General features: G+C 42.5%; 1 protein-coding gene across 1 annotated transcript; it reads right to left on the bottom strand.

The window, feature by feature from the left end:
- Positions 1-14,108: 14,108 nt before the first annotated feature.
- On the bottom strand, positions 14,109-55,543 carry LOC147903580 (scramblase-like protein). Its single transcript, XM_087372556.1, has 14 exons — positions 55,390-55,543; positions 55,138-55,218; positions 54,632-55,042; positions 50,391-50,477; positions 48,293-48,334; positions 47,998-48,042; positions 47,725-47,790; positions 47,519-47,575; positions 47,338-47,399; positions 46,898-47,018; positions 46,232-46,375; positions 46,034-46,143; positions 14,774-14,899; positions 14,109-14,527 (listed from the first exon to the last, which is right to left on the bottom strand). The coding sequence occupies exons 1-13, from the start codon at positions 55,429-55,431 to the stop codon at positions 14,860-14,862; spliced, it is 1,308 nt and encodes a 435-aa protein (XP_087228682.1). The 5' UTR covers positions 55,432-55,543; the 3' UTR covers positions 14,109-14,527; positions 14,774-14,859.
- Between the last annotated feature and the right edge of the window lie 15,557 nt (positions 55,544-71,100).

Raw genomic sequence — 71,100 nt, 5'->3', positions numbered from 1 at the left:
GTTTGTTCCTAGTGGTTCGTAAATGTTAGTGACATTGATCATGTTTAAATGTTTTGTTTGAAAGACACAAAGCAAGCATTGTGTTCCTTGGCATGTATGTAATGTGTTTCTTTGAGGCGGATGTTCTTTGTAGTATGTTGAAATGCCGAGCCCTTCATATTTATGGACACATTCGAATCTTGTAAGTTGTATGTTTTTGTCTATTCTTGCGTGTGTTTCTTGCAAGCACATAATTGTTGCTACAGTGAGGCTATTAGTGGTGAGTATGTCTTCTTTGTGTGGCCGAAGGTATGCCATGTTCAACAATTGCATGTTAATCGTAATTTCTTCTAGCTTCGTTAAATCTCTTTGGTCAAAGGTTCGTGGTGATTTGTTTTGAAGGCGTTCAATTTCTTGTATGACAACATCATCGACCTTGATGTAATTGTTCTCAATGTTTTTCAATAAAAAATTTTAATTCTTGAAAGTGCAGTATATACTAGCCCATGTGATTTGATTTTGAAGGATCAAATGCTAAGTAGTCCATCGTTAGTCCTTGTGATCAATGGTGTCCTTGCTGCTGCAGGCTGAATTGGGAATTGTATCCTTGTTATTGTGTTGAGATGGTTTTTCCCTATTTGGAATTCACCTTGAATTTGAAATATTGGTGTCCAATCGGTAGTTGTGCCACGCTTGTAGAAGTGTGCACAGTTGTATCTTGCTTTCTTTCCCACCTTTTTGCTCGGGGGGGTCAATTAGTATAATATGTCTATATCACGTGCGTTCAAGGCTTCTTTTCTAAATCCCTATGTAACCTATTTCTAGCATTTCCTTGTATCCCCTCTGAAAATTTTGGGAAATTTTATAAATCCCATTATGTAATTATATTTATTTTCCTAGAGGAATTTTAAAAGTCCTTATGTGAGTTATACACTACTACTTTTGGAGTCACTTTAGGTAGGATGAGATATTTCGAACGCAAGATGTCTAGATCACCTGCATTATTTGAATCTACACACAAAAAAGTGAGGTACCGACTGCAACAATGGGCAATGCATAAGTTCAAGATGGGTTTGTGTCTTGATGATGCCATAAGGCAAGAGAAACAAAGAATAAAGACATATGTGTAAAAATTAAGAGGAACAAAGATCAAACAAGACAAATCATGTGTGCGATACACCAAGAGCAAAGAATTGTGCAAAGTGACTTAAAGCACGTAAAGAGCTCAAGAAACAACCTTTATAAAAATACTACATGAAAGATTGGGAGCTTTTATAAATTCTATAAATCTTTCAAATTTTTACAAAACCATATGTATGGGTGTTTCAGCTAGGAGAAGGGATGATAGATTAGCCAATTTTACAAAGCATTCGATGACAATATATAATATTTATTTCTTGCCAAATACAAACATCTAGAGCTTTCTTATGTCAAAGATTGGAAACTTGTTTAAACTATGTATATCTGAGACTTATTAATTTCTTCCATGTCTTCATTGTTAGAGAAGAGAAAACTAAAACACCATGCTTTCGGCCACACTCACGATAGGCCTTGCCACTTTTTCCATGTTTCAATTGTTAGAGGAGCAAAAGATGGAAATATCATTTTGCTTTGCCACATTTAAAGAAGACCTTTCCACTTTTTTTCTTCCATGAAAACCCTTACTAAGTGATATCAAACCATGGTATTAAAACCATAGAGGCTACATTCATACAAGATCTTGTTGTACCTGATGCCAAAATAGCATTTTCAAACTTGCTTTATGGCATTCATATAAACAAAAGTACTTGCAAATCATCCACTTGTGTGATTCAAGGTCTTGCAGAATAATAACTTAAAAAATCCATCAAGACAAATCAAACTAAACTCAACACATAGTAATAATAGTAAATGTAGCTTTTCTCATATTAGAAAGACTACAAAGAAGAAGCCCCTACCAGGTGCGTTTAATGCCCCTTTACAAAGTCATTGAATACATTCCAATCATTCTCATCTAAAGTATACTTATTGCTATTACACTCATAGGTGAGGATTACCAATGCAATTACGCTCTCAATATTTATCATGTCAAGGTCTATAAGGTCATATGTTAAGCATCTTGAACCTTTTGCCTTTGGATACCACCCAGGCTGGAATTCTACTCCAAAAGGTCTATATGAGAGGTTGAACCCTCTCTTTGAAAGATACTACAGGTGGTGCCTATGGTGTGTGGACAAAGTTGCATGATCTTTATGAGAAGTAGAGTGCCGCTTGTCAAGTTTATTGGCTAAAGAAACTCATAGATCTTCGCATGGAAGAAGGGACTTCAATGTCTAGCCATTTAAATGAGTTTAACACATTTTCAGTCAACTTTCAGCTTAAAAAATTACCTTTGATGACTCAGTTAAGGCAATGTTCTTATTGGTCACCCTTCCTGAAAGTTGGGACACTTTTAGGACTGCTATAAGCAATTCAACCCATGCAGGAGGCCTGACAAACAGTGATGTTGAGAGTAGCCTTCTGACTGAGGAGGTAAATAGAAAGAACAATGTTGGAACTAAAAGTTCAAGAGCTCTCAATGTGAGAGGGAGGTCATATTCCAGGGGGAAATACCACGATATAAATACAAGCAAGTCTAGAAGCAAATCTAGAGAAAAATCCCATGCCAAAAAGGATTTGGAATGCTTCTATTGTGGGAAGAAAGGTTCAGGAATCTTTCGCTCCGACTGCCAGAATGACCACTATTCGCACAGTACTATCAGTGGCTGCTCATAAAAAGTGGCCAGTTTATCAAATGGATGTTAAATCAACATTCTTGAATGGTGACCTCAAGGAGGAGGTGTACGTGGCTCAGCCACCTAGGTTTGAGGCTAAATTAAACTTCATAAGATGTGCCTCAAATGCTAACTTGTATGTGTACATGAAAGGTGGAAAATCTGCTATTATTGTTCTATATGTGGATGATCTCCTTAGTACAGGTGACTATGAAGACATGATCTAGCAGACAAGAAAGGTGTTGAGCACTAAGTTTGAGATGGCAGGTCTACTTAGGCTTGATGCACTACTGTTTGGGGATTGAAGTCTCAGGCAAGATCTTCATCTCTCAACAAAAATATGCAAGGGAGATCTTGAAGGCATTTGGTATGTCCGAGTGCAAGGAGATAGCTACACCTATGGAGGTAAATGCGAGATTGTCTATTGAGGATGCCTCACCACCAGCAGACACGGGAGGTACAGGAAGTTGGTCGGCAGTCTCATCTATCTGTGCAACACCAGACCGGACATCAGTTTTGCTGTTGGCATTTTGAGCAGGTTCTCCAATAAGGGCTGGGAGAATTATTGGAATGCAGGGATGCGGGTGCTCAGGTATGTGAAGGGCACTCTTGATTTTGGCATCACCTATGGTACGGGCACTTCCTTGGCTGGTCATTGTGACTTAGATTGGGCGGGAGATGTTGATTCCAGGAAATCCATTTCTGGATATTGTTTCTCTTTAGGTTCAGGTATCTTCTCTTGGATCAGTAAGAAACAACCAACAGTGGCATTTTCCTCTACCGAGGCTGAGTACAAGAAGGCAGCATGTTTTGCCGCATGTGAAGCAGTGTGGCTGAGGAGGATCTTATGGCACATGGTACTGCAAGAGGATGAGGCAACTATGCTGAGATGCGACAATCAAAGTTGCATGGCCATTGCTAAAAATCCAGTGTTTCATGCGTGCACAAAACATATGCAACCTAGGGGGAAGTTTCTCTTTTTTGAGCCCTCATTAAGCCATGTGTCTTAATTATAAGCATTGATCTTAATGAAATCCAATGGTTTGAGTTGAAAATTTTCACTCTCTAAAACAAATCTTGATAAAAAAAATTGGCCTTCTTTTCGCTTTTACAACACCTCGTAATACCAATGAAATTCTTGGTTTATTTCTGCGGGTTGTATTCTATTTGAAAATCATGAAGTTCTTCATGTCGTAGAGAATCATGTTGATTTCTATCGGCAATGGAATATAGAGATTCAATATCACTATGTACGTGATTTGATCGAGGATGGGATAGTTGAATTGGTATACTGTCCAACAGAGCAAAATGGAGGAGATATCTTCACCAAGGCACTTGGGAAGGATCAGCTTTAGGGTCATCTTTAGAGACTCGGCATTGGGCCGAGAAGGTAGACATTGAGGAGGGGTGTTAGATATGCTCAATGCCCCACCCTCCTGGTAACCACCAGTGGTCCAAGGTGCTCAAGTTGTAAGGCCCCCATATGAGGAGAAGCCATGTGTGAGCTCGGGACACTAGATGGATCCTGACTTGCATGTCAGATGAGGTCTATCAATGAGACTGTTGATGGTAGAAAGGTGATTGTGTGGGAGCCCCTTATTCTTGCTGGGGCTTGGGGCTAGCTGGCCCCCAGTTGGGAGTCCCAAGGGGACTAGCGCCCCCCACCAGGGGGGTTCAGGGGTGAGGGCCCTCGAGGCGACGGTAGAGGAAATATTCCTTGAATATTCCATGGACGACTAGTCGGTTCCACCGACTATTTTGACTGGTCAGCTCCATTGACTAGGTCGAATCCATCGACTACGTTGATCCGACTACCACCCTCATAGCTATAAAGAGGCGACCTCCCCAGTCCATTGCATTAGATCAGTTCAAATCAGATCAGATCTTCCAACGAGTAGCTCTTCACCTAGTATCTGTCTAGATTGCCATCTAAGCTCCACTGTGGGAGTGCACGGGTGGACAGAGCCATCATCTGTACTACACGAGTATTGAAGGAAAATTTTGTTCATCTCCAGTTTGTAGTGTACTCTCTATTCTTTGTTCAGTTTTTGTTTCGATGTGCCATGTAACTTAATAGAGTACTCCTAAGAATCCTTCTCAGAATGGGGTTGCTGAGAAGATGAATAGAACTATTCAAGAAAGGAATATAAGCATGCTTCCTAATGCCAGTCTACCTCATGGCTTTAGGGCTGAGTCTATCAAGATAGCAGTACATCTTATCAATAGATTGCCTAGCAAGGCACTAGATGGGAAAGTGCCAGAAGAGGTTTGCTCAGGCAAGCCACCATCTTATGGGCATCTTCGTGTATTTAGTTGTGAAGCTTATGTTCATATCCCTAAGGAAAAACGCAGCAAGCTTGATCCAAAGTCAAGGAAGTGAATTTTTCTTGGATATGGTGATTCAGGCGAGATGGGATACCGATTGTGGGATCCAGGGGCTAGGAAGATAGTACGCAGCCATGATATTATCTTTAATGAGGACAAGAAGCCTGAAAAGATTGTTGAGATACGCAGAGTGGTGTTTCAAGAGGATGGACAACCACCATATGAGAGGCATGCACAACCTGTTCCACATGACATAGGGCATGGACAGCCCATAGATCGTGAGGTGGGAGAGCCACATCTAGGTGGACAACCTCAGGTTATGCAGGAAAATCAGTTGGGACAGCAAGATGCTCATGGTGAGCAAGTGTTGAGACGTTCCACTAGAGTCTCACAACCTCCATAGAGATATGCTCCATCTCTGGATTATGTCATGTTGACAAAATTGTGGTGAGCCTTCATGCTTTGAGGATGCTGTCTAGGAATGACAAGCATAAGTGGGAGAAGGCTATGCAATCAGAGATGGATTCTTTGATGAAGAATGCTACTTGGGATTTGGTTTATTTGCCCAAAGGAAAGCATGCATTGCCATGCAAATGGGTTTACAGGCTGAAGATGTCTCCAGCAGATGCATTGTCTAAGTATAAGGCAAGGTTGGTAGCCAAGGGTTTTAAGCAGGAGAAGGGTATTGACTTTGATGAGATCTTTTCCCCAGTGGTGAAGATGACTACCCTTCATATAGTGCTTGCATTAGTTGCCAGAGAGGACATGGAGCTTGTCCAAATGGATGTAAATACAGCTTTTCTACATGGAGATCTTCATGAGAACATCTATATGCAGTAGCCAGAGGGGTTTGTCATGTAGGGCAAAGAACGGATAATATGCAAGCTTTAGAAAAGTCTTTATGGGCTGAAGTAGGCTCCTAGGGAGTGGTACCATAAGTTTGATGCATTTATGCAATCCCAAGGGTACACACGGAGTGAGATAGATCATTGCCTCTACACAAAGAAGGCATCAGATGGCAGCCTTCTTATTTTGATTTTATATGTTGATGACATGCTTATTGCTAGGAAATCTACTTTGGATGTTGATGCCTTTAAGAAAAGGTTGCATGAGACCTTTGACATGAAGGATTTGGGTGATGCCAGTCACATACTTGGCATGAGGATTATTCGAGATAGGAACAAGAAACTCCTTCATTTGTCACAGAAAGAGTACATTAGCAAGGTACTTGAGTGTTTCAATATGGAGAGGGGGAAGTCCATAAGTACTCCGTTGCCTCCATATGTGAAACTCAGCCAAGCGGATAGCCCTAAGTCAGATGAGGAGCAGGCTAAAATGGCAAAGATACCTTATGCATCCATAGTAGGAAGCTTGATGTATGCCATGGTTGCTACACGTCCAGATATTGCTTTTGCAGTGGGTTCTGTTAGCAGTTATATGGCAAATCCTAGCGAGAAGCATTGGGAGGCAGTGAAAGGTATCATGAGATACTTGAATGGTACAAAGAACATGTGCATTTTCTTTGGGAGGAAGGACACATCTGTTGTTGGATATGCAGATGCTAATTTTGCAGGGAATGTAGACACATTCACTAGAGGTGCAGTTTCATGGGTCTCTCGTTTGTAGCCATCTACGGATCTCAATAAATGCAAGTGCAAAGTAACCCATGAGTCGACTAGTTGTCTGTAGGAAGCAAAGATTGGATCAAACGAAAAGCTCGGTCTGAGCTTCGACGGTTGAGAGGAGACACCACAATCTCCTGCTTCTCCTTTGGGCTCACAATTTTCTATGAGGGAGATGTCATCAGCAACATACAGGATGTAGTGTAGTCGGGAGGTCAGAGTAGCCACTTCCTCATAACAAGGAATTAAGTCCCTTGTAAGATGTTATTACAGTGCCTCAAGAGGGAGAGAGAGCTGCGCATAGAACATAGTCATTCCAGCTTTTGTTGGCCTCTAGTTCGGGAAGCATCAATAGACCTAGCATTACGCAGTCAAGTGATAGAAATGCAACATCACGTAGAGAGGTTCTAACGTCTCCAATGTCTAGTGCATGAATCCTAAGAACTGCTCGCCACATGAACACTAAGAGAAGGACCTGGAAGGCAAGTTGAAAAAATGTCTCCAACACTGTAGCTCTAAGAGTTGTGAACTTCAAAGATAGGACTCACCTAAAGGGCCGATGATCGTGAGGCTTCAATGGCTCCATTTGGTGGAAGGCATCCAAGACAGGCCACCGAAGGTAGAATTGAAGGTAGCCAAAAGTCTCCCACTAGTGAAATGTGTATCAAAGCAAAATGTATAAAGGGCAAGGGAGACCTTTTTCACACAGCCATGCGAGCTACGAGTTGCATGACAATCTAGTAGAAACTTGCTCCATAGCCCCTGCGTTAACGTCGAGCTTCCCTGCTCAAAAACATGTAGTGAGGTAAATGGCGCCAAAGTTTCTATTCATCCATCTTCAGTACCTATGGCCATTAAACTCCCCACCAATGAGTTTCTTCATTGTCCTATCAATGCATGATGGAGGGAAAATCAAGAGAATCTTTCTATTAGTTTCAAAATACATGGACATTGGTGGTCTTCTTTTTCGTGTGGATTCAAAGAATTAGATCATATATTGGGACTCTAGAGTTTATCCAATCTAGCATGCTCCAAAAAAAACATAGCATAGGCTCTCAATTTAATAGGACTACCTGTTGTCAAAGTAAAGTAAATTGCTCTCCGAATTATTTCAGAAAGTGAAGGCACTTTTTTCTTATACTATAATGGCCAAAGCAAAGGGTCCTCCACCTCCCTTATACTCTAGCCAAAGTATTGAAAATGAATCATTGACCTAGGCAAATGTTAATATTAATCACAATTATGGTGTTCCTTTACCTAATAGGATACACAAAGATGTGGATATAAGGGACAAAGGTCTCAAGTATGTCCCCCCATACATTGATTGGCATCTTATTCTTTCTTCAAAACAAAGATGTAGATATAAGGGACAAAGGTCTCAAGTGACATACTTTCTTCAAAACCCCTTCATAATATCCACCACCATTAGATGGAACTTAGTGGTGCATGTATAGTCTTGTGACTCTCAGTAGTCCATTAGATGAACCTAGTGGTCCTTGCACACCCTAGGATCACAGGGGTCCCCAGGTGTGTGTGTAAGTGTGTGTGTGGGGGGGGGGGGGTGAGTGAGTGAGTGTGAGAGAGAGTGAGAGAGAGAGAGAGAGAGAGAGAGAGAGAGAGAAAGAGAGAGAGAGAAAGAGAGAGAGAGAGAAAGAGAGAGAGAGGCAATATTATTTTGGAAGAGACCACGGTGCTAGTTGAAGCCAGCTAGTTGAGCATTGTGAGAGCACCTTTTAATAATGTTGAGCCATTTTTCAGCATTATTTCATAACTTAGCATATTTTATCATTTTTTAGGACTTTCTACCACTTGCTAGCACTTTTTAAAGCTCTTATCTTCTAAAACAGAGAGAGAGAGAGAGAGAGAGAGAGAGAGAGAGAGAGAGAGAAGCAATATATTTTTTGCATGGGTATAATTTTACCGCCCAAATCAAAATGCTAAGTACTTTTCTTTTACATCTTTTGAAATTGGGGGTTGGAGAGAGAGAGAGAGAGAGAGAGAGAGACATGTTGTTGGTTGTACCTTGAGACATCATGTTGCTACATAGGTTTTCAATGTACTCTTTAATTTTTTGGATGAGCCAATGTAGGTTGTACCTGAGATTTAAGGCTAAGAACCATGACATAAAGGGGTAGAGGAACTTTGAGCATTGCAAACACGAGTATGTTAAGAGACTCAAAGTCATAACTATGTGTTGTTGCAAAACACACATAGGCTTTAACCTAGCCTGGCAAGCTTTGAATGACTTGAGCTATGGTCTTCTTGGAGCGTTGCATCATGGAGATAGGTGCCCATGACTCACATGTGAATGTCCCATCTGTTGGCCACTTGGATCCTTGTCGTGTGTTGTAAGGACAAGCATGTTTAACACACACATGCTATGTGGGATCCAGCGATTTGTCCAAAGGGAGACTCTGAGTGGCACTGAATTGAATGCATTGGTGGCAAATGCCCAGGTTTGAAGCAGAAGCAAATTTTCTGGCCAAATGAATTCAAAAAAGACAACCCTGTCATTATAAAATGAAGGAGATATGAAATCATTGATGTTGTAGGATCAGACAAGAAGATATGGCCATTGTCATACAAGACACTCCACTACAAGAGCTTATCGATCACATAGTAAAATCCATCCCAAAATATGTGCTTCACAATTTCATAGCATATTGGCAAGACAAGCAATTCAGGACATGCCTTGCTAATTTCCCCAAGGACACAACTATCTTTATGATTGATTTTTCTGAAAATAACTCTTTGCAAGAACAAGATTAAATACAAAGTGCACATGGGTACAACAAGCAGATAACAATTTTGGCACATATTACCTACAGCCACCTGCCAAATTCTATGACTAATACCAATCTTCTAGTAGATTCAAAGGAGTTCAAGAAAGTGCAGCATACATACCATTTTGACATTTCGGATGACAAAGAATATGACACCTTGTTTATCCAGCATGCTTTTCTATTGCATTGTGATTTGGTTAACGAAAGATGGTCCCCAAGTAAAGGAAATGATGAAACAACATTAGGTGTGGTCAAATGGTGCTTCCTCTCGATTTAAATCAGCCCATGGATTCTTCTTTATTGCAAGGCTCAAATCCTGCATGAGTTTAAACATGCTATGGAATTTCTTTGGATCCAACCATGGCAAGGGGAAACATGACAGATGTAGTGCCAATTTAAAGAGAGCTCTTTAATGACATCAGTTAACATGCCCTCAAGATAAGTTGTAGAATGCCCATGATGCATCAACATGGCTTGAGTCTCTAACTTCTCCATAGGGGCACAACCAACATACAACAAACAGAGAATCAACAATAGCTTAGTGCACATAGTGTCCCACAAGGTGAAGGTCGATGGACTAGAAAGGAGGAGCATATATGATTGTAACACCATGAATGGGACACAAAATTTGTAGAGCATATGGGGATTTTCAGACCACCACTTTTGCCTCAAAACATGACAGCCTTTCTACTTTTACAGTGCATGCATCATGAGAGATTTTGAGAAGTGTGACGACATTGCAATTGTGAAACAATGGAAGCTACACCAGATTTACCCTCTACATGATGATTGAGTAAAAAGATAAACGGTTGATTGCAATTTGGGGAGGACTTCGATGACCTCATTGATGCATTGGAGGGGGGGGGTAACTTTGCGGTTGTCACACTAACTCTGAGGAGAATGAGGAAGATGATCTTTACCTTGTGTTGCAATGCACCAAACCCAAACATAAGGTGAAGGAAGGCTTTCAAGATCATTGGAGACCAACCTATGAGAAGTGGGATGTAGTGGTTGGAGGCATTTGGTATAAGAAGACATCCAAGAATGAGTACATTCCTTGTTGCACAGACAGCTATTGTAGCCAAGCGTTGAGATCGTGATGAAAGGCTATGATAGACATTTCAATTGACAGTCAGCGGCTGTTTGTACTAGTAACAAGCAGAGTTCATCACTTCTTATTTTCCCACCTAATTGGAGGAGGAAAGAAGGGTAAAAGGCTCTTCAAAATAGATGTAGATACTCACGAGCACATCATGGGGTGTCTTGTCAGCATCAAGGATTGACCTAACCAACTATTATATGATCGTGAGAGAGAAGTACCATGGTGGGGGGACGGACCATGTGAGGGAGATGATGCATGGTGTGGGGACTATGGGTGGGAAACCTATGCTATCAAGGAAGGGGGGAGATGCATGGGGAAGATGATGCCTGGAAAGAGAACGGGTGATGACAGCTAGTGGGAAGCAGTGGGTGGCATGTAAGGAAGGAGAGGGATGGTCTAAAGATGTACATAAACACATTCTTCACCCTTAGTTATTACATTCCTTCTATAGTAAAGCTCACATCAGTCCCTTCTATAGCAAAGCTCACACATTTGTTTTGCATATACAATGAGTTAGCTTTGACGCACCATCTCCTACTACCAAGGCTTTTCTCTTCCTTTTCTCATGCCTTGCTGTAAGTAGATGGTCATTGCAAGCCAATTCTCATGCCTTGCTATAAGTAGATGGTCATTGCAAGCCAATTCTCTTTTTCATTGCTTGTTTCATCATGCATGTATTCATATTACATGTCATTAATTTGAAATGTGTTCATGTGCATGGGATGTGCATCAAGGTTTTCCATGGATAACAATAGTTTTGGAGCACCCGTGCTTGGAAATGATAGTCGATGAAGCATGGATGCTGGCAAAGTTGCAATTATAGCTATTTGTCCATCTTTCTTGCTGCTCATTGTAAGGCCTTCAAGTTGGGAAGCACATTTCACCATTATCCAAGAATTAATTAGGGGGTGCATCAAGAATTAGTTAGGGCAATGAACTTTCATGCTACAACCTCAGGTAAAAAATGCGTGTAAAGTTAAACTCCATAAAATAAAATAGGTACTTTAAGGAAGAGCTTTAAAGATATCAAAATATAGAAAACAATGTTTTAGTTTTATGCTAGATGGTCCCTTGCAAATTCTATTTTAAGCAAGGTACTTGTTAAGGATGCTTTAGCCTTACGACCATTGGAAAGCTTTTGAAAAGGCTAATCCCTTTGAGTCAAAGAATGGAGTTCATAGTGCAAACATAAATTCTTTTGTAAAACAAAAGATGTAAAACGTTTTTAAAGATACAAGATACAAATATTTCTTTGCTCAATTTTTTAAAATAAGGCCACATAATGTAATACAAATAAGTATAAGTGAAAATGGAATTGCATTGTTAAAACTAGTTATGTTAAACCAACAACACCACCATGACTTTAGAGTAAGGACTCTAAAGACTCTAGATAGGTGGGCAATGACTCTATAGTAAAAGGTAAAGTGCTCGATAATAGTAATGGTAAATATGAGTTTCTTTTTTGCCAACCAAAGTCTAAGGCCTCCAAACTATCACTTGGAGCTTTGGTCAATGTATGAGAGAGCAAATATTCATTACTGATTCTAATGTTAATGGGTGATTATGAGTTTTTTTTTGTAGGAAAGACTGAGTTTAAGTAGATGACAAGGTATGGATAAATTTAGGCATCAATAACAACTACCAGTACGGGCATCAATAACAACTACCAGTACGGACCTACGCGTTGTTGTGCAGCACAAGATGATTGTACCTAGTTCATGGGAGCAATGGACTTGAAAGAAGCAGCAAGCCTGTGTGCATTTGCACGTTCTTGTGTCACCACTACACCTCCTTCAGAATTTCTCATAAGCTTCTCCTGAGTTAAAAAATGGCTGAGAGTGGTGGGAGCATGTTGGGCAAGGCTTGTGTGGGGGAGGTGCCACATGGCAAGCCGTTCACTCCACCTCTCTTGTTGTTTCTTCAATTTCTTAAAACCTTATTTTTGGGAGCTTTGTGAAGGTCGCATGGGTAGAGAGAGAGAGCTTCAAGTTCAAGAGAGAGAACAACGTGATAGTATAGATAGATATCTTTTCTATATATTAACCATGAACAAGAGAGTACACGTGGTTGCTTGGAGTTAGAGAAAAAGTGCCACATATCATGTATAGGGATGTTGGGGTCCAAAGTCCTATTTCACCTTGTAAAGTTGTGATGTTTCGGAGCTTTCAATCTTGGGTTCTTGCCTAACAATTGATGTTTTCAATCTTGGCATTTGGACGTTCAATGATTGAAATTCGTGGCGCTTTAGTCTATATCATTTCTATGTCCCTCTATCTATAAATGTGTTTACCAACATCAACAATAGAAGAAAAAGAAGTTGAAGCAATGAAAAAGCTCCCACGAATCAATAGAAGAGCAATTGACAATAGAAGAACAAGAATTGGCAACCATAGTAGCATCACCAGAATTAAAGAAGTCAACTCAAAAAACTTATGGTATCTTATTTTGCACGGCTTTCCTCCAATCCGAGGAGCCTCTCTCGATGGTCTTGCTCATAGAGGTGCAACTCTTCTAGCTTTGTCCTCCAAGATACAAGAAACAATGATGAAAAGCCATCTTGAAAGAACACAAAGAAGTAAAATTGCCGAAGAAAAGGAGAATTACAGAGATCGAGGATTCTTTGTGGCAACCCAACTCAAGGTATCCGAAAGTTCCTACTGAGCAATGTTAATGAGCCAGATTTGTATCAACAAGCTTAATTGAGAAAATTGCAATTAGGCATCCTCTAGGATAGGCAAAAGGTTTTACAAGCTGAAGGAGCTGAAGTTGATAAGGTGTCTTAAAGAGTTGACTCTACGATGGTGCAGAAAGTTGTGCTATATCGAGTTGAGGCAGTTGTGCGTAGTTTGACCCCGATTGTTCAAATATTTATCAATGGACTCCATGTAATTGTTCCTCACATAAATTCAAATTCAAAATGCTTATTTCAAATCACCCTATCTCCAATATCCATAGGCTCCCAATTCTAATGATCATAAGGGCTATCTAAATAAAACAATTTAGAAATCCAAGGCTTCTTTGAGTATGCCAAGACCCAAATATTCCATATATTTTATCAATGCTCATAGATCATAAGCATATATATTTTATGGTATATATATTTTATCAATGCTCATAGATCATAAGCACGGGGAGCAGATCCCAAATATTCCATATCATCCGTTACTGCTCTATTCATGCCTCAAAAGTAACTAATGGCGTATCGCCATATTGGTCCAATACCCCCACAATTTAAGTGAGCCTAGTGATCCATGTATAGCTCCATGACTCTGAGTAATCAATCATGGGATAAACCCTTATAGGGGGGAATAAAGAGAATGAAGTATATCACATTAAATTTTCCTCGATCATGCCAAGGCACCCAAACAAGTGCGTGCGTGCGTGCATGCGTGTGTGTGTGTGTGTGTGTGTGTGTGTGTGCGCGTGTGTGTAATGGATGGTTGCTTCTCAAAGGGCACATGTTCTGAAACAATATAGGTATTAGGAACCAATCGTTGCAAATAGCACATGAGATGGCACATTAGCCTCAAAATCACAGCAATACTTTGAATTAACAACAGGAAAAAAGGAGCCCTCTTGAAGAATCCCTCTAAAACCTACAGCCCACTTCCTTTCATTATAAAGGCAATGAAGAATCAAAATCAGAAGGGGAAGACCCAACTCAAATGCAGGACTGAATTGTCAATTACAAAACATCATTTTTTCTAGATCAAGGTCCAAAGGTATTATAAATGCTTATCCAGCTCATGGTTGAAATTATCTTCAGCCCCAAAACCAAATGGCAAAGGACTTTCACAAACTGCTAGCCTCAGCTTGAAGCCACTTATATCAATTATTGCTGTAGTTCAGGAGTCCAGGACTGGTTATAAGCTTTATCAAGTTCACATGATATACACTGCTCTTCTCATTTATCCTACGGATTGTGATAAAACTCTTGAAATTTTATTTCCGAATTGAACGACCCTGTGCACAAAAGGATAGAAAACATTTAGGATGAGTTTTGAAACAAATCCCCTACAGCAAGCTTACAGTTCTCAATTAGATAAGCAGCTGACAAACAGGTACGCATTAACTAGAAGCAAAATTACTCCACAACTAACCCAGAAGCTTGCACCGCAGTAATACATCAAGAACACAGAACGACTAGTTATGAGACAATCATATAATAATGGAGCCTTTGAGATTCTGGCTGTCCAAAGGTAGACTTACTCCAAATGAACGAGGCAGTATCAGCACAAAATGCTTGAGGCTAACCATATGGATATATATTATATCAACACAGCAAGTTCCTTGTCCTACTCTTCGCCACCTCCCATAAAGGGAAATGGCATAAACCTGTAAGGCCATTTAAAAAGTCAGATCAACCAGCCTTTTTTAATGGGGCAAAAAGTAATTATTTCATTAAATGAAAGGTGAGCCACCCCCTTCATACTTTGACTGAGTCAATACATCTTAGTTTCAAGCATACAAAGTGGGTTCATGAGGTAATTTCACCAAAAAAATTATAGGAAACAGCATTTTAATCACCAATCAAAACCTTGCATTGCAATATTCCTGTACAATTTTTTTGAGGCATCTTTAATACACAAGCAGACACTATTTGCAGGAATATATCATCGACCCTTTTGTAGATGGATCTACACAAAATATTTCCACCCACCCCCTCTCCACCTAGGGCCTACATGCGGCAGAGAAGGGCGGGTTCTCTCTCTCTCTCTCTCTCTCTCTCATGTATGCATGTGCGTGTGGGTGCAAGTGGGCAAGTGCACATGCATAGGTGCACACACATACGCATACATACATTGCTCCCAAAAAATAGGACACCAAATGTATCGATACAAGGGGTTCCTTGCCCTAATCTTTGCCACCTCTCAGAAAGAAAAATGGCATAAACCTCTCAAGGCCTTTATAAGTCAAATCAACCATTGTTGTTAAATGCAACAAAAGAAATCATTGCTTACAAAAGATACCCATCTCAAAGGAGGGGTTATCTGCCCAACTTTCCGAAATGTGAAAATGTGGTCAGATTAAAGAGCCAATCTTTCAAAATGCCACAAGCCAACCACTAAGCAAACCGAGCCACACAAGTGGCATTCCAGCTTCAAAAAGACAGCTCATACAAGAACTCGTACAAGTGTCCAGGTGGTAAAGTTTCTACCTGGGTTACAAATGAACGTCCGACTACAACAAACATCCACCTGTATGTTCACAAATTTTCGCCCCTAAGATGACAACCCAGCATTCAATTTATATAGGGTTTTTAAGTCTTGAGCAAAGGCTTTGGGCCAAAGAAAGTATTCTGACTTTTCATCAATAATCCATGGATTCTCCATCAGATCATGACCCTGACCACAACCACCGCCACTGTCCACATTGCAAAAGGCTTGTTGCAACAGAATGATCCAGATCAGGGTAGGGATAATGGTTCAGGACCAGGATGGCAATGATATAGGCTTTGGGCAGGGATCTGGATATGAGGCCAAGGTATGGGACCAGGACAGCAATCCGAGATGACACTCTGGTTTCGAGATCATAGTGTCCCATCTCTGGACAAAGACAAGAGCGGGACTTCAAGGCCTAGGCAATGGAACAATAATCTAGAACCAGATTTGGTAGGGGCCAATTGGGACAACAGCCTGAGACAATAGTGCGGAACAGTAGTGATCCGAATTCACGGCAGAGAACCCGGTCCAGCCAAGATAGCAATCTGAGACAGAAGGCCGGGACAATCAGGAATAGTGATCCGAGCATGTGATACGGATGGCTTTCTGGGTTTAGGTTAGCATGGGCAACGGAATGATAATCTGAAACCAGGTTTTGGAAGGGACAATGACCCGAGACCAAGATAACAGTATGGAACAGCAGCAATCTGACTTGCCTGTGCTGTCTATTGACAGCTCTTTCTTCAATGACTGCATCATGAGTAGTGGGATCATTTTGTGCCGGAAGAGAAACCTGCAAATCAGCATGAGTGTAACGCTGATTATTGCTTAGTGGAGTGCCTGCAGGAGGCTCATGTTGCTGCTCAAAATCCTCTTCTGATGATGGCAGAGGTAACCAAGATTCAAAGGCATCAAACATGTCAACATCTGGTTTTGCTTTGCAGTCCACAAGAGGAGAAGCTGAATGTTCAGCAAAGATCACATCTCTACTGACAATAATCTTCCCAGTATTTGGTTGATATAACCTATACCCTCTGCTCTCCTGGCTGTAACCAATGAATATGCATTTGATTGCCTTGTCATCAAGCTTATGTCTCAGCTGAGATGGTACATGAACATATGCAAGAGAACCAAAAACTTTCATGTGTGAAAGTGAAGGCTTCCTGCCTTTCCATGCTTCATAAGGTGTAATAGTCTTCAATGCCTGTGTAGGCGATCTATTCAGCACATAGTTGGCACACATTACTGCATCAAGCCAAAATTTATTGGGCAAAGACTTGGCCTTAAGCATGCATCTGGCCATCTCCATTGTGGACCTGTTTTTCCTTTCAGTAACAGGATTCTGCTGAGTGTAAGGAGTAGTGCATGAGTGAATAACGCCCCGTGAGGATAGAAATGCATCAAACTCCTTTGACATATACTCACCCCCCCTATCTGTGTTGAGGGTGACAAGCTTGTTTCCTGATTCGTTCTCATCCATATTCAGCCATCTCTGAAAGCATAAGAAAACTTCAGATTTGGCCTTTAAAGGATATACCCAGCAATACCTTGTGAAATCATCAATGAGGTATTGAAAGCCCCAAATTTTGCCAAAGTCCTGCAAGAGACTTCACACGTGCAACACCTGTATGGCAGTCTCGAGAGAAGTACCAGCTGTACGGACAGCTCAAGTACAGTGTACGTCTGTACGGTCAACTCAAGTACGTCTGTACGGTGAGCTCAAGTACGACTGTACGGTTGTACGGCGTACTGGAATCTGAAGTACTGCAGATGTACGGAGGCTCCCACATGCAGGTACGGCGACGCAGATGTACGGCGACACGCAGGTACGACGATGCAATACGACAACGCGTAGGTACGACGATGCAGTACGGCAATGTACGTGTTCACGTACGGGCTGTACGGCGCGAGTACTGTATGCAATACGGAATAGGTGAAGCTGGACGCTTGGATCTACAGCACAAAAAATGGTGACTGATAGACCTCGAAAAAACTGCAACAGCTGAAGATGTGTCGACCAGCAGGACAGCAGACTCCCAAAGAGCAATGTGCTGGTAAACTGAAAGAAAAGAGTAGAGTGAACACAAATTCAGAATACTTGCATATAGAATGAAGAAGAGTGAGGTCCTTATGTAGGCACCTCTTACATGCTCACTGACATCACTGATGACTTCAGAGCTCCACAATCATCTCCTCAATCCACTCCTAGATTCTCTCAATCATCCTATGTGGCTTACCACCACCTAACTGTGCTTATGGGCACCTAACTGTGCCTCTAGCACTCACACATAGAAACCAAGGTGTGCCTGAGGCATACACCTTGATATATCCCAACAAACCCCCCCTCAAGGGAATGCCTCAGGCTATGTCAAGGATACAGCTAGCACAAGGTGTCTCATGCCATCTCATGGTGGTCATGGATCTATCAATGGCTAGGATCTCAAGCTAGCAAGGGTTCCCATGGCTGTAAGGTAAACAAAAGAAATACAAAAAGACCTTCCAATGGTTATCTCCCCTGCATGTACATGCTCACAATGTCTGCAGGAGGTACCATGGAGCAAAACACATACACATGGCCTACATCATAAGGTGACCAGAGGTGTTTACAAAACACACATAATAGTTTATTTCATTCATTTTGGAGGACTATCCAGGCTGAGTACCTTGACTCAACATAAAAAGAGAGATCTGGAGCATACATAGAGATGATTTAAAAAGCATAATCTTCAAAGGATGCCTCATCTTGTGGAGGCACATCAACTGAAAGTAGATTGGCATTTTCTGTCTTTGAAGTTGCTTCCTTTTTGGCAACCATTATCTTGGCAATCTTCAACAAGGAAGCCATGTTGGCATTTTCTTCCTTTGTAGTATAACAAGACATTGCTTTATGTTTTGGCTTTTCACATATTTTGCATAAGCAAGCCATGAGAGGGTCTAACCCGGGTATTGGGCAGTGTCTTCTCTCTTACAAGGCTAGAATAACAACTGAAAAGCTTCAGAATATAAGCATTTAATGTAGCAAAGTCTAGTGACCAAATTTCAATCAATGATGCTTTTTCTTACATGCTTCACAGAGGTAGCTAAATGAAATCTTTCCCATCAAAACCAGGTATAGCAACTCAAAGCAAAGCTGAAGCCACAGTTGTACTGATATTATTGAAAACTTTAAAAACTCAGAAATGCTAGAGTAGCATCTTATGTAGCATCACTTTCAAAAACTTGTCAAAACTGTCAAAATCAAAGGACTGAACTTGGAGGGCTTGTATGTTACGCTCTAGCCGAGGTAGCATGACCTCGGAAGAATCAGTCGACATTTCCCTTATAGGATCTATTTTTGTAATCTATGTGTTTGCGCTTTATGTAAATGATCGGGAGGGATTAATGTCAAGGTCCTAGGTGAGGGCTGATAGCACCAGACTAGATAGATCTGAGACCAGGGGCCTAGTGCAAAGAATGTGCCTAGGGGCAAGGAATTAAATGCATCCCAAGAGAGGGGTGAAATGTTGCATTAGAAAGGCCCTATATGGATGACATGTGGCATCTAGATCTATCTAGGGATTTGGGGTCTGTCAAGGCTAGTGAGAGAAGTGGAAAATGGATTTACGTGATTTTGAGATAGCTCTCTCTCTCTTGCTGTGAAGCTTTGGCAGTTTGGCTGGGTGGAAGATTAAGGTGCTACTCCCATGATCGGAACTAGAGACTAGGATAGTAAATAGTGGTAACAATTTGGTATCAGAGCGGAAGGTTGGAAGGAGAGGAAGAATCGACGGACGGTAGTTGGTGACGACGAGGTCTGCGACAGTGCAGCGCTCACGTGGACCCACGAACGGGCTGTTGGAGCGATTCGACGAAGTTAATTTGTGAGATGTAGCGCAGGAACGTGGGGACCTACGAATTGGCGGGGTGCTGGATTACTTCAAGGGCAAGGATCCGTCTGAGGATCGCGTGAGCTGGTATCACCGGACCTGACGGAGCTTCTTTGAAAAGGAAGCGAACGAAGAAAATGGTGGAGAGCGATGCAGGATAAGCAGATGGGCGACGAGCTTTGTTAAAGCTACGTAATTGGAGCAGATTTGCCATTTTTACGCACGCGTCCGAAAGGGTGCCTAGGCACTCGAAGGATCGCCAGGCGTGGAGCGCAGACCCATGTCACGACGCCCTTCGTGGATTTAACGGAGACGTGGTGGCTGACGATTGGCTTCGGGTAACATTGGTGTGGGCATCGCTGAAGGCACGGCGCCGATCGATGAATTACAGACTACAAAGGGTAGACTAAGCCCGTAGGTTGATAGCAGACCGTACGTGCAGGCTGCAAGCAGCAGGATTCGAATTCCAGGGGGCCTTCTATCTATTTTCCCTTTTGGTTTTGGATCAGAATTCATAGACCAGGAAGGCTCTTTGTCATTTCTGTCGATTCTATGTTTTTTTCCTGGTTTGGTTTGCTGATACTCCGTTTGCGTGAAAAGTGACAAGTATGCATAGAATATGATGCTGTAACAAGGACAGATTGTGCTTGAGACTATGCCGGTATACTTGAGTTATTTGCAGAAATTTCCCTAGTATAGGGAAAGGCGGGATTGAATATATATGCCTGTGTCAAATACGTAATTAGTGTGCATGTCAGGTTGCAGGAATTCCCTAGTATAGGGAATTGTGTTCAGAGTGTCAGTTTGTGATTACAGTGTTCGAAGGGTGTTTTATTTTTTATTTAAAAAAAAAAAAAAAAAAAAAAAAACCCCAAAACAAAACACCTACTGAACAAATGGAAGCAGAAGAAGGAGCTTCCAGGAGGGACCCTGGTGAATCAGGAGTCCGGCCGACCCAGCAGGGATCGCGCCCAGTAGCTCATACGTTATCTGGCAGGATTGCATTGCTGGAAGATGCCTTGCAACAGTTGTTAGCACAGCAGTTACAAGCCAATGCAGGGCAGTCCGAACTTAGGAGAGCACTCCAGAGTATGTCTGCCAGACCTTCTCGAGAGGAGAAGGGAAAGGCTCCGATGGAACCGGAGTCTAGTGTCCATACGGTCGAGCCTAGGAAGGCTAAAGTGCCAAATATTGCTAATTACAGACCGGAAAAGTATTCTGGTCGGATGAACGACCGTAGCTCCGATGTCATTGAGACCTGGCTACACAAATGGGACGAGACGTTCGCCATTTGTGAGATCAGAAATGACATCAAAAAGATCCGCGAGGCCACCCATATGTTTAGTGAGGCGGCGGATCGGTGGTGGATTAAACAACAAAAAGACGGTATAGCATCCACTACCTGGGAGGGGTTTAAAAGAGAGTTCAGGAAACACTTCTTACCTCCTGACGAGGCATCCCGAGCTTGGGATCAATATAGGAACCTGCGTCAGAGAAATTTATCAGTGGCAGAATACACTGATAAGTTTCGAGAGAGTGTAATGAAGGTTGACGAACCCCTGCCTCAATCAATCCAAGTGAAAGATTTCATATTTGGATTGAATGACCGAATAAAAATGGAAGTTCGGGCTAAGTACGCGAACACGCTAGATGATGCAATAGCTATAGCCTTGAACTACGAGGATGCCAAGGGCAGCAAGCCAAGTGGGTTTGCACAGGTCGGAACCCAGTATGGGTATCCGAAGAAATCTGGGTTTAAGAAGAAGTGGACTAGTAAAGGGAGTGGTTCGCAGCCGAGTGGTCAAGCCAAGCAGGCGAGACCGGCTGAAACTCCCAAACCAAGTACCACCATTGGAGTGAAGAGAAAAGTAACTCCAATGGCAGCCCGGGCTTGGTCTAAGTCTCCCTTGAACCCGGAACAAAGGGAAAAAGCGAGGAGAGAAGGCTTATGCTTTGGTTGCCTTCAACCTCATCAGTGGAGAGATTGTCCACGTAATAAAGATCGTCGGATGGCTGAGATGGTGATCTCAGAGTGCGACGTGGAGATGCAGGGAAGTCCCAGAGCGGAAGAGATGCAGGTTCAGCTAGCGGGATCTTCTCAGAGGTTAGTACCTTGTTTGTTCTGTGTGTCTGTTACTAAGTTAGTGACGAGTGCACCTGATAACATCCTATCTAAGCCCGCAGCAACGGGGTATGCAGCCTTCAATGATACGGAGTTAATTAAAATGAAAGGGCAAGTGGCCAGTCATGATGTCATTGTGTTGTTTGACTCAGCGTCAACTCACAATGTGATTAACTCCAAGCTCGTGAAGAGGCTGAAATTAAAGACAAGTCCATCTGACTATGCGTACACAGTCAGGATGGCAGATGGAAGTTCAACTGAAGTATGGGACCAAAGGGTTACCCAGTTGGAGCTTCGGATTCAGGACTATGCTGAGAAGCTTGATTTTGAAATGACTAAGCTTGCTCATGCGGATATAGCCCTGGGAATGGCGTGGCATTCTAGGAAGAATCCAGCCATTGATTGGAAAAAGCACGTATATCAATTCAAGATGAATGATGTGCTTTATGTCTTGCGAGGTGAAAGAGATATACCTCAGGGACCGTTGGTTTCCGTGATGGAAATCAGAAAGGCTCAAGTAGAGTTTTTATACCTTTGCACCGCATCGGTAGAGTCGGTGAATGATTCTTCGACTAGCACTGATGTTACGCAAAGTGATGAGATGGCCAAGCTGGCTAATCTTATAACAGAGGAGTTCTCTGAATGCTTTAGGGATGAACTACCTTATGGGTTACCTCCAGAGCGGAAAGTTCAGCATAAGATTGAACTGATCCCGGGGGCAGAGCCTGTAAATAGACCTCCCTATAGAATGAGTTTTACTGAGGAAGCGGAGGTGCGTAGGCAACTGGAAGAATACCTCAAGTTGGGGCAGATTCAACCAAGTTTCTCACCTTTTGCTTCACCAGTGATATTAAAGAGGAAAAAGGATGATACGTTTCGCCTCTGTATAGATTACAGAGCATTGAATAATATCACTGTCAAGCACAGGTATCCGATGGCTCGGATTGATGATTTGCTAGATGCATTACATGGAGCCGTGATTTTCAGCAAGATAGATCTTAAGTGCGGCTATCATCAGATCCGGATTAGAGCCGAGGATGTGCATAAAACCGCTTTTAGGAGCAGGTTTGGTCATTATGAGTTTTTGGTAATGCCCTTCGGACTTACCAATGCTCCAGCGACCTTTGTCATGCTTATGAACGACTTACTACGACCGTATATCGGAAAGTTCGTAGTACATTTTATTGACGACATTTTGATATTCAGTAAAAGTCTTACTGAACATCGTGAACACTTAAGGATAGTGTTCAGTACTTTGAGGAAAGCCAGTCTTTATGTGAATAAAAAGAAAACTATACTGTGTATGGTTAGGCTTGAGTATCTAGGGTTCATAATTACTCCACAGGGGGTAGAAATGGATCCGAAGAAAGTGGCAGCGATACTGACTTGGCCAATCCCTCAGAGTCTGACCGCGTTGCGATCATTCTTGGGATTTGTCCAGTTTTATAGAAGGCATATCAAAGGATATTCCGAAATAGTATCGCCATTGACTGATCTGACCTCAGATAAAGTACCTTTTATTTGGGGATAGAATCAACAGGAAAGTTTTAACACCATAAAACAAGCTGTGGTCTCAGGACCGGTGTTAAAAATAGTTGATCCCCAGAAACCGTTGTTCCTAGAAACCGATGCAAGTGGCATTGCGGTAGGAGCAGTCCTCCTTCAAGAGGGAAGGCCAGTAGCCTTCGAAAGCAAGAAGCTTTCTCCCTCTCAAAGGAATTGGCCAACTCATGAATTGGAGTTGTATGCAGTTATCCATGCTTTGAAAACATGGAGGCATTATCTGTATGGTTCAGAGTTTTATGTGGATGTGGATCATGATACTCTGAAACATTTCTGTAAACAGCCTGACTTGAGGGGCCGCCAAGCTAGGTGGGCAGAGCTCATGCAGGAGTTTAATTTAACGATTCGGTACCGAAGAGGAAAAGACAATAAGGTAGCTGATGCGTTGTCTCGCATTATGCACAACCTGAGTTTCACGGTATTAGAGAGTGCTCTAATGACCGAGATCAGAGAAACTCAAAAGGTGGACGAGTTTGTCCAGAACTTGTGGCCTAAAGCTCATGTGTTAAAACCCGGGGAAAATGAAAAGGATGACCTGGCATCCAGAAAAGGCCAAACTTATGCAAGATATACCATAAGGGATGGTATGCTAGTTAGAAATGGCAAGGTTGTAGTACCTGGTCAGAATGATCTCAGGCAGAGAGTCATTCGACAATGCCATGATAGCCCGTGTGCGGGACATCCAGGTGTCGAGAAGACATATGATCTCGTGAAGCGAGATTTCTTTTGGCCAAAGATGAAAAAGCATATTCATGAATATGTGACACGGTGTTTCTCGTGTCAGGTAAGTAAGGCCGAGCGGGTAAAGCCACCCGGACTTTTACAGCCCTTGGAAATACCACTAAGCAAGTGGGAGAGCATTTCCATGGACTTTATTGTAGGGTTACCTGCAACACAAGGAGGGTATAATTCTATCCTTGTGGTGGTTGATCGTCTAACCAAGATGGCTCACTTCATTCCGACTAGAGAGTCTATTAGTGCCCCGCAAGTAGCGGAGTTGTTTATTAGACATATATTTCGTCTGCATGGATTGCCTAGATCCATAGTGTCAGACAGAGATGTCAGGTTTACCGGTCACTTTTGGACAGCGGTATTTGAGACACTAAGGACTGAGTTGGGAATGAGTAGTGGGGATCATCCTGAGACGGATGGTCAGACGGAGAGAGTCAACCAGACTTTAGAGGATATGCTGAGAGCATATGTGTCATTGAGGCAACATACATGGGACAAGTGGTTGCCATTGTTGGAGTTTGCCTACAATGATAGGAAACATTCATCTACTGGGTTCAGTCCGTTTGAACTGAACTATGGTTATAGACCAGCCAATCCGACTATAGTTGGAGTACCTCAGAAAGTGCCTAGTGCCGCGAACTTTGTAGTTCAGATGCGGGAGATGCTAGCACTTGCGAGAGCTAATATCCGCCAGGCTATGGATAGAGCCAAGGTGTATGCGGATGAAAATCGGTCTATAAGAGTATTTGAAGAAGGAGAAAAAGTTTTTCTCAGAATTCCTTCGCACTCGAAGTCGTTGACTTCAGGAGAGTGTGCTAAGTTATCACCTCGATACTGTGGGCCGTGGTTAATTCTAAAGAGAATAGGCAGTGTAGCCTATAAATTAGAATTGCCACAGGGGTGTAAGGTGCACCCGGTTTTTCATGTTTCACGCTTAAAGAAATTTTTACATACTGGTGACTCACTAATCGAAGGTGTGGTTTTGTTTCAGGAGATAGAGGATATTGCAAGGCGCAAACCAACAAGAATCCTGGACCGAGGAACAATGCAAATACGAAATCGGAAGATACCCACGGTGTTGGTTGCATGGCATGGTCAGCCTCTATCCGAAGCTACCTGGGAATCCGTATATCAGTTGCGGAGAGTGTTCCCAGACTTTATCATCGAGGACGCTGATGTCTGAAGAGGGAAGGAATGTTACGCTCTAGCCGAGGTAGCATGACCTCGGAAGAATCAGTCGACATTTCCCTTATAGGATCTATTTTTGTAATCTATGTGTTTGCGCTTTATGTAAATGATCGGGAGGGATTAATGTCAAGGTCCTAGGTGAGGGCTGATAGCACCAGACTAGATAGATCTGAGACCAGGGGCCTAGTGCAAAGAATGTGCCTAGGGGCAAGGAATTAAATGCATCCCAAGAGAGGGGTGAAATGTTGCATTAGAAAGGCCCTATATGGATGACATGTGGCATCTAGATCTATCTAGGGATTTGGGGTCTGTCAAGGCTAGTGAGAGAAGTGGAAAATGGATTTACGTGATTTTGAGATAGCTCTCTCTCTCTTGCTGTGAAGCTTTGGCAGTTTGGCTGGGTGGAAGATTAAGGTGCTACTCCCGTGATCGGAACTAGAGACTAGGATAGTAAATAGTGGTAACATTGTATCTCACTCTCCAAAGCAAAGGAAAAGGGGGTTTCTGAGGCAAAAGAAAGCTTATATACCACAGAAGGTCCACTGAGGAGAAGGGGCGCAAATTCGCGTCAGAGCGCCATAGCTTGCCTCTCCATTTTCGACTGGTTTTTCTCTGTTTTCAGCTTGAATATGCAGCCATTGCTGCTCAGATTTCAACACAGGATAGCTCAAGGTATGGAGAAGCTCCCTCTGAAAGGAATTAGAGAAGCATGGAGCAGTCTCAGAGAAAACGCAGGAAGAAGAGTCGACGATCTGCGTCAAATGACGACGAGCAGAGGCAATGATTCGTTGATTCCTTGCAGCCAAGGGTTCGCCCCTTCGAGGTGTATCTCCAGCAGGAAGGGCGTGGAGAATGGCAGAGAAACGGAGGAGAACAGGCTTAAGCAAGATTTGGGAAGAAGAGGAAGAGATGGTGAAGAAGAAGATGGAGAAGAAGATGATGATGTGGCAGAAATGGGATCAAGGGGGATCAAATGGCTCTGATACCATGTTGGTAAATTGAAAGGAAAGAGTAGAGTGAACACAAATTCAGAATACTTGCATATAGAATGAAGAAGAGTGAGGTCCTTATGTAGGCACCTCTTACATGCTCACTGACATCACTGATGACTTCAGAGCTCCACAATCATCTCCTCAATCTGCTCCTAGATTCTCTCAATCATCCTATGTGGCTTACCACCACCTAGTTGTGCTTATGGGCACCTAACTGTGCCTCTAGCGCTCACACATAGAAACCAAGGTGTGCCTGAGGCACACACCTTGATATATCCCAACACAATGGAGGACTCGGGGGCTGAGGAGAGCTAGAAGACAAGAGCAAAACCTGCTCTGATACCACTGAAGGCTCAGAGAGAAGAGAGTGCAGGTACAAAAGATACGTTGTAGAACAGCCATCACGTCAAAGTCTTAGATAGATAAAAAACACACAAGTACAAAGTACTTGTACCTAGACCTAGGACTAAGTGTCCTAGGTGTCACATAGGACTAAGTGTCCTATGTGGCCTAAAAGACACTAACACTACAAGTGCCTACACTTATGCCTACAAGGCACATACCATGGCCTATAGGGCATCACTAGAACCACCAAAAGATGGCCTACAGTCATCAAGTTTGCCATGCAACTCTTGAGGCACACGTGCATACGCTACACAACCAAATGTATGGAAATAGCCCCCATCGGGCTTACGACCAAACCATGCTTGATAAGGTGTCATGACCTTAAGATAAGAGCCTTCGTGGGACACCTGTTTGAAATATGATTTGAGCACATGATGGCTTCCATCCGAAATTTTTGTGGCAACCCTTTTGCTTAGCATGCATCTCCCCATCTCCAAAAGTGACCGATTTTCTCTTTCACCCTTTCCATTCTGTTGAGGAGTATACCTGTTATGCTCTAGCCGAGATAGCATGACCTCGGATAGATCGGTGGGCATTTTCTCTTAGATGACCAACTTTTGTAATAATTAATGTGCGTAATTAAATGGTCAAGAGAAGTAACTGCCAAGGTCCTAGGTGAGGGCGTAATGGCATTGACTAGGTAGTTCTAATAGGGCTAGGGCCTAGGTGCATCTAAATGTGAAAATTGCCAAGGGGCAATTGGTTTTAAAGGAACTCCAAGAGAGGGGTGAAAAAGGATGCATCTAAGTAAGGGCCTAAAATGTAGACATGTGGCCAGGAACTATCTAGGGAGATGTGGGTCTCAAGGATAAGCATGAAGGAAATAACGTAGTGATGTTTGAAAAAAATACGTATCAAGTCCTTGAGAGTTGGCTGGGAGGAATAAAAAAAATTGCCATCGCCCGTGAGCGTGAAGAGTTAGTGCGCAGGTCCAATATTAGTCAGGAACTGCAGATTAAGGAAAGGGAGAAATTTCCTAACGCTTGGTATCAGAGCGCAGCAAGGGAGAGTCGACGGGCAGCAGTAGACGAATGATGACGGACGGCGTCGTGATAACGTTAGGTGTAACGCAGCGCTAGCGACGGGATTTTGCGTTCAAAATCTGGATAGTGCGACGAATGAGGCGTACGCACGTCGAATGAGTGACGCCTGATTCAATTGATGACTTCTCTTAGAAACGGGGCGTAGGCCTGCAAATTCTGGTTCCAAAAAAACGTGGACATCGATGTTGGAATCTTCGAAGGGCGTCTTACCGCAGGGCTGCTGACCAGGTCTACTACAGGCACCAGCCATTATTGCCGTCAGTTAACCAGCCACCCCGAGCTTTGGGGTGTGCGTTGTCAGCTACGTAGGGAAGATAACGCTGAGGGACGATCACGAGCTTTGTGGCGTCGCCTTCAATCGCTGGTGGCGGCGGACTTGGATCCAGGGAGCGTTTGTCCCTTTCGAAAGAAATTTCTAAGTGCCTGTTAGTTCGTTTTTTTTCCAGCAGGAACTGTTGTTTATTTTTTCTGTGTATAAGAAAAGGGGGAAATCCCAAAAAAAAAAAAAAAAAAACCCATCTTCCATTGCAAACTTATGGAAGCAGAAGGGCAGAATTCAAGGATGAATTCTAGTGAGTCTAGAGCTCAATCTACACAACAGATGTCACATCACGCAGCACCTACATTGATTGGTAGGATTTCAATATTAGAGGATGCTTTACAGCAGATTATGAACCAACAGCTTCAGGTGAATGCTGGTCAAAATGAGATTAGGGAGATGGTGCAAGCCTTGTCGGCTAGACCGTCTAGGATTGACAAGGGCAAAGCTCCAGCAGAGCCAGAGCCCAGTGTACATTCCTTAGAGCGCGCAAGGGTCAAAGTGCCTAATATCGCTAATTATAGACCGGAGAAGTACGCTGGTCGGATGACCGAGCGCAGCTCTGATGTGATCGAGGTTTGGTTGCACAAGTGGGAAGAAGCCTTCGCCATTTGTGAGATTAGATCCAATCTAAAGAAGATCCGCGAGGCCACACACCTGTTTATTGAGGCAGCGGACAGATGGTGGATAAAGCAACAGAAGGATCAAGTTGCTCCAACCACCTGGGAAGGGTTCAAAGCTGAATTCAAGAAACACTTTCTCCCACCTGATGAAGAATCCCGAGCTTGGGATGCTTATAGAAATCTTCGTCAGAGGAGCTTGTCAGTGGCAGAGTACACTGACAAATTTAGGGAATGTGTTATGAAAATAACAGACCCTCTCCCTATGTCGGTTCAGTTAAAAGACTATATCTATGGACTGAACGACAAAATAAAAATGGAAGTTCGGGCTAAATATGTGACTACACTAGATGAATCTATAGCAGTAGCCCTGAACTATGAGGATGCCAGAGGCAAATCTGGTGGATTTGTGCAGGCAGGGACTCAGTATGAGCACCCGAGAAAAGGGGGATTTCAGAGGAAATGGGTTTCAAAACCAAGTGTCTCGCAGCCAAGTGGCCAAACCAAGCAGGTGAAGCCGGTCGACGAGGGACCAACAAAAACAAGTACCACCGTTGGGGTGAAAAGGAAAATAACTCCAATGGCAGCCCGGGCTTGGTCGAAGTCCTCGTTGACCCCTGAACAAAAAGAGAAAGCTAGAAAAGAAGGATTGTGCTTCGGCTGCCTTCAGCGACATCAGTGGAAGGATTGTCCACTGAACAAAGATCGTCGCACGGCTAATATGATAATATCTGAATGCGACGTAGAAATGCAGGAGAGTACCAGTGCGGAACATATGCAGATGCAACTGGCGGGACCTTCTCAGAGGTTAGTACCTTGTTTGTTATGTGTATCTGTTGCTAAGTTAGTGACGAGTGCACCTGATAACATCCTATCTAAGCCCGCAGCAACGGGGTATACAGCCTTCAACGATACGGAGTTAATCAAGATGAAAGGGCAAGTGGCCAGTCATGATGTCATTGTGTTGTTTGACTCCGCGTCAACTCACAATGTGATTAACTCCAAGCTCGTGAAGAGGCTGAAATTAAAGACAAGTCCATCTGACTATGCGTATACAGTCAGAATGGCAGATGGAAGTTCAACTGAAGTATGGGACCAAAGGGTTACCCAGTTGGAGCTTCGTATTCAGGACTATACTGAGAAGCTTGATTTTGAAATAACCAAGCTTGCTCATGCGGATATAGCCCTGGGAATGGCGTGGCATTCTAGAAAGAATCCAGCCATTGATTGGAAAAAGCACGTATATCAATTCAAGATGAATGATGTGCTTTATGTATTGCGAGGTGAAAGAGATATACCTCAGGGACCGTTGGTTTCCGTGATGGAAATCAGAAAGGCTCAAGTAGAGTTTTTATACCTTTGCACCGCATCGGTAGAGTCGGTGGATGAGTCTTCGGCTAGCATTGATGTTACGCAAAGTGGTGAGATGGCCAAGCTGGCTAATCTTATAACAGAGGAGTTCTCTGAATGTTTTAGGGATGAACTACCTTATGGGTTACCTCCAGAGCGGAAAGTTCAGCATAAGATTGAACTGATCCCGGGGGCAGAACCTGTAAATAGACCTCCCTATAGAATGAGTTTTACTGAAGAAGCAGAGGTGCGTAGGCAACTGGAAGAATACCTCAAGTTGGGGCAGATTCAACCAAGTTTCTCGCCTTTTGCTTCACCAGTGATATTAAAGAGGAAAAAGGATGATACGTTTCGCCTCTGTATAGATTACAGAGCATTAAATAATATCACTGTTAAGCACAGGTATCCGATGGCTCGGATTGATGATTTGCTAGATGCATTACATGGAGCCGTGATTTTCAGCAAGATAGATCTTAAGTGCGGCTATCATCAGATCCGGATTAGAGCCGAGGATGTGCATAAAACCGCTTTTAGAAGCAGGTTTGGTCATTATGAGTTTTTGGTAATGCCCTTCGGACTTACCAATGCTCCAGCGACCTTCGTCATGCTTATGAATGATTTACTACGTCCGTATATCGGAAAGTTCGTAGTACATTTCATTGACGATATCTTGATATTCAGTAAAAGTGTTACTGAGCATTGTGAACACTTAAGGATAGTGTTCAGTACTTTGAGGAAAGCCAGTCTTTATGTGAATAAAAAGAAAACTATACTGTGTATGGTTAGGCTTGAGTACTTAGGGTTCATAATTACTCCACAGGGGGTGGAAATGGATCCGAAGAAAGTGGCTGCGATACTAACTTGGCCAATTCCTCAGAGTCTGACCGCGTTGCGATCATTCTTGGGATTTGTCCAGTTTTATAGAAGGTATATCAAAGGATATTCCGAAATAGTATCGCCATTGACTGATCTGACCTCAGATAAAGTACCTTTTATTTGGGGACAGAATCAACAAGAAAGTTTTAACACCATAAAACAAGCTGTGGTCTCAGGACCGGTGTTAAAAATAGTTGATCCCCAGAAACCGTTGTTCCTAGAAACCGATGCAAGTGGCATTGCGGTAGGAGCAGTCCTCCTTCAAGAGGGAAGGCCAGTAGCCTTTGAAAGCAAGAAGCTTTCTCCCTCTCAAAAAAATTGGCCAACTCATGAATTGGAGTTGTATGCTGTTATCCATGCTTTGAAAACATGGAGGCATTATCTGTATGTTTCAGAGTATCATGATCCACATCCACATAAAACTCTGAACCATACAGATAATCTTACGATTCGGTACCGAAGAGGAAAAGACAATAAGGTTGCTGATGCGTTGTCTCGCATTATGCACAACCTGAGTTTCACGGTATTAGAGAGTGCTCTAATGACTGAGATCAGAGAAACTCAGAAGGTGGACGAGTTTGTCCAGAGCTTATGGCCTAAGGCTCATGTGTTAAAACCCGGGGAAAATGAAAAGGATGACCTGGCATCCAGAAAAGGTCAAACTTATGCAAGATATACCATAAGGGATGGTATGCTAGTTAGAAATGGCAAGGTTGTAGTACCTGGTCAGAATGATCTCAGGCAGAGAGTCATTCGACAATGCCATGATAGCCCGTGTGCGGGACATCCAGGAGTCGAGAAGACATATGATCTCGTGAAGCGAGATTTCTTTTGGCCAAAGATGAAAAAGCATATTCATGAATATGTGACACGGTGTTTCTCGTGTCAGGTAAGTAAGGCCGAGCGGGTGAAGCCACCCGGACTTTTACAGCCCTTGGAAATACCACTAAGTAAGTGGGAGAGCATTTCCATGGACTTTATTGTAGGGTTACCTGCAACACAAGGAGGGTATAATTCTATCCTTGTGGTGGTTGATCGTCTAACCAAGATGGCTCACTTCATTCCGACTAGAGAGTCTATTAGTGCCCCGCAAGTAGCGGATTTGTTTATTAGACATATATTTCGTCTGCATGGATTGCCTAGATCCATAGTGTCAGACAGAGATGTTAGGTTTACCGGTCACTTTTGGACAGCGGTATTTGAGACACTAAGGACTGAGTTGGGAATGAGTAGTGGGGATCATCCTGAGACGGATGGTCAGACGGAGAGAGTCAACCAAACTTTAGAGGATATGCTGAGAGCATATGTGTCATTGAGGCAACATACATGGGACAAGTGGTTGCCATTGTTGGAGTTTGCCTACAATGATAGGAAACATTCATTTACTGGGTTCAGTCCGTTTGAGCTGAACTATGGTTATAGACCAGCCAATCCAACTATAGTTGGAGTACCTCAGAAAGTGCCTAGTGCCGCGAACTTTGTAGTTCAGATGCGGGAGATGCTAGCACTTGCGAGAGCTAACATCCGCCAGGCTATGGATAGAGCCAAGGTGTATGCGGATGAAAATCGGTCTATAAGAGTATTTGAAGAAGGAGAAAAAGTTTTTCTCAGAATTCCTTCGCACTCGAAGTCGTTGACTTCAGGAGAGTGTGCTAAGTTATCACCTCGATACTGTGGGCCGTGGTTGATTCTAAAGAGAATAGGCAGTGTAGCCTATAAATTAGAATTGCCACAGGGGTGTAAGGTGCACCCGGTTTTTCATGTTTCACGTTTAAAGAAATTTTTACATACTGGTGACTCACTAATCGAAGGTGTGGTTTTGTTTCAGGAGATAGAGGATATTGCAAGGCGCAAACCAACAAAGATCCTGGACCGAGGAACAATGCAAATACGAAATCGGAAGATACCCACGGTGTTGGTTGCATGGCATGGTCAGCCTCTATCGGAAGCTACCTGGGAATCCGTATACCAGTTACGGAGAGCATTCCCAGATTTCATCATCGAGGACGCTGATGCTTGAAGAGGGAAGGAATGTTATGCTCTAGCCGAGATAGCATGACCTCGGATAGATCGGTGGGCATTTTCTCTTAGATGACCAACTTTTGTAATAATTAATGTGCGTAATTAAATGGTCAAGAGAAGTAACTGCCAAGGTCCTAGGTGAGGGCGTAATGGCATTGACTAGGTAGTTCTAATAGGGCTAGGGCCTAGGTGCATCTAAATGTGAAAATTGCCAAGGGGCAATTGGTTTTAAAGGAACTCCAAGAGAGGGGTGAAAAAGGATGCATCTAAGTAAGGGCCTAAAATGTAGACATGTGGCCAGGAACTATCTAGGGAGATGTGGGTCTCAAGGATAAGCATGAAGGAAATAACGTAGTAATGTTTGAAAAAAATACGTATCAAGTCCTTGAGAGTTGGCTGGGAGGAATAAAAAAATTGCCATCGCCCGTGAGCGTGAACAGTTAGTGCGCAGGTCCAATATTAGTCAGGAACTGCAGATTAAGGAAAGGGAGAAATTTCCTAACAATACCTCACCGTAAACTGATGTGTAATGCCCTTCTCGGCAAAAAATTGTTGCAATGCCTTGGACGTATATTCCCCCCCTCGATCTGAACGAAGGATCTGCAACCGGCATTCAGATTGATTTTCAACCAAGGCAACAAAGTGTTTGACCACATTGCAAACTTCACACTTCTGCTTAAGAGCAAAGACCCAGGTAAAACATGTTAAGTCATCTATGATGTAATATAATAAAGATGACCTCCAACAAACGGAGTGCGCATGGGTCCACAAACATCAGTAAACGAGCTGTAATTTTCATGTAGCCCGGACTGCACCATCCTTGGGAAAGGAAAAACGATGCATTTTACCCAAAATACAGCCCTCACATATTTTGTTTGGAGTCTCCAAACGAGGCAACGCATCAACCATATTAAGCTTCTGCGATAACATAAGGCTGCCATAATTTACATGCCCAAACTTGGCATGCCATAACTCTACATCTTGCATGGCAGAGGTAGAAGCCACAAAAGCATATGCTCTTTTCTCGTAGGCATCAAGCTGAAATAACCCGTGACAGAATGTACCAGTGAAAACCAAGGCATAATTTCTCTCCTTGTCACGGACCGTACGTCTGTCATCCTCAAAGATTACTTGGTAATCTCTTCGAGAGAAGGTAGAGACAGAAAGTCAATTCTTCTTAATCCCAGGGACATACAAAACATCCTCAATGCAAAGATCTGAACCATCCACGGTTATGAGTGAGATTTCCCCAATCCCTTTAACTCGATAAGAAGAATCATTGGCACAAGAAACTGTTTTGCCAATCGGTGCTCTAGATAACTTATGAAAGACAGATTTATGTGAGGTGATATGGCGAAAAGCACCGCTATCAAAGTACCATGTCTTAGCCGTCTCATTCACGCTGAAAATACATCATGACTCCCAAGAAGAAGCATCATAGCTGCAACAAGTAATGAAGCCAATCATGCTCAACAAAATGAGCAGAAGTATCCTCAGAACCTGCATGATGAGCTGAGCTTGAAACTGCCATACCAGACTCTTTTTCTTCTCTTTTGCAAGCCCCTTGGGGCATTCGCCGATGTGATGACCAAGCCTTTTGCAATAATGGTACTTGCCTTTCTGGAAAGGCTTTAAGGTATCCTTTTTATCTTTCCCACCTGCATGTACATGTCCAAAACCAGTGCTAGAGGCATGACTTGGCTGAACTTTCTTTTTGCCCTTATCCTTCGTTGAAAGAGCATGCTCCCCACTACGAGAACGTGAAGCCATATTCTTTCACGTCTGCTTCTCTTGCAACAAGAGTGCCACCAACTCTTGAAATGTGAGGCGATTTTGATTCCCTCGCATCAGAAGGTTGAGAGAAGTATGAAAAGAAAGATAAGATTCCGGCAAGGAGTTCAAAGTAATGGTAACAAGCTGTGAGTCTCGAATGACCTCATCAATATTCAAGAGTTTCTCTCGCAAATCTTGAATCCGGGTGACATGTTCTTGCATAGAGTCACCCTCATCCATGTGCACATTATCAAGCTCTCTACGCAAATCTAAGACTCGCTTTATTACGAGCTTGATACATATGTTCCAAAATATCCCAAGCTTCTTTAGCAATCCGGTAGGTTCTGATATGAGGGACAATAAACCTCTTGATATTCAGTGAAATCAAAGACAAGACTTGAGCATTACGAGTATCCCACCTCCTTTGCTCAAGAGTGATTTGTTGCCCACGACTTGCACCACCACCACGCCCCCCCCCTTGCTGTGGAGGAGTACCTGGTGCTATAGGACCGGGATGAGCCTCATCACTTGAAACATAATCCTAGACACCCTTGGCAACTAGCAGATTGTGAATCAAAAAACTCCAAAGAGGGTGTGACATCCAACCGAACCTCTTAGGCAAGCAACTGAAAGACATCATTCGGATTTTGCTGTGCCACTTAGCAAACAAAAAGAGGCAATTAATCTCAACAAAGTTCACTTGATGTGAACACCCTGATACTAGGCTTGAGGATGCTCCTCAAATACACAAGAAAGATCCTGTGCTAGGATATGTGCTGCAATTTTAAAGTTTTTACTAAAAGAACTGAAAGTTTACCAAACTAAAACCCAAGAAAATGGGCTGCAAGTGCCTCCAAAAAGAGCTCCAAAATGAACTGAAAAAGATCTCCCACGAACTATATGTGCTTTCCTTCAAAATTGCTTGCCTTAGCAAGCAATAAATGTCTGATTTTTATCTCTGTTTTGGAATAAACAGCAAGTCCCCAACTGTATGGACTGAAAATGCACCTGGAGGTGCAAAATATGAGCTGTTCTTGAACAATACTGCCTGACAAAGATTCAAAACAGCAAGGATATGTTTCCGTAAGCTCCAAAACAGTCCCAAGAGTGGTAGAAAATCTTCAAAAAAGCAAAACAGTCCTGAAAAACACCTCAAAAAGTGTGTCCAGCCTTGAAAAACACCTCGAAAAGTGTGTCCACCCCTCTAGAAATACCCCGAGCCTAGGAATGATTGCTGCGTTCGAAAAAGAGCAACAAATCCCACAAAAAAAAAACAGTCAGCTGGCCGGTTTTGTCAAAAACAGGTCCAAAATGAGGTCACCTAGCCCAAAAGAAGCTCCTAAAGTGCTCAAAAAGAGGCATCCAACCTTGGACTTGCAGTAGGAGGCAGTGGCTGGTCCAAACCAGCTCGAAATCAACAAAAAAAAGCCTCCAAAAACTGGTCACCCAGGTCCAAAACAGCGCTAGAACTTCTCCAGAAGTAGCACCCAAGCAAGACGACCCTGTAGGACGTGGCTGCCAGCAAAAACGAACTGTTTTGGCCAAGTTTTTCACGACAGAATCAAAGCTTGGGGGCATGGGAGGTGCGGGGAGAGGTGTGGGAGCGAAGGGTAACCTGCTCTGATACCAACTGTTGGAAATGGAAGCGAGAGAACACAAGAGAATGGAGCTGAAGCAAGCTGGAATTAAATTGCAGCAACAACAATAAACTACAAAGCTAGGGTAGTCATAGAAATGAAACCCTAGAATGAACCCTAACTAGGGTAAAGATGTGTGGTGACTAACTCACCCACAAACTCAACCTCTAACTGAGGTTAGGGGCAAAAAACCTTAATAAAGGAAAAAAGTGCCCCTAGCACCTTACTACATAACATTGGCCACTGCCTTAATAAATATAAATATTTCTAACACATTGCCATTTCAATGTTAATGTATTTGGACCCCATGATCTGATCCACATGGTGGGTTGGATCAATGGGCATCCAGGTCATGCTTTATTTGATGATGGGAGTACTCACAACTTTATTGATGTCTTTCTTGTGCAGAGACTTCGCATCCAGTGGTTGTTCTTAATAGGCACCGTACATTATCGATCTCAAGTATGGTGCTTCAAAGACCTAGAAGGAGATAGTCCCAAATCTTTGTGTGGAGATCCAGGCCTACTCGGAGGAGCTGTCATCTAGGTTATGAGATTGGATAGGGTAGACATTTTGTTAGGGATCGAGCGGTTCTACAACAAGAGCCATGTAATTCACATTTAGTATAATTAAAAGCTTTTTGCTCTTTATGGTGATCTTCATGGACCAATGGTAAAAATGGTATCTCGTTTTGATTCGATTTTGTGTGTTCAAACTTAGTTTTGCTTTCGAAACATTTCGCTTATTGCAAATATATGAATATGCTGCTTTCTGATATGTTTTTAAACCCAATTTTTAAAAAAATAAATGACGTGTCGCAATATTCGGATAAACATACATATGAAGCAATACTCCCATGCAATAGTGATGAAAGTGTTATTTGTTGTCATGAAAAAGAGCAATGGAGTTACATCTTTTAAGGTTGATTTCTTTGATAGTAATACTCAGCCATGACTATGGCTGCCCACTTTGATGCTAGCTCAGATCTGGACTCTTTCCAGTCATTCGGGCCTTCCTCCAAGTGCTCCAACCTGCTCTAGCACCATTTGGCTGCAATTCTCTCCCTCAAGACTCAGATCTACCTAGTACAGTTGGATTTGAAGCTTTTCACCCTCTTTTATGTCACGTTTGCACACATTGCAGTGACATTGAGGTGACTTTGCTCTAGAAATTGGGGTCACATTTGCAGATTTTGCAGTGACATTTGCTCCTTTTGATCACATTTCGGGGCTTTTAAAGTATTTGCCAAATTTGGACTCATTTCTACTCCGACATTGGGGATTTTGGATCTATTGCTGGCAGATTGCGGGATATTCTTAGATTTGCAAGTTATTTTATCACATTTGCTTTATTTTAGTAAAATTTGGGGCTTTTGGTCATTTGCCCTAATTTTGACAGTTTTGCCCTCTCAGAAATTGGGGATTTTGTCAATTTTGTTGAAATTTGCAATAACATTGGCTTGGTACAGCCATTTTTTGGCATTTGGTAGACATTGCATGCAAGAACATAGACATTGGCTTGGAATTGCAGTCACATTTGCAAGTTGCAGACAATTTGGGCTTTTCCCAATCTGCCCTCTTTTTGGGGGTTTTGCCAGATTTGTTGTCCATTGCAGTGACATTTGCTTTATTCAGCTAAATTTGGGTATATTATGCATTTGCCCCTTGATTTGGGCTTGTTGTCCTGTCAGATTTGAGGCACGCAGCCTCCATCTGGGACATTTACAGCTCAATTGAGCATTGGATACATTTGCAGATATTTGCCCCTTGTTTTGGGCTGATATTTTTGCAAGACAGCTATCTTTGGCAAAGGCGTCCTTTGACCGAACAAATATTGTTTTGCAGGTCATATTTTTTGGGACAGCACATGCATTTAGCTCATTGTTTGAGCAGTCAATTTTTGGTTGGTCACTGCTTGACATTTGCTGCTCATTTTTGGACAGCCAGCTCATTTTGCAATGAGAGCCTTGAGGCTACTCTTGAGCATGCATTTTTCCTTCAAGGATTTATTTTTGCAATGGGGAGCAACGATTGGATGGGTATGTTCTCCACTAAGGACAAGCTCGATGGACCCAATTATCCCATGTGGTCGTACATGGTGAAACATTTGCTGATTGCCAAAAAATTTTGGGATATTGTCTCAAGATCGGACCTTCGACCTCCCTCTGTGGCATCCACTTCTGCTACTACTACAGCTGGTGCAGCTGTTACAGCCACTTCTGGATCTACTGCTACAACTGATGCAGCTGTTACAACCACCTGATCTACTACTACTCCAGCCACACCTCCCACACCCGAACAGGCCAGATGGGATGGTGAGATGCCCAAGCACATTCTATCATTGCTTTTTCAGTCAAGAGATACATCATTCCTCACATTCGGTCTTCCAAGACATCAAAGGCTGGGTGGGACATCTTGGCTAACCTTTACCAAGTTCGCAATGAGGCACGTGTTGCTTTCTTATGCAAGCAATTGGAGAATGTCAAAATGGAAGAGGGGGACGGCATGGATGCATACATCACAAAAATCAAGGATTTTCAAGAGCAGCTCATTAATGTGGATGAAATTATGGACTTCCTGAGTCCTACCAGGGGTTTGCTACTACATGGAGATTGGTTGCCATGGGCAATCCCAACACTTATACTTTCGACCCGCTTGTTTCCCTTCTCCTGTAGGAGGAGCAGAGTCACACAAATCGAGCTGCCTCTCAAATTGCAAATCAGGCGTTTGTCGCTAATCACAAAAATAAGGGAAAGAACGGGCAAAATTACAGCAAACCCAAGCCTTCTAGAGGCTCATCTATTGCTGGACACTCATCTAATTCTGCCCCGTCTAATGCAAAGAAGAAAAACAAACGTTGTAATTATTGCCGGAAGCCAGTACATGACATTTATGAAGTATCACAAGCGCATCGCTTCTGAAAAGAAAAAGCAGCAAAAGGGACTTGATGTCACTACTACTGCTGCTGCCCCAGATCATGGTCATGAGGCAGCAAACATTGCTCATCATGAGTGGGCTTTCACGGTGACATGCCAGTACCATCCAAAGAAGCATGCTACAGCCTTGTCTGTCTTAGATTCTAAGTAAGATTGGTGCTTCGACAATGGTGCTTCCAAGCACATCACTTCTTACAGATCACTCTCACATATTAGGGCTGCTCCACATGATGGCACAGTGACATGTGCCAACAATGCATCATATCCCATGAAAGGGATTGGCCAGGTCGAGGTCACTTCAATTTCAAGTGACACGATCACGCTCATGGACGTTTTGTTTGTCCCAAGTATCAAGAAGAACCTCATCTCCATTACAGCCATATGTTTGAATGGCTTTTGGGTTCTCTTTGATGGTTATCGATGTGCCATGTATGACAACCAGTACGATGACAGCATAGTACTTACTGGGTCACTTTCTTCTGGGCTATATCATCTTGATGTTTATGACAAACAGCCTACTATAGAGGCAAATTAGGTGGCTGAATCTGTAATTTCAGATTCCCACTTATGGCATGCGAGGTTGGGTCATCTCAACTACAGAAGCTTGGTTAAAATGCATTCACAGGACATGGTGGTTGCTCTCTCCCACCCATGCATGCACTAGCTAAACATATTTGTGAGGCATGCTTGTTGGGTAAAATGCACCGTTTCTCAGTTCCGAAAGATGGAATAGTTGGTGCATCCAGGAAAGCTTCACCTTGTGCATAGTGATGTGTGCAAGCCGATGCAGACAGCATCTCTTGGGGGCTACTATTACTTTTCTACCTTTGTGGGTGACTACACCAGATTTTCTTGGATATATGGCATGAAAAATCTGATGTGCTCCCATGCTTCAGACATTGGCTTTCCGTGGCTGAAAATGAATCAAGGAACAAGCTCCTTACTCTACGCACTGACGGGGGGGGAGAGTACATGTCCCATGAATTCTCTGATTTTTTGCAGCTCGGGGTATTATTCATCAATGTACAGTGCTGTATACTCCGCAATAGAACGGACTGGCAGAGAGGAAGAATCGGTCAGAGAAGAAATTGGGCAGGTGCATGTTCAAAGGGAAGTCTTTGCCAAATAAGTTTCGGTTGGATGCGTCATATGCTCCAACTGTGTGCTCAATCAAGCACCCACAAAGGCATTGAAGACTATCACACCTTATGAGGCATGGCACGATCGCAAACCTCAAATTTCTCATATGTATGTGTTCCAATCATTGGCTTATGCTCATGTGTCATCTCAGCTGAGGCACAAGCTTGAAGACAAAGCTGTAAAATGCATATTCATTGGTTATAGCACAGAGAACAAGGAATACAAGTTGTATCATCCCAACACGAGCAAGGTCATTGTCAATAGGGATGCTGTATTCGCTGAAAATGTGCCTTTACCTTGGCTGGAATGCAAAAAACAGCCTATTGTTGTTTCCTCATGTCTTTGATACATTGTTGCCTCTCTTTCAGTCACCCGCAAATCCAGAGCAGCCACTGCAGAGTGTTGTGCCGTACACTTCTACCAATGCGCATCCTCCTCCAATAGCTTCTGCTCAGCTTGATATGCCTTTAGTTGATGATCATGCTATTGAGCAGGTGTTGCACAAGGGAGTGCTGTCATTAAACAGAATAAATCAGTTCCAAGATGGCTTTTGAACACACTCAGGGACAGCAAACAAGCTGGGCCTTTGCCAACACGCACTAGAGATGCGCATAAACAACTATTTGGCTGTAGCTTTGGTTGCTACTGCTTGCAACGAGAAACCTTTATGTCACAAGGATGCCTTTGACAGCAAGGAATGGATGGATGTCATGAAGGCTGAGCTTGAATCCATTCATGCAAACAATACTTGGGAGTTGTGTGACTTGCCAGCAAGCAAGCGTGCCATAGGCACAAAGTGGGTCTACAAGGTAAAAAGAAAAGCTGATGGCAGTGTTGAACGCCTCAAAGCCCACTTGGTTGCAAAGGGATATGCACAGCAGCACAACATTGACTTTGAGGAGACCTTTGCTCCCACATCACGTGTCACTACTATCAGGTGTGTTATCGCTATGGCATCTCATTGGCATTGGGAGGTTCATCAGCTAGACATCAAGACCGCCTTCCTTCATGGTGATCTTCAGGAAGAGGTCTATGTCACACAGCCACCTGGTTTTGAGCAATTGGGTTCTGAAAATATGGTTTGCCGGCTTAGAAAAGCCCTCTATGGATTGAAGCAGGCATTCCGGGCATGGTATGCAAAGATACATGCATTTTTGACAGCCCATGTCCGAAAGAGTGCATATTCTGATTTTATATGTAGATGACATGCTCATCACTGGGCTAGATATGGAACAAATTGCAAATTTCAAGGCTGATTTACAGCAGTCTTTTGCCATGACAGATATGGCCGGTTGCACTATTATTTGGACATACACTTTGCATATGTTGAGGGGGGTATAACGATGAGTCAGTCCAAGTATATTGAACAGCTCCTTGATCACTTCCAGTTCGAGGATTGCAAGCCAATTTCTACTCCATTGGAGCCTGGCTTTCGTTTCTCCTCCGAGGATGGAAGTCCGCCATTTGATGCATCCCTTTATCAACAAGCTGTTGGTTGCCTCATATACCTTTGTCATACCCGGCCTGATCTTCAGTATGCCATTTCCAAGCTCTGCAGGTACATGCACAAGCCTACTAAGCAACATTGGCAAGCAGTGAAGTGGGTCTTTCGATACTTGAAGGCCACGCAGCATTTGGGTTTACTCTATGCAGAGGCACCACTTGTTTTGCATGCATTCACGGACAGCGATTGGGCAGGATGTTTCGACACTAGGGTGTCACATAGCAACAACTGTTGTGGAAAAATGGAGAGCAAGAGAGAGAGTGAGCTGAACATAAGTGTACTGAAGAGTGGAGTAAAATGAAGAATTGGAGAAGGACCCTCCACTGCTATAGCACTCTGACTATCAATGAGAATTGGAGAAGGACCCTCCAATAAGAGACGAAGATCAGCGAACAAACGTCGCAACCAAACACATTCAATTGTCGCTGTGAAAGCTGCCATGTACTCAGCTTCACATGACGAAGTAGCCACTATAGATTGCTTCTTGGTCATCCAAGAAATGCAAGCTTTGCCCAAAAAGAAACAATTACCACTAGTGGACTGCCTGGTATCATAGTCTCCAGCCCACTCTGAATCACTGTAAGCATGCAACTGCAAGTCACCCCCCTTGGGAAACATCAAGCCATAAGACTTTGTGCCTTGCAAATAACGGAAGATGTGTTTTACAACCTGCTAATGTGTTGTCTTTGGGCTGTGCATATATCTGCTCACCTGAGATACTGCATTGTGAATATCGGGCCGTGTATTGCACAAATAGATGAGACATCCAACAGCCTGGTTGTAAAGTGTGACATCCACTGATTCACTTGCATCATACATAGTAAGCTTCAGCCCCGGCTCCATGGGAGTGGCTATAGGCTTATAATCATGCATATTGAACCTATCCAAGAGCTTCTGCACATACTTGGATTGAGACATAACGATGCCACACTTGTCTGGTATACACTAGATCCCCAAATAAAAAATTAACATGCCCAAATCTGTCATGTCAAATTCAGCTTTCAACTCAATTTTGAGATCTGCAATTATTTCCTCATTTGACCCTGTGAGCAACATGTCATCTACATAAAGAATGATGACCAAAATATCCCCCCCATCCTTCTTGATGTAGAGGGTGCTTTCCGTGGGACTATTATGTAACCCCTTACTTGCCAAGAATGCATCAATCTTGGCATACCATGCACATGGGGCTTGTTTCAGCCCATATAAAGCTTTGTTTAGCTTGCAAACCTGAAGTGCATTGCCAAAAAGTTCAAATCCAGGAGGCTGTTTGACATAAACCTCTTCCTACAAGTCTCCATTAAGGAAAGCTGTTTTTATGTCCAACTGATGGACATTCCAAACAAAATTTGCAACCATGGCAATAACTAACCATATGATGGTCATCCGAGATGTAGGAGCAAAAGTCTCCTCATAATCTATGCCCTTCTTCTGAACATAGCCTTTGGCAACCAGCCTTGCCTTGTACCTGTCAATGGACCCATCTGGCTTCCTTTGACAACCCACTTGGTACCAATGGCATGCTTACCTGGTGGCAAATCCACAACATCCCAAGTCTGATTTTTCTCAATGGGCTGCAATTCATTGTGCATGGCATGCATCCAATGCACATTATCATTTGCTTCTTCAAAAGAGTCATGTTCTTCTTCATCAAGAAGCGTACATACATAAGCTGTCTCAACTGAAAGAGACCCCCCTCGTGCCTTACTACACTACGAGTCCTGCCAGGCAATGGGGCCTCGAGCCAACTCTCCCTGAGAGTCTATAGCAACCAATTCGGGACTGTCTTGGCTGCGTGTATCCCTTGAATCTCTTGCTTGACAACTTCATCCACACCCTGCGGAGGTACAAAATCAGCCTGTGGCTGAATGTGCTGAATTTTCTGAAAATATAATATCTCTACTCACAAAAATCTTGCGAGAAGCAAAATTGTAGAGACGATAGCCTTTGCTTTGTGCACTGTACCCAATAAAAATGCATTTAAGTGCCTTATCTGACAACTTATGTCGAAACTCCACAAGCACGTGGACATATGCAACACAACCAAAAACTCTGAAGTGATCCACTGAAGGCTTTCTCCCATGCCATGCCCCATAGGGAGTGATTGTCTTCAAAGCTTGTGGGAGCGCAATTCAAAACATAGTTTACACACATGAGGCCTTTGAGCCAAAACCTGTGAGGCAACTTTTTACTGGTAAGCATGCATCTATCCATCTCCATAAGAGTGCGATTCTTGCGCTCAGCTTTTCCATTTTGCTGAGGTGTAAGCCTCACTAAAATGCCTCAAACTCATGAGACATATACTCCCCCCCTCTATCATGTGTGGATCTGGGACAGATCTGGAGCATTCATGGTTGGCAAGGTGTCCCAGGTAAAAGGCGCGATGACATCAGCAATGTACGAAACAGTACGGCGCTGCATACGTGGCTGGAGAGAGCCTGGCAGAGGGCAGAACCAGCAGGGAGAACAGGCGCTGACATGGCGGGGATGGGGCAGCACATGGCAGCCCATATGGAGGGCTGGTTGGGCTGGGCAAAGCCAGCCAACCAGGCCCTATCTAGGGCTGGCCAAGGGCTCAGCCCCTGCATCGAATCGTGGGCCAGCAAGCCCTGGAAAAGAGAGCCCAGGAGGGCGATTTTGTGGGGCTAGTAAAGGGCCCTATTGGGGCTGGTTGGGCTGAGCCAACCAGGTCGGTTGGGCCAGCCAACCTGGTCTGTCCAGTCAGCCCAGATTGGGACAGACTGGTCGGTTACTTCAAGGGGCCCTTGGGGCCGCGATTTTGTGGGGCTAGTAAAGGGCCCTATTGGGGCTGGTTGGGCTGAGCCAACCAGGTCGGTTGGGCCAGCCAACCTGGTCTGTCCAGTCAGCCCAGATTGGGACAGACTGGTCGGTTACTTCAAGGGGCCCTTGGGGCCTATAAAAACAGAGGCCACAGGCCTCATTTCACATCCAGCAGAGCAGAAAGGAGCAGCAGAGCACAACCCTTGGGGCCTACATCCAAAAGCTGAAGGAGTACCAGTGTTGCTGCAGACTTAGCTCAAGTGTGAGGCTGAGACTTTGGCTGTCTTCTAGGGCAGCAAAGAGCTGAGGTCAAAGGACGGAGAGTCCACATAAGCTCGAGGTGGAGCACGCGGGCTCGAGTCTAGAGACAGCCACCAGATAGGAGAAGGACCTTGTGGTAAGATCAGAGGACCACACCATTGGTGGGACTCTGGATCTATCTCTCTTGTATTGTGTCCATAGTTTTGGACGGAAATATATATTTTGGTGGTTTCTCTATCTGGCCCGTTCATTGTCTATTGATGAGTCTGCACATCTATTGAATGCACATAAGTAAAGAAGTTTGTGATTCCACACCCACACTACACTGTGTGAGCTCCTGGGCATTACTATAAGTCTTCCGCTGTGTGTACCCTCTGTTGGGTCATTTCTAACACTGCCCCTTCCATTGCTCAGATAAATAGTCTGCAAACAGTCCCTACAGGCTACAGGCAGCCACCTTTCGCCCCCTCTCTTGCTCAACTATATTTGCCATAATCAACTCAAGTAGGCAGCATTCCCAGTTTTCTACAGCCAGCTACAGCCATAGTCAAGGATCAGCCTTAACTATTCAGCTCCATACAGCTTTTTGTCCTCAAGCAGTTGTATCAAGGAAATATGAGAAAAAAATTAGACTTGTTGGATCAAATTTCTCTTTGTTTTGAAGCATTAAATGATATAGTGAGGTGCATTAACTGATTGTTACTGATATCTGGAAATAGTGCTAATGTGCAGGCATCCTCCCTCAGGATCGGAGTGCGCTTAGAGTCATATGCAACTTAAGCATAGTCTCTCTCTTCTGCCTATATATGTACATAGACTAGTTGGCCACATATGGTCGAGTTTCAATGGTTAGAGTCTATCACAGTTTGGTCTTGCAGTTGGAAGGTATTGAGAGGAGTATGCCTCAATACCTTGGTCTTCTATCTCTTTTTTAAATAAAGAGTACCTGATAAGAGGGATGGCCCATCTTGGCCCCTTAGTCTTGTGTTCATTATCCAAGCAATATTGTACACCTGAGTCTCTACGTTGGAAATCTCTAACTTCAAGCAAGCAATATTTTCCGCATTTTTTTATAGTATTTTAAGCACTCCAGCCCTATTTTAAGAGAGCTCTGGGAGATTTCAAGCATATTTTGCCCTTCCTGAGTCATTACAGATTATCAGACAGGACTAACTTACCATCCACCACCATGCCTCGAAAAGTAATCATTGTCAAGGGAGACTGCAAGAGCTAGTGTTACTGCTCTTTCCAGTAAAGTCAATGGACGATCCACGGTGAACACATCAGTCTGCACAGGTTTTGAATCATGTCGTTAAACATAAAGCTCATCTTTTTCCAAGCAGTTGGCACCTTAGACTCCTCTGTATGAAATGTACCTCAGCTTCAGAATTGACATTGATTCCTGGCAGTTGTGAAGGGCTAGCTTTAGCCGCAGTCAATATATCAGAGGTTGGCCTTGGTTGATAATTAGGAGCAACATCTCCAAATCGAATTGCATATTGACCAGCATCAGTAAGCATCTGCATGCGCATATGTCAAAAGTATTAGCAACGCGGGAAAACATTCAATTACAAATAGGTTAAAATATATATCTTGCCATTCATTAACTAGGCATTCAATCAGCTCTAAAAGCATGCATGAGTATGGCAAAGCCAGACCAACAGCAAAGGATACAAGCAATGGAAATGACATAGCAGAGGAACATTGAAATGCAAACTAGACAAGATAGTCACACTCAAATAAGGGAGCATAAAAAGAGATGGTCCACACATGCATGCCCTTTAGAGCTAAACAGGAAAAAATCCCATTAATGCACAAATGACAGTTCCAAATCAAACAGAAAGACAGAGACAGGATATAGGGTAACAGACAAACTGACCTGCAAGAATCCTAAAAACTAACAGAAGCTCCACCAAACATCTTGACTACTTCTAACCTCCTCTTGATACGAGATGAGGCAAGGCAACAAATAAGCTTAAACAGTACTGCTAGTAAAATAATTTGTTGGTCCTATGTAGATACTTCAAGATTACACAAATTACCTCGTAACCAAAGCCCCGAAAATGTCGATCAATTTCAGCAAGAACTCTCCCGTTTTCATCTTTGAGGGTAAAGGTCCAGTTCCAAAAACCAGGATTCACAACAACAGCGAATTGCTTCTTGCTGTGGGCAACAAGCAGCATGATTTAGAGCTAATCTCAGGGAGCCTCACAGCCCAAATTTAAATAAATACAAACGGTAATAATGATTGGTTGGACCAATGTATCTAGTAGTGGAAAGATTCTTAAAGATGAAATTGAAGAAGGCAGTAATCATTCTCCTCCTCTGATCACATCAGAGAATTGTGTTCAGATATTCTTTAGGACGAGGACGCAACAGGCTTACATTTTTCGTATTATTTTGTCAGGTACTTCAGCTTGCCTACAATCTGTAGTCCTACTTGCTGTATAAAACAGCTTTTCAAACACCACAGATATTTTACCCTATATACAGGTCATATATTCGTCGCCACAAATGCCATCTCCTTTTGACAAACCCCACCACCTGAGATATCTCAAGTCACGTAAGTTCAAAACAGAACTTGATGGAAAAGAAACTACAAGAGACCCAATCTCTGGGTCAAACAAGGCTTGATGGTGAAAACAAAAAGACATCTGCTTTACCTTTCCATCTATCTCAGCAAAGATGGTACTGTTGATAATCCAAATAGGTCTCCTCACCTAAAATGGATAAATCATGCCACACAAACCTCACCTCAAAAGCCAAGGAATAATAGACAATTCATTTCATTTCATATGGCAAAACACTGCAGAAAGTCCCGAAATCCAGAGACTAGTCTCATGTACAATAAAGTGCCTGAAGTTTTCACCATAAACAGAACTGAGCCAGCTGCATCCATAATGGCAGCACGGAAGGGGCGCCTTGAGCGTAAAAACTGTGCCCAAAACAAAATAGAACGAAAAACAATTAGAAGCACAACCTTACACAAAAAGAGACACTACAATATAATAGTATAACAGGTTGAATCTACTAACACAAGTTCATTACACCAGCACAAAATAGAAGGCTGACTATACTGCAGCACTGATGAAAACAGAGATTATATATTCTGTCACTAGTCTGCACAAAGCACAAGGCTTACCTGTCGAAAGAACCAGTCACTTGTTTCAGCTATGAATCCAACTACCTGCACCGAAAAACAACATGCCCTAAGGCCTTATATACAATTGCAGACTTTATGGGGAACCTTCTCCAAAGTCCTAAATCCACAATTATTGACTCGACAGTGTCGAATTCCAATTCAAATGTTTGTTATATACCATTGGAAATTTTATGTGCCTTCTTCTCTAAGTTCTACGTGCACATTTATTAATTCCAAATTGAATGTGTGCCACTCCCATTCAAACGTTACACAACTGCACTGGACTCTGACTTACAGATAGACCTTGTCGAGGATCCATTATAACATAGCGATTCTCCTGCATTAAGGACATACTGAACAGATGAGCATTGTCTTTATTCATATAAGCTGATTATAAGAATTTTGCAATAGTTTAAGGCAAAGAAAGATCTCAACACATAAACATAGATAGAATCCAGGTCTCACCTTCAAGTATTCAAATAACTAGCATAGACAAAATACATTTTTGCAATGTGATGCTTCTCTTGCTTTCAATTGAAGTGACACAGGGATACTCAAGAACGAAAATTACAAATACTAAGAGCCAATTGCTGCTGACTGCCAAATTGACATGCATACATCATTGGGATATGCCTAATACATCTCCCTATTTATAGGCAAACCCTCCGCCGATTCTTTCATGCACTCATGGCATTCCTTAAGCATAAAGAAATTATATCCTGTGAGGCTTGAAGCATTTGAATTTTTACTTATTCTAACTTTTTATTTTACTGGTCAAGCATCAACCAAGAAAAAACAACGCCGATACATTCCAAATAGTCAAGGAATACATTTTCCCAATGATACAACAGTCGATCCTGATTCCTTATATAATGTGCAGTAACATGGCTCTTTAGAAGACATTTCAGTCATATCTTCAACAGAGTAGGCTCTAGCTTTCCTTTAACAAGTACATGGCGATGTGCTAGCCACTTCCACTAGATTTGCCTTGTTGCTCCTGACAGAATTTTCGTTTTACATATCTTTAACAGTAGTGCATCTTCCAGGAGCATTCTGCCATGTGATAAATTCATCCACAAAACGAGTATGTGATCTTGTCTGCCAGCTTTACCAGGTAGTCTTTCTCTATTTCAGCTCATTCAATCTCCATCTCTCATCCAGTAGTGCAGCTATAGAAACATTGAAGGCCATATTGTCATTTCGTGTAAATCATTTTTGCTGTCTGCATGCTTCTCTGAGACATTGGATATGACCTTGGTGCTGATGTATTGTGATTGCCTAACAGTAATTTTCTCTCGTGACATGCACCAACTCTCATTTTTTGTTTTTTCATACAACACCCATTTTAGATGTGCCGTTGAGTTGCTAAGCAACATATCTAATTGGACCTAACTTTTGCAGCAATTCTCGTGAAGCATGACTGATTCATATAGCCTTCCAGTCCACCCAATACGCTGGAGGGCCCTTTCAGTCTTTTTCTCCCACCAAGATATTTTATGAGCCCCTGTATCGGGACTTTCTCTTCTGGCAGCTACACTCCACACAGTTTTGTCCATCATTTGCATTTCCAAGCATAAAGATTGTTACCTGTAAATTTCACATGCCAGATCCTTCTTGAGATTTATCCATGTTGTCCTTGTAAACCTCGGCTACATTCAGTTCCTTAATTGTGCAAGCCAACAATCACACTTGATACCATGATGGTAGCTAGCTACAACTAGCCAGAATTATCTAAGCTACACTATTGTTACAGTACTATCACGCTACTGATAATCTAACAGCACCTTAACATCTAGTGCACCAAACAAATTGAACAAAACATAGCTAACAAGGAAGAGAAGCGAAACTAAATATGGAAGAAACATGGAGGACAACTCTCATGTGGAGACAAAACAGGTGCAAGACACAAAATGCCAAATTCTTCTTCAACAACAGGGCCCCTGTAACATGGTAGTTCGTCCAAGACATCAGCATCAATGCTTGTCACTATTAAGGCTCGTTCATCAAATCCATCAACACCTACATTCTCTCAACGTTTCATCATTGACTACGTCACAAATTACTTTCCAGCTTAAATCAATTAAGTACCCTCAGACTTCACCAATAATATTTTCCAAAAACCACCCCTTACAGTCAAAACTTGAAGTGAAGTTAATAATTGACTCTCCAACACTGAATGGAAAGATTTAATCCCATTCAAAGCCTTATTCAAACTGTCGTTTAAGATGTTGGAAAAGCTTGCTCTCAGGTCATACTATTTCTGAAGAGCAGCTAGTTGTTATACAAAACGTTAGCATTGTAACCCTCAACAAAGAAAATGGAGCTTTCAAACCAAAATAAGTATTGGAAGGAGAAACAGTACCACTTTGTGGTGCAAGTAACCATCAAATTACCTGTTCAAAGCCAATCAAGACATTGGCCCATTCAATGTTGCGAGTGATAATCAAATCAGTCCTTGCAACTAAAGGAGCAACTTTTGCCTGTATGCATGAAAGCCATAAGGTTAGCATACAAAACGTTTACACAAACAAAAGTAAACCCGGTCAGTGCATCAACTTATATGGTAACATGTCTATCTCAGCTTGAAAATTACAAAAACTGTCAACCTAGCTGAAGTACTGTAAACGAAAAAATGATTTGATTGAGAGGACATTCAACTAATGAAGAAGCCAATTTTTAGAAGGTTTGGGCTAGCTCCCTGCTCCCCCTTGCATGCTGCTTTTTCCTCCCACGCTTACCTACTCCTCCAGATGGCCCTTGATCTCGTGGGCTCCTTCCAGCGACAAGGAGCCATGTGACTGACAAAAGCTTCCCTATCAAAGGAGTTTGAGATAATGGATCTAGGATTGCTACATTTCCTCCTCCACTTGGAGATCTGGCAAATGAAGAGGGTGTTCTTTGTCTCCCAACAGTGGTACATCCATCAGCGATGGGGCCTTTGACATGCAGAATTGTAAACCCATTTCTTCTCCGATGGATCCGGCCACAACATTGTCTCAACATGATCCCAGTGACCTGGTGGACGAGCATTGTATCCGAAGCTGATTGGGTCCTTGATCTGGCTTCTCGACACCAGAATGGATCTCACCTTTCCCGCAGGGCTGTTGAGCTCCGTCATGCGAGTAGCACTGAAGACCCATTGCGATGCAAAAATGAGGATCCTCAAGTATCTACAAGGTACACGGGACCGAGGACTGCTCTATGACACAGGTTCGAGAGTCAAGTCATGGGTCCATCTGTTATGCCCAAGCTGAGATAACATGACCTCGGAAGGGTTGGTGGACATTTTGCTCAGAGGACCAACTTTCGTATTATATTTCATTGCGCTTCAAGCATATGGTCGAAGGGATCAAGGTCAAGGTCCTTGGTGAGGATGAATTGGCACTAACTAGATGGTTCTAAAAGTCAGGGGTATAGGGGCACCAAAATGTGTAATTGCCAAGGGCCAAATGGAATTAAATGATACTCCAAGAGAGGGGTAGATGGTGCACCAAGGAATGACCCTAGATGCTAGGATTTTGACATGTGGCATGTAGAATCATTTAGGGAATTGTGGGCTTTGTGTGTAGCAAGCAGGTAGAGCATACAAGAGAATCATACAAGCTTGCTATCACAAAGATTGGCTGAGTGGAACAACTACGTGCCATCGCCCATAATTTGCATCAGTTACCAGTGGTTCGTTTCATTTGGTATCAGAGCCCAGAGTGTGTGATGATCGTTGTGATTTGGAGCTGCACGTCGAATCGACAGGCTAACGACGAATCAATAGATGTTCATGTAACTTTGTGACAATGAACGTATGCTGTGGTTGGTGATGTTTCATTGTGCACACGGGTGGCTTGACAGGGGGGGCCGAGCGTGGTGGGATTTACTTTTGTACGACATAATAGGTCCACACGAACGTTGGCGGGTCATCTAATCTGAGACACGCTGAGATGGATGAATACAAATAGATTGTTGATGGAAAGTCTACGCAGAGTCTAATGCTCACAACGTTCACGATGAAGTTCCGTCGTCAATAATTGTATGATGCCATCACGTGGGCCGGGAGTCTAATCTGAGACACGCTGAGGTAGATGTGTAATACAAATAGATTGTTGATGGAAAGTCTACATAGGGTCTAATGTTCACGATGTTCACGATGAAGTTCCGTCGTCAGTAATTCCATGATATCATCACGTGGGCCAGGAGGTTGTAATTGGTTCTGAAGCGACCAATGCTTAATCCATCCATCAAAGGATGCCTTCCCTTTGAAGACCCATTTGGTTCCTATGGCCTCCCCCTTTGCAAGCCAAGTCACTGTGTATATATCTAGATGAATCCATTAACATGCCCAAACTCATCCTCTGAAAACACAACACATATTGCAATTCCCATCTCATGACAATCATGCACAAGGTTGAAAACCATAAAGGCCATCACGCATAGCAAGGACTAGCTAAGTAGACATCCCACCGACGCCATCAACGCCCAATGGTGGGTGTAGACCATAGTAAAACATATGCTCTTACATACGCCATCAACGCCCAATGGTGGGTGTAGACCATAGTAAAACATATGCTCTTACATACATATCCAGACACTCACACATACTTGAGCGCCCATTTACACAAAATCGGAAAGAGAGGCCAAGGAGGAGTAGCATGCATGATCCAAGAACACTTCGCAGGAAAAATCAGCATGTACAGAGTATGATTTTTGGAGTATGGATACCATTTCAATCTCCATGGCTTCTTCCTAGTTTGGGTCTCCCTTTGCCTCATCAAATGTATTGGGCTCCTGTGTGTCTACCAAGGCAAAATCTACCAAGTTAGTTTGGTCTTCCTAATACTTGTTGTAATCAACATCATCTTCTAATGTACTAGACTCCTTCAATGTCTCTATGTACCATCAAGGAAGTGTCATAGGTCTTCACTCGAGCTGCTCATGAAAATATGGTGGCTTGAACTTGACTTCCTTTCCATGCACTCCATCAACTGAGTGGGTACTTTGGAGGCTTTCATGTTCTCTGTACTGGACACTGGAACCAGCGCTTTCCTGTCCATCATGCAAGAAGATCTCAATGTGATCTTGGCCGTCCTTATCTTATAAGAGACCAATGTTTGATACTCCTTGTGCAACCATGAAAGGAGAGAAGATTCTTGCACATATGTAAGCCCTAATCTCACCTTTCTCTATGATGAAAGGAACGATGCCTATTCCCTCCATTGGACACTCTTAGTTGTCACCAACTATGACTAATGACCTGGAATCCACGGGTCAAAATCAAATGTTCCCGCTTCCTGATCATGTGCCAGGTGGCATTTTACTTTGGAATGTTGGCAATAAAATGGCATCTCCTCGATGATGAGGAATAGCTCATCGATAAAGACAATGCTGCTCTGTCTCCTCCTTGGGCAGCTCCTTTCTTCCTACATTCCTTGGCATAGTTCCCCATCTTACCAAAGTCGAAGCACTTAAACCTTCTTCTTCGTCGTCTTTGAATCAAAAGATCGGACCCATCCTTCTAGCCAGCCGACCTGTCCAGACTGCCACATGGCAGGCCGACCACCACGTCAACATGCCAACTGCGACTTCTGCCATGTCATCATACTGACTGCCACATCAGCGACTGCATCAGTAGCCACATCAGCAGCAGCATGCTGCTTTATCAGCACCATACAGGTCCACCGTACAGTCCATAGAGCTGCCATGTGTCCCACGCACTGTGTTAGCACCTGGATGACTGCATACTGATGCTTATGCATCTCACCTTCACCTACACTACTTGCTCATGGCTCTCCTCATTTTGGGGCCTTACAGATGAGAAACTAAGCTACCATGAAGGGTAATAGAGGGTGGAGCATTCAATTCGAACACAATCGGCTTATATCCCACAATTTTGTAATGATAATAAACTGTAATTTATCGATTGTTGAGGCATATTTCAAGGGATGTCTTTCTATAAGTGCTTCTCAATTGACAGCTATCGTTTATAAATTTTAGGGCCAAAAGTTCTATGGGTAGGGATGTTTGTAAGATGTGGACGTGAAGTACTACATAAGGTTCCCTCCCTAATCCTACTAATATCTGATCACTCTGTAATACTTCTCCCAGGTCTCCTTTTCTCCAAACTCTCCTACCCAATCTCACCAGGTACTACCTTGCTCTCTCTCACTCCTCTCTCTCCACCTTTACCCCTTCTCTTCCTCCACCCATTCCATTTCATTAGTATCAGAATCAGCCCTACACCTCCATTTACTGAGTGTTCTTCAAGCCCAAAAACTTATTTGTTCCAACAAACGGAATAAATCATTCCATAACCAGTTGAATACAAAATTGGACAGGCTTAAAATGGAGCCTTCGAAGCTTACAACCAGAAAAAAATTTACATACAGAGGCTTGATTGAAATGCATGGACAGTGCCGCATGCTGGAAAACGCTCGAGTTCCTGAGATATTTTCCATTGCACGATTATTGTCTTAGAATGCCCGCAACAGATCTTCAGAATATAAGCAAACCAGCAATCGATGTGACTGCATGGATAGTAGTTTCCCACTTATTTCCGTTTGTTCTTTTTTAAAATTTTTGCCTAAGACGGTTTCACGGAATGTATAACGCTTTTTAGAATTCCCCTAGCTTTTTATGTACTCACTTCTTCAGGAGTTCTTGGCTGTAAAACCCCCGCCAACGGCTGACTTGGTAGAGGAGTCTGTGGGTAAGGTGAGGGATAAGGAGTTGAAGCTGTGGAGGTGTCTTGATAGAAGGAATCCGTTGATTTTCTGAATCTTTCTTTAAGAAGCTTATTTGCTTTGCGCCTCTCTCTCAGAATCGCCGAACGTTCAGCCAATCTATCTCTCGTCCACGGGTGAGTGAGTAGTGTGTCTGGAACAGTTTGCATACACCTGATCATGTCACATCTTGCGTTCAGCACTCTCGTTGCACTTGCGAATTCCCCGAAAAGCTTGTTTTGGACCATTCTTGCTGCTTTACTGTGATGGAAGAGGTTTCTGTGTGTACATGAGTAGTCATGTCTGGCCATCAACGAGTCATTTCTCCCCATTGACTGGCCATCAAAACAAAGAAAAACAAAAAAAGTGATTCATCCCTGTTGACTGGAAGATGCATTGCTTCGAACTGAGTCTCTTGTATCACGTGCACCTCTGAATTCCTCTGGTCCTGTCTTCGAACAAGCGTCCAACCCTTGTCTGACAACAGCGAACGGGCTCCGCATTTTGGTTCCTATAAGCAAGCCAGGTATTGCTTAGCATTACAGAAGATGAGATACTCAGAAGGAGAACAGATGTAGCAGCTGGGAATCCAAAAAAAAACTAGAGTTCCGATGGCCATGGAACGAAATCTTGTGAAATTTCCATGGTCGTCAACGATTCCTCTTTGCGGATCGATATATACCTGGAGGTAAGAATGGAAGCGAGCCCGGAAGAGAGCAGCCATTACCAGGTTCTATCGAAGCGAGCTCATTGCAAAGAGATCATCAGAGCTACGGCGGGCTTAGTTTTGAATGAAATGTTGGGGATCTTGCTTATGCTTATATAAGCTTTGGCTCTCACTAGGCATATGCGTTACTACAATGCCTTCCCATGTACTTGTCCTAAACATAAGTCCCCCCTAAGGCTTCACATACTTAACGTCCCCCCCCCCCCCAAGATTAAAACAAAATTTATTATAAGAGAGATTTTTACAAAGACAATAAACTCACGCCTTCAAACGGCTAATCTAGCGCCATATACCGCTGAATGCACTGCAGGCCTCATCCAGAGTTCCCAAAAACTTAATTGTCTTCCTTAACATACTTAAAATTCATATACAAGTCTTTTATAGGCGAGAATTTGAGAATTCTAATCTTATAGATGGCTCTAGCTCACTTATGCCAAAATTTAAGTTTCGTATATAAGCCCCCCCAACTTGGAGAAGCTTCTAGATTTGCCATTAGGCGAAAATTCGCCCTTAAAAATTACCCTGGAGAGTATGTATCCCCCCTGTTGGAGAGAGAAACCCATCTCTCAATGGGAGTGTCATGTGGCATCAATTTTCCAGGGGCAGAGCATGGGAACACCACTAGCATGGGGCAGAAAACAACAAATATGCCACCTTGGGGTCTTGTAACCCATGTGCATCGCACATTCTTGTGTCACCACTGCACCTTCTCCAAAATGGCCTAGGGAAATGGGCGTGACACTTATCAAGAAATGCTATTAGGTACCTTCATGACACACTACAGCAATGGCATAAGGTTTAGCTAAGAGGTACTAGTAGTGGGGTGTTGGAGCCCCTTCATAAAGCTTCTTGGACCACCATATCCAAGGAGAGGGCTGACACATGGTATTTGTACAACCAATGATATGACTATGGGAGAGAAATGGTGATAGTGGTGTCTACTCAAGGTGAAAGAGAAGAAAACTCTGCTACACTAAAACTTTGGACCCAAATATTCACTCACAGGCAGTACTTCCTTTTTGCATTAGCCTTGCATATGCTGAGGAGGCTTACGTGATGGAATGGCCAGTCTTACAATGAGGCCCGAATGCTCTACGAAAGCTACATGCTACGAATACTTCAGCAAGAAGATCATCCAGGTGAGTCCCTTAGATGATTTCCTTGATACAGGGACGACCGTGCTAGTGCATGGTTTGCTCTATTCTTGAAAACCAGAGACAGGCATACCTTTCGAGTGGTCGAATATCTTACAAATAGCGACGTCCTTTATCTTTTGATTGTCGCAGCTTCTTATTGGGAAGTAGTATACTGGCCCAGCCAGTGTGGTAGATTGCCATCGCCCATTTGGGTGTTTACGGGATGTTTGAACACGTTATTTGGAAGCAGATGTTGCTGCTGGAAAATCTCTTTGTACTCGCACTTCGAGGACTAGGAGCAACGAAAAAGTGAATGCCTGGAAGGAGGTATTGCTCGTTCTGCAATGGTGTAGTGGTGGAGCAATATGAGCAAGCGTAGGTCTGGGATCGCAGTCCAGAATAACCCCTTAGTAACGATTATGTTAACAACTATGTGCACATGTTAGAATGACTGCTGGCTAGAGGCATGACTGTGGGTGATCACAAGTGGTACGAGGTTCTGCAGACTGCTTAATAGCATTGATTAGAACAGATAGATCGTGTGTAGCCACTCTTTATTGAGCTGATACATCATAAGCAGTAATTTCACACACTCGCAGAGACCTTCTCCACGACTTGTGTCGGAAGAGTAGTCAGGTGTAGATAAGCTCAATTGGAATGAATATACTACCTAGCGTGAGTTACTTTACTGAGCTATTTGCTTGAACTAGAGACCAAATGCTTATTTCTAGGACTCGAGGAGTTGGGGCACCTTCATAGAGCTTTTGCAGCTTGGTGATTGCACCGATTACGAAGCCCTATACAGGTTTTGTCAAATCTGCTGCTCAACATTGAACTATTAGTATGATTTGAATTAGAGGAGTCTTCTGCAAGTTAGCTTGCAGAATAGCTTTGTACCTTCTCTGTTGCAACAGATTCTTCTTTACTATTTGATGAATGTTTCGGGATGGGAAGATGAACGAAACTTAAGAGTTTTGGTCCCTCCTTTACGAATAGGTGGAGAACTTAGGAGAATTTGGACATGATAAGGGAAGTTGAAGTGACTATGGAGCCACCTTCTTGAGGAGCTTGACTGATCTGAAGGCCAAGGGGGACAATTGACAGTCACCATCCAGCCAGGTTTTTTCTGCTAATTAAGGAAGAACTTTTCATAGTCGTTACCACTAGTGTCTCCTCACACTTACATGTTTTGCAAGTTGTGACACTTTTGTTTCAACAAAGTATTGTGTATAGGTAAGTGAATATACATAGCTACCTTTTCTGCTACTACTGGCCTATAATACCCGAGAATGTTTACCATGTTTTAGTCTATATGGGTATTCTTTTACACTATGAATTATGCTTGAACTATGAAGGGAGCCAATGTTATGTGGAAATTTTTTTTCAGTTTCAGTTTGCAAGAGAAGTGAAGAAAAACCTCCATATTGGTTGAGATGGGCAGGCTGAAATCGTATCATTGCATTGATAGATTCCTTGCCTATAGAAAGAGTTTCACTCTGCATTTATTCCTTGGTTATACATGAATTTTCACTCGCAAGCTCCTTTTTCAAGAAGTTGTGGATTAAATCATCTTTATGGTGATTTGTTCTACTAATATTTGATGGAAGTTACATCATAGTACTGATTTTCAGCAACTATGTGGATTATAATATGTCGTGAGAATGCTTTGACTGAGGTATAAGACATTGTCTAAGCCCTTTTCATGGTTCCATTTCTTGAATATTTTCTTTACCTTCAGGCGTTTCCTTTGGAATTTTATTAAGAGAGATCATGGATATGTCGTAGTCCCAAGCCAAGCTATGTGTTTGAAGGCACTCTAGTCCGTATGTATGTTGCTTGTCATGTTGATTTTTCAATCAAAAGTTGTGGCTGAAATAGTGCAAGCATATTTGGTTGTCCAAGACACGCTCATTGTAGTAATTTATTGGTTGTAACAACATCAACTTTTAGATGTTTTGCAAAGAGTATATAATTTTTGTTACAAATGTTTGATTGATATGCTTCCAAAAGAAAAATTATAGCTTGTCCAAAGATTTGTAACTTCTCAGTTCAAGTCAGAATGCGATTCCTTATGTATCGGAAGATATGCAACTTGCAATATGGCTAACCATAAATTTTTTTCACTACTTGAGAAGGGAGTCCTTTGTAAAACTGATTACCATTTGCTTACTTTTGGGTCTTCCTAAATTTCGTCCTTTAATTAAACATGCCAAGGTTTGAATTTTGTTTATCTAGATGGTGTGACATGGATAATATCTGTGTGTCAGCTTTGAAGCCTGCCTTCCACAACATAGATGAATGGTTCTTACTTTTTTCTTGTTGTGATGGTGCCAGGTGAGTTGCCACACCTCTCCATCAGATTTGCAGGTAGGATCTTGGGCATTACATTGCGGACAAGGATGTTGGCAATCTCGTAGAATACACTTCGGTGACTTGTAATAAGAGACATAGTATTCTCAACCCTATGGTACACACTTACATAAATGTATTCATTTGCAATGAGAACTAGAAAGTGAACTGCCTTAGAGCTTGCTCAGTTCAGAAATTGTGTTAGGTCTTACCATTGGAGGAATTTACATGAAATTATTCTCTTGAATTCTGTAATGATAATGCAGCTAGAATAATAAAATAGATTTCTCTTTGCTGCACCCTTAAGCATTAACTTAATTGTGAGCGTAGTCTTGATGAAGCATTAACTTAATTGTGAGCGTAGTCTTAATGAAGCAATGGTTGCGAGGGGCCTTGTGAAGCTTTGACTAAGAATGTGGGATAGGGGAGATATAGATTCATTGAAGTAGTAGGTAACACACACACTTGCAAGTTCGTTTGGATTCCAAAGATCCTAACTTGACGAATTTGCATGTATCTCTTGCAGGACCCTTCTTGGTTTGAGGACCTCGTCAAACTTGGCTACGAGGATCCGTTACCGCTCCTCTCATTAACATACTAGGCCATCATGATGATGTTCGGTCAAAAAGTCCATGAAGTTATGGTAAGCGTGGACTCACAAGAATTTTGGGACCTTTTGAACTCTTTTTAATCATAGCCTCATCTAGTTGGTCGTAGGGATCTTCACTTGATACACTCTAGGGATGTCTCCGAGAAACTGCTCGACGGGACTCTGTCATGGTGATGATAGCTTTGCTGTCCTCTGTTGATTGGTTGGAGAGGGTTAACACTTATACTACCTTTCATACACTGACTCTTATCCACTACCATGTGTGATGGGACCCTTAAAAATCCATGATCTTATTGTAAAGGCACTTCCAAGACCCACTCGTACTCATCACAATGTTAGTGGGACATGGATTTCTTTAGTATATTACCCTTATTTTATATAATTGATTTGATTTTATCTAGGGTAGTAGTCGCAAACCCAATCGATTGATGGGTGGAATGTTGCCCTCACTTGGATTGCATGTCGGACCCGCTGGAATGTGGTCGTGGGACACACACCCTTGGGGCTCCTTGTTTCTAGGGGTGCCTTGGCATGATCGAGGAAAATTTAATGTGATATACTTCATTCTCTTTATTCCCCCCTATAAGGGTTTATCTGATGATTGATTACTCGGCGTCATGGAGCTATACATGGTTCACTAGGCTCACTTAAATTGTGGGGGATATTATGAAAAGGAATGCATCTTGGTATTGGACCCATATGGCGACATGCCATTATATAATTATGAGGCATGAAATAGAGCAGTAATGGACGATATGGAATATTTGGGATATGCTCCCCATGCTTATGATATATGAGCATTGATAAAATATATATATCCCATGAATTGAGGTCCTGGCATACTCAAAGAAGCCTTGGATTTCTAAATTGTTTAATTTATATAGCCTTATGATCATCATAATTGGGAGCCTATGGATATTGGAGATAGGGTGATTTTATACAAGCATGTTGAATTTGAATTTATGTGAGGAATAATTACATGGAGTCCATTAATAAATATTGAATAATCGGGTAATGGTGGAGGTTTAATGACTGGATTGGACTTCTTTGCACATTATTGAGGGATAGTGGCCCTTACTAAAGAATAGGAAATAAGGATTATGAAAAATGGAGCATGCAAGCTCTGGCCTAATGAAATGGGCGTGACACTTATCAAGAAATGCTATTGGTTACCTTCATGACACACTACAGCAATGGCACAAGGTTTAGCTAAGAGGTACTAGTAGTGGCATATTGGAGCCCCTTCATAAAGCTTCTTGGACCACCATATTCAAGGAGAGGGCTGACACATGGTCCTTGTAAAACCAATGATATGACTATGGGAGAGAAATGGTGATAGTGGTGTATTAATAAGTCGAAAGAGCATGGTTTTTTGGAAGAGGGAAGGCCAAATATCATGCAAAGGGAACACATATTGAGAGAGGGAACTCCAAAATAAAGAAGTGATGGAGCTCTACTCGAGGGGAAAGAGAAGAAAACTGGGCTACACTGAAACTTTGAACCGTGAGATCCCCTTATGTTCACTCACAGGCAGTACTTCCTGCCTTGTATACGCTGAGGACGCTTATGTTGATGGAATGACCAATCTTACGATGAGGCCCGAATGCTCTATGAAAGTTGCAGGCTACGAATACTTCAGCAAGAAGATCATCCAGGTGAGTCCCTTAGTTGATTTCCTTGACACAGGGGCGACTGTGCTAGTGCATGGTCTGCTCTATTCCTGAAAACCAGAGACACACATACCTTTCCAGTGGTTGAATATTTTACAAATAGCGAAGCCCTTTATCTTTTGGTTGTCGCAACTTCTTATTCGCCCAGCCAGTGGGTAGATTACCATCGCCCAGTCGGGTGTTTACGCAATGTTTGAACACTTTATTTGGAAGCAGATGCATGTGCTAGAAAATCTCTTTGTACTCGCACTATGCGAATTAGGAGCAATGAAAAGTGGATGCTTGGAAGGAGGTATTGCTTGGTCAACAGCGGTGTAGTGGTGGAGAAATATGAGCAACCGTAAGTCTGGGATCGCAGCCCAAAATAACCCCTTAGTAACGATTATGTTCCCTAGAATTTCTTTATTGTAAATTGAGAAGTTTAGCTCTAATCCTTTGAGTTCCTTGCTCTCAAAAGTGACCTACTAGCATTGAGGATGACTGGGAATATCTAAATCCCAGGTAATGAGAGTGCTCTCAACGGAAGCAAGAACGGAAGAGGGAGAGAGAGAGACAGAGAGCCACACAAGTTTTGGTGGGTACAAAACTCCCTAATCTTCTTTTTCATTCATTTATGTATGTGTTTGAGTATTGTACATAACCGGGGTAAAGGCACAGTGACCTTTAACCCCCACAACCTCCCACTTAAAGGACAATGTGCCTTTAAGGGAGAACAACCAATGAGCATACTATCCAATGCCCATCAATACACGACAATACTCAAACCGCTGACTAGGTAGACTCTTCGTCAGCATATCTGCAGGGTTATCATCTGTAACCAAAGGAGTTTCCTACTCCAATCACATGTGATGCGCATACCAAGAATATGACCTGCAAGTCCCAAATCCTTCATATCAAAGGCCTCATGCAACTTGGCCTTTAATGCATCTAGCTCATAAGTATTCTTGCTAGCCAATAGCATATCATCCACATATAGTGCCAGGATTATTAGGCTATTATCCTTAGCCCTTTTAGTGTAGAGGCAGTGATCAATTTCACTCCTTCTAAAACCCTGGGACCGAATGAAAGCATCAAACTTCTGATACCATTCTCTAGGCGCTTGCTTAAGACCATAGAGACTCTTCTTCAGCTTGCAAACTAAATGCTCTTTGCCCTTTTCTTCAAAGCCTTCCGGCTGCACCATGTAAATTTCCTCATGCAAATCCCCATGCAAGAAAGATGTCTTGACATCCATTTGCATAAGCTCCATATCCTCTGATGCCACTAGTCCAAGCATGCATCTAAGTGTGGTCATCTTCACAACCGGAGAGTATATCTCATCAAAGTCCACACCCTTCTCTTGCTTGAACCCTTTAGCGACCAAACAGGCCTTGTACCTAGGCATATCATCACCTGTGACCTTCATTTTGTAGACCCATTTACAGCAATGCTTTCTTTCCATGTGGCAAAGAAACCAAGTCCCAAGTCTTATTCTTCATAAGTTAACTCATCTCTGATTGCATAGCATACTCCCACTTGCGTTGATCCTCGCACATCATAGCCTCTCTGTAGTAAAAAGGCTCCCCGCAATCAGTAAGCATCACATAGTCTACCCCTGGAACAAACCTATTAGGCGGTCTAGACACTCTAGATGATCTTCTCAAGGGCATTTCAGCTTGCTGTCCCACCTGCATATCAGCCACATTTGGCTCATCATTTCCATCAATAGATGATCCATCATCTACCCTTGATTGTATACCTGTGGGAGTACTTGGTGGTACCATTTCTTGCACATTTGGTGCATGGACAGCTTGCTGTCTATCAACATATGCAAGTGGATTCACATCCTGGAAAGTGATTCTCCTCATTTCCACATCCCTCATGGGTGCCTTATGCATCTTCTTCTCATTGAAGACTACATCATGGCTGCGTATGATCTTCTTTGCTTTTGGATCCCAAAGACGATAGCCCATCTCTCCACTTTCACCATAACCCAAAAAGATGCATTTCCTAGACTTAGGATCTAGCTTCTTTCGAAGCTCTTTCGGCACATGTGCATATGCCTCACACCCAAATATTCGCAAATGAGAGTAAGAGGGCTTCTTGCCACTCCATGCCTCTTCAGGAATACCACCATCCAAACTCTTACTAGGTGATCTATTGATCACATGCACTGCAGTCTTCATTGCCTCAGACCAAAAACCACCAGAAAGACTTGCATTGGAAAGCATGCATTGCAACCTTTCTTGAATGGTACGGTTCATCTTTTCTGCAACTGGATTTTACTCTGGAGTACGAGGGGATGCGAACTCCCTCTTAATCCCACGTGTATCACAAAAATGTTGAAAGTCATGAGAGAGATACTCTCCACGATTGTCAGTCCATAGGCATTTAAGCGTTCTACCTGACTGATTCTCAACCAAGGCTAGCCATTTCTGAAATACCTGGAACACATCACTCTTCCGAGCTATAGCATAAGCCCACACTTTCCTAGTTGCATCATCAATGAATGTCACATAGTATTCAGCCCTGCCTAATGACCGTGTAGGCATGGGACCACATACGTATGAATGCACCAAATCAAGCTTTTCAAACTCTTTCTTTCCCCTTATTTTATGGGCTGATTTAGTCTGCTTCCCATAGAGACAGTGCTCAAAAAATTCAAAATCAGAGAAACTCCAATGCGGTACATAACCCAAACGGCATAAGAGTTTCATTCCATTCTGGCTCATGTGCCCCAACCTGCAATGCCACAAAGAAGTGCTTGGCTGCTTGGTTATTGCAACAACATAATCAAATACCCCTGATACATGTAAGGGATACAAAGTCCCACACTTGGCACCCCTGGCCAAAAGCATAGAGCCCTTATGAATTTTCCAACTTTGAAAACCAAAAGTGGTGTGAAAACCAGCATCATCTAGCTGACCCACTGAAATAAGACTCTTGGTCAACTTAGGCACATGTCTCACATGTTTCAAAATAAATGCAGACCCATTTGCAAAAGAAAACTTTATGTCACCTACTCCCACTATGTCACATGCATAGTCATTTCCAAGATGCACACAACCTGTCTTTCCACTGTCATAAGAGGAGAACCATTCCCTATGGGGAGTAACATGGAATGAAGCACCAGAATCCAAAATCCAATCCTGGGAATATGCATCATCTGAAGTGGTAAGCAACTCTGCAGATAAACTAGACATGAAGAGAACGTCATTGTCACTATCATGTGTGACTGCATTGATCTCCTTGATCTTCACTTTTCCTTTGTCCTCCCTTGGACTCTCTTCCTTTTGATTTGCACCCCAATTTGCATTCTTTTTCTTATCCTTTTGCTCTCTTTTCAGCTTGTAGCAATCCTTTTTCATATGGCCCTTCTTGCCACAGTGGTAACACTCAATGTTCCATGCCCTGGATGTGCTACGAGACTTCCCTCTTTCTTGGGACTTCCCCCTGAACTGTGATCTGCCCCTTTGCACATTTAAGGCTGCATCCTGCTTGTTATCGTCCATAGACTTCCGTCTAATCTCCTCGGCCAACAAGCTACCCACAACATCATCAAATTTCAGTACTCCACCAGGTGTAGAGTTACTGATAGCTGTACGGAAGGTATCCCATGAGGATGGCAATGAACATAAGAGAAATATTGCCTTAGTGTCCGCATCAAAATTCATCTTCTGAGCCTGAAGCTGGCTGAAAATAATATTGAATTCATTCAAGTGAGAAGCAATGGAGACCCCTTCCTTCATCTGCAGCTCAAACAACCTCTTCATGAGGTAAACTTTATTAGAGGCAGTTTCCTTTTCATAACTGGCACACAGTTTCTTCCATAAATCTTCTGTAGTCTACTCATTTACTATTGTGAAGAAATAAACTGACTCTGCAAGATGAAGTCTAATAGTAGATTTTGCTAATGCATCCAACTCATTCCAATCATCCTCAGACATATTTGCAGGCTTAGCTTCAATCCCTGCCAAGGGTTTAATCTGCTTCTTTTGAATAAGCACATCCCTTATTTGTTCTTTCCACAAAGAAAAGTTTGTCCCATCAAACTTTTTAATGCTAAAAAACTCCTTTTCAGACATGGAAGAGGATGCCATGATGCAAATCAAGCAAAAATCCAAAATGCTAGTGCCTACAAGAGAGAATCACACCAAATACCAGGAGGTGCACCCAAATGTGTATGCCACAATAGAGTGACATATCACCAAAACTCATGTCTCAAAGCATCTGACTCATGTGCATATACTATGCATCCATATGAGCAAATCTGGCCCAAAAGAAAATGCCAACTGCAATGGCAATCCAAAATGCCAATAAGTGCCAAATGACTCAAGCATAAACACCGTCCACTGGCATATGCATTAATAATATCTCATCCAAGAGAGCATAGCACTATCAGTGCATCACCTGCAATGTGTCAAAGCTGTCCCTCAGCATAAAATAGCATCCATGTGCAAAGCGTCCATAAAAATAGCATCCCACAAGGCAATTTGGGCCTATCAGCGCATCCAATAAGACCGCAATGCATCCAAATGGCCTATAAATCATCCACTGCAACCCAATGCACACCACGAATGAGCGCACACTGCTCAAACCAGAGTGATCTGCATAAGGTATGCTCAAGAAATCATGGTCCCACAATAATGACTGCTACTGAAAATAGAACCTGAGATGCCTCAAAACATGGGCGCCATTGCATAATCGGACTCAGCAAGAAAATCTGCAAATATCTCTCTTCTGTCGGAACTCCAAAATCCCAACCGATGAGTGAGAAATGGGAGTTAACACTTATCCACTACCATGTGGCATAAATCTAAGGTTTCAAAACCTTAGAATGAAAAATGCATAACAGAGAGACAAAATCGAATACATAGAGATCTATAACTCTGAATACCACCGAATCACGTAAGAACTGACAAGTAGGGGTTTTTGGGCGTCCGGAACGCAATGGGACAGACGGTTTTGGAAGGTCTCAATCACTGGGTCCAACACATGGACTAAAAAACGTTTTTAGAAACAGAGCTGTTTGTAAACTCCACCGGAGTGTGAATGATGAGCAACCTAGAAGTTTTAGGACCTCCTGAGTCCACTGGAACTGACAGATCTGCAAATGGTTGCTCCAAACTTGAGTTCCAACACCCGGGCAGAAAAACGCAGAAACTGACACAGTGAGTCAAAAATCCAATGAAATGATCCCAGATTCAAGAATGAAGGTGTTTCCAAGCTCCTGAAGTGAAGTGGACACCAAAAGCAAGCAATAGTTGCCTCTACAAGTCAATACGGAGTCTCTGTCATCGAACGGAACAGGGAAAAGCTCAAAAAACGACTTTTTCTTTGAAAACACTTAACAGGCTCTCAAAACCACTTCACAAAACCAAAGTGACTTTTCCAAAGATTCCTCCAAGGTCTCTGCACACTCGGATGCAAGTAAAGTCACCCACAAAGCTTCCCACAGAGCTTCTCCTTCCTCCCACAGAGCTGCTGAGCTTCTAAGCATTCACGCACGCTCAGCTAGATCACCCGGGCTCTGATACCAATTGAGAGTGCTCTCAACGGAAGCAAGAATGGAAGAGGGAGAGAGAGAGAGATAGAGAGCCACACAAGTTTTGATGGGTGCAAAACACCCTAATCTTCTTTTTCATTCATTTATATATGTGTTTGAGTATTGTACATAATCGGGGTAAAGGCACAGTGACCTTTAACCCCCACAGGTAAAAGGACCCAACATGGAGTGACAACTTCTTAGATATGGGGAAAACTGTAAATTTGAGGTTGGCATAGGAGACGATTGTTGGAATGGAGAGGAAAGGTAGAGAGGACAAAAGAGGAGTGCCCACAAGAATAACTATGCACTGCATGGCAAATGAAGGAAAATGGGGTCTATATAAACATGGGTGGATAGGGGTTTATTGCATTTCGTCTACATATTCCTCTTGGAATGGCACTATTATTGTTGCAATATACAAATGTTCTAATGCTTCCTCTTAAAATGCAATGGAACAGTTGGCCTGGTTTATAAAGTTCTCCCCCCTTTTTATTGGTGGGTGGAGGTGGAATTGCTACTTATATTAATTTACAAAAAAAGTTTGTCTACCTCTTATACAAAACTCAGGGAGATTTTTTCAATATGTTGAGAACATTTGAGCTTCTTTTCACCATGCATGAGCATCCAAAGAGAACAACTAAAATTATTCAAACTTAGGAACAACTACTTGGGGAAGTATCCTAAAGGGTGGAGGCATCATTCGATTAGGCCTTTGCATGGGGATCATTATCTTCCTAGGGTGGTGCTACAATTGAGGTCTCGGGTAATATCTCAAAGATATGAACAAGGAGCTCCATGTAGGTGCAGCCAGCTTCACATGTCCCTTTGCCAATGCCACATCTTTCTTGAGATAGTCATGAACTTGGTGAATTAGCTTGTCACAATAATCTAGATTATTACCTCTTGCCTATGTCCAGATTATCACCTCCTGCCTGTCGTCCTACATCCAAATAGACTCCCCTTGAAACAATTAGAATTTATTTGCAACAACCAAATGTTCCATAATACATGGGTTTTGAGACAAGTCCAATCCTCTGTCATCTTGTTAGGTAAGACACCTAGTAGTATGTAATTGAAAGGACAAGAACAGATCCTGGTCGTGACTAACTCCCAAACCTACAATGATTGAGGACAATTCATAAAATGTGGGGAACATATTTTTGATTCCCCATCCCCTTGCCTAATACCCTGTGCCCTGCTTGTTGTCCACACTACCTTGTGTAGTATAAGCCATAATATGTAGGAATGTTTTTGTGGTATTGATTTTGCCAAACCTAGAAATCTACACTTTATGAGCATCTCTTTTGTGTCATTTTCCGTTTAAATGATCCACAATTTCCTCCGACTAATTTTCATTTACTGGAATAGGAGAGAGGTTTTTCTTTTTAGCCCATCTAAATTCCTTGATAGAGGGTTGTTGTTTATCTCCCATCCAAGCTATAGTCTCTCGTCCCAAAGGCTTCTCATATCTTGAATAAGCATGAGATCAAAGCGATTCAGTTTAAACAATCTCTACAAATCCTTGCCCTCAATCCATCTTTGATCCTTCCTATCCTATAAATCTTTCCAAGATCTTACACCTTATTTAGACTTACCATCCCTTTTAAAGAAGCATTTTTCAACGACAACATGTATCTCCCAAAGCAAAACCAAATTGATTCTGTGCTTGTGAAGGTCCTTGGCTTTTTGGAGAAACCCTTCCAGAGGTGTGGTCTCAAAGCTTGCATACTTTCCACATTGTTGTCCTAAGCTCAAACCCTTTTGAGATGCATGGCCCTGCATATTTTTTTGAAAAATGTTTTGAGTGTTTGCATTTGAGAGATTTGGTTCTGACTAAATTTTTATTTATTGAAGTAGCCCAGGTAGAATCTTTTTCAAGCAACCACTTTCCCATGAATCGGGCAAAGGAATTCTGCATATTTAGTATCCCAAGTCCTCCCTTATTGTTTTCTAGGTGCATAATTTGCATTAGACTGTGGCTACCTTCCTTAGGCCAATATCCCTCCCTATAAGAAAGTTTTTAATAGAGAGTTGATTTGGTTAGACCCTTGATTAGAAAACCAACACAAGATAAAGTACATTAGAGATGGATAGATAAAATGGTTCAACACAAATTTTTTTCTAGCTAGGGAGGGTGGTTTAGATATCTTCTCTTTAATCCTTTGGACCACACAATCCCATCATCTTTAGTGGTATATTCAAAGCTCATGTGTATTCCTAGTAGCTTGAATATTTTCCCCTCTTTTACTAGTTCACATCCTTTGTTGAGCAAGATAGTCGGTGGAGATTTTCTAGCTCCATGAACCCCTATTTTATTATGGTCAAGTGTGGAGCTTGAGAATGTGTAAAGAAAGTTCAAGCAAATTAGAGTGTTTCCCACCGATAGGTCATTTTGGGGCGTCAAGCTAGTGTCATCACAGAATTGTGGACACTAAAAACTTGCTTACCACCCCTCCAATTGAATTTCCTTAATCAACCTCTTGTCCAACTTGTCCAATATTAACCAACCCAGGGCATCTATAACAATGGCAAAAAGCAAGGGGATAACCCTGACATATTGATCTTCTCAAGAAAAAGCAAGAAGTTTTCCATTTAGCTAGCACATTGGACATTGCCTAGTGTAACAACATTTCCAAAAATATTCTGAACCTGGTGCTAGAACCCATGTCATGGAGAGAGCCTAAAATAAAGCCCCATTCCATCTCATCATAGGTTTTCATAAATATTTAAGAAAAAAAAATCATGTTCTTGTTTCCTCTACAAATCCTAAACCCTCCTAAAGTGTCAAACTAGATTCAATATGTGCCTTCCCCTCAGGAACCCTTTTTATTCTTCCCTTATCCATGGTTGCATCTTGTCATTTAGTCTTAATGCTAATGCTTTTGCAAATATTTTTTAACATGTGCTTAAGATTGTGAAAGGCCTCTAATTCCTAAGCTCATCCTGGTCTCCTCCTTTGGGAATCATCTTGATCATTCCTATGTTGCTTTTGGAGGAATAGGGAGCCCCTCTCTACCGACCCCTCCCACAATCATAAGAGGTAAGGACCTACCATGTCCCAAATGGTCTAGCAAAATTCCACTAGAAGCTTGTCTAACCAAGAGTTTTTCCTTTGTCCATATTGTTAATAGCCCTTTTAGCTATTTAAAGTGAGATATCCATCAAAACTCAGAACAATCCCATGGCATACTATGCTAGACTTATCCTTGCTATTCTCTATCATTTTAACATTTGGTTCACCAAAAAGATGCTGGCAATGTGAGGTGACCACATGGAGAATTTGAGAGAGAGAGACAACCAGTGTGTCATCAACCTTCCATTGAGTTAAGCTCTCCCAGGAATTTTCCTTTTTGAGAGTTTTAAACGTATAATCATTGACTCAATCACCCTTTGATGCCCTTCACTCTCGTGTAAATTTGATGTTGTCGAGATGCTAGTTTTGCTAGCTGCTCTTCCTTTCTCTATTCTAATTTTGATGTTGTGCGGATACTAGTTTTGCTAGCTGCTCTTCCTTTCTCTACTCTTTCTTAAAATCATTTAGCTTCTCCTACCCCTGATCTGAAAAATCAAAAGCTCCATACCGAATATGCTCTTCCAACATCTGTTTGCTCTTAAATCTAGCCACAACAACTCTCTTTCTAGTGGCCTTTAGAAAAGTCTTTGTCATGTTGTCCATGGTTTGACCCATTTATATTTAGCAGCACCTCTAATATCAAGTTTCAAATCTTTTCTATCTCAAAGTGAACATAAGAAGGTAGCTAGACTTAAAAACTATGAAAAACCTCACTAATCAAGAGGTATGCTCATTCTATCTAAAAGTTGAGACAATAGCTTGAAATTTGAGTTAGCTCGACCTTAAAATTTTAGGTTAAACTCAAAGTCACAAGCGTGAGTTCCAATACATAATAAGATTTTTTAGCACATAAGCTATTATGGCCAATAATCAAAACCTCAAAATACCTTGTCAATGCCTTATAATAATTCTAGGAAGTGCTAAGTTAACAAGACATGAAACAGCATAGGACATTTTTTAATCGTTCTACCAAACTAGTGTTAAACCAGTACCTTACTCGCTTTCCCAATCCTCTATCCAATCTCATAAGAATTGAACTGTGGTAAAAAAAAGGTAGAGACATCAAATAACTACTACGACTCATACAAAGGATTCTATACTGAGCACTTTAGACATGAAAAATTTGTCAATATTGGCCCTCTTGGCTCCAATATGATCGTTACTCCATGTGTAAGATGTGTTCTAAATACATAATCTAATTTTGCTACCTACTTTAGGAACTTCCAGGCATGATGTTCACTACGTCTTAGTACACTTCCAAGACCCTACTATCTATCACTCTTTACATTCTACCATATTGA

Source organism: Dipteris shenzhenensis, chromosome 3 (genome assembly GCF_047967505.1).
Source record: "Dipteris shenzhenensis isolate YYH24624 ecotype China chromosome 3, Dip_SZ_1.0, whole genome shotgun sequence".
Taxonomy (NCBI): Eukaryota; Viridiplantae; Streptophyta; class Polypodiopsida; order Gleicheniales; family Dipteridaceae; genus Dipteris; species Dipteris shenzhenensis.
This window is presented reverse-complemented; position numbering and strand designations above follow the sequence as displayed.

What these genes read in the sequence shown, in the direction of transcription:
- LOC147903580 (XM_087372556.1), bottom strand. Translation starts at nt 55,431, where the DNA reads ATGGCTGCTCTCTTCCGGGCTCGCTTCCATTCTTACCTCCAG. An exon ending in GTGACTGGTTCTTTCGACAG is followed by an intron (nt 47,791 to 47,997) that starts GTAAGCCTTGTG and finishes TTTTGGGCACAG; the next exon opens with TTTTTACGCTCAAGGCGCCC. An exon ending in ATATATGACCTGTATATAGG is followed by an intron (nt 47,019 to 47,337) that starts GTAAAATATCTG and finishes TGTTGCCCACAG; the next exon opens with CAAGAAGCAATTCGCTGTTG.